Source organism: Microtus pennsylvanicus, chromosome 7 (genome assembly GCF_037038515.1).
Source record: "Microtus pennsylvanicus isolate mMicPen1 chromosome 7, mMicPen1.hap1, whole genome shotgun sequence".
Taxonomy (NCBI): domain Eukaryota; kingdom Metazoa; phylum Chordata; class Mammalia; order Rodentia; family Cricetidae; genus Microtus; species Microtus pennsylvanicus.
The window spans coordinates 755,756-816,703 of record NC_134585.1 but is presented as its reverse complement, the minus strand read 5'-3'; the positions used below and the strand labels follow the sequence as shown (position 1 = coordinate 816,703).

The following is a 60,948-nucleotide window of genomic DNA, read 5'->3' as shown; positions in this document are numbered from 1 at the left end:
CGTGGCCACCTGGGGAAGAGGAAAGAGACCACAAGAGAACGTTCCGTGGAAGCAGTTTAAATAGACTGCTCAAGATTTTGGTGGGCTTTTTTTTTTTAAAAGATTTATTTATTTATTATGTATACAACATTCTGCCTCCATGTATGCCTGCACGCCAGAGGAGGGAGCCAGATCTCATTACAGATGGTTGTGAGCCACCATGTGGTTGCTGGGAATTGAACTCAGGACCTCTGGAAGAGCAGCCAGTGCTCTTAACCACTGAGCCATCTCTCCAGCCCCTGGTGGGCTGTCTTGACCTTCCTCTGGGTAGGGGTCAAGGCTTGGGATGGGACCTCCAAAGATGGAGGGAAGAGACCGGGGCTTACAGAGAAGAAGGAAGAAGCAGTTTTCTCCTGGGGACAAAAAAGTAAGAGAAAAGGTTAAGAAGTGAAGTATTGAGCTACTTAAAGGGTACATGGATTACACTAGCTGATAATGTCCTAGTGGAGATAAAGGAATTCAGGCAAGATGGGATTCTAAAAAGGACAGAGACAGAGGAAGAAACTGGTAGATCAAACAGAACAAGGATGGCTCAGAGAAAGGGAGAAAAAAAACAACAGAGGACAGGAGGGGGAAGTAAGAGATCTAGGGTGTTAGCACACCTCCCTGAAATGACACTTAGCCGCTCCACTCCCTCCCTGTAGTAGAGTGAACTTTGACACTTGGGTCTTCTGTTATCAGACAACTGCCTGTAAAGATAATTAGTTCAAGGTCCAGAGAACATTGCTCTATGTTATAGGAAGCAGGAACTCACAGTGTCTGTTTGTTCTTGAGAGACGGTGAGGTAGGACTGACCATCTGTTTTCTTCTCTTGACAATATTCCCCATTTAAGTTTTCCTCTTCTCTGCTGTTCATTTACTCTACCCCCTCTTCATTTGTCCTTCTCCAGTCTTCCAATTGAGAGGCTCTTTAGCCTCTGCTTCCTGTTTCATTTTCTCTTCCCAGTACTGGTGCCTGCCTCGGACTTCTGGGCTTTCACATATCAAGTTAGCCTTGCTGCTCCATCATGGCAAGCCTAAAGTGGGTCAGCAAACTACTGGAGGATGTGACCTGCCCCATCTGCGAGGAAATTCTACGGGATCCTGTCATCACTGATTGTGGGCACAACTTCTGTCTGCAATGCATCAATCAGAAAACTACAGCTACAGAAAATCCCCAATGTCCGCTCTGCAAACTCCCTGTGGATAAGAATGTGTTCAGGCCCAATAAGCAGTTGGCTAGTCTTGCAGAGAAAATCCAGGCTATGGATCTTGTTGAGGTCCAATCAGAAGAAGAAGAGCCAAAATGTCCGGAGCACAAGGAAAAGTTCCATTATTTCTGTGAGAAGGATAACAAGTTCCTCTGCAGGGAGTGTCATGACTCCAAGGACTACAAAACCCACGAAGTTACCTCAATAGATGAGGCTGCCAAGAACTACAAGGTAGGCACCTGCCTCCTTCTCTGTCCCGAGCTCAGCAGACTGGAACTCCCTGGGGACCTGGGAACTGCTGCCTTTTCCATCTGGTTGGCACCGACTGCTGCACTCTTAACACTTGAATTGGCAATTTGCAGCTGGGCCCAGTGAGCTCAAAGAGCCAGGTTCTGGGAAATACCAACCTGTAATCAAGGGAAGAAGAATAATCAGAATAGTATTTTGTGGGCAGAGGGGATAATTCAGAGACTAAAAGCACTTGCCACCGGGTCTGAGGACTTGACTTTGACCCTCAGGATCACATAATACATGGAGAAAATTGGTTTGATCCCTGAGAAAGAAAGGGGGGCTGCTAATAATGACATCAGTACCCTGGGATATCTTCCCTGCCTTCCTAGGGGCAGAACCTGACTGAAGCATCCTCTCCCCACAGGTGCAGATTGAGACACAGCTCCAGATATTGGGGCAAAAGGACAAGAAAATAATTAAAGAGAAAAAGGAAGGTGAAGGAGCAATCCAGGTGTTCAGGGTAAGAAATATTCACTCCAAATACGTCTGAGGAAATTGAGCATCTCTGCCGGGCGGTGGTGGCGCACGCCTTTAATCCCAGCACTCGGGAGGCAGAGGCAGGCGGATCTCTGTGAGTTCGAGACCAGCCTGGTCTACAAGAGGTAGTTCCAGGACAGGCTCCAAAGCCACAGAAAAACCCTTTCTCAAAAAACCAAAAAAAAACCAAAAAAAAAAAAAAAAAGGAAATTGAGCATCTCTGTTGAGGGAATGTTGAGCACTCCTTATACACCAGGCTGGAACAAAGTCCTGCTGACAAGATGGGGAGGGCAGAGCAGAGGGTGTGGTGCCTGAGCCGTGCTCCTGAGCTGTACTGACCTACCTGCCTGGGTGCTGCTCCAGTGAACCAGGAGGGCTTCTGCTCCTCCACCCACAGCAGGCTTTGTAAGGACCACGTGCGCACACACAGACACAGAGACACACACACACACACACACTAGCTCACACACACACACAGGCACACACACACACACTAGCTCACACACACTTGCTCACACACACAGACACACAAACACACTGGCTCACACAAGCCCCTTTTTACTAGAGAATATTATACAGTAAGAAAGACAAGAGACTATGACAACACCAAACATCTCCACCTGGTTTTGATGTTGCTTACTTTTTTAAAAGGTTTCTGCATCACTTTTATCTATGTGTATGTGTCTGTGTGAGTGAAAGTCATGTGTGTGCAAATCCTAGCAGAAACCAGAAGAACTGGAAATACAATATTTGTGATCTGCTCTTCATAGGTGCTGGGAACTGAATTCAGGTCCTCTGGAAGAGCAGTAAGCATTCTTAACCCCTGCATCATCTCTCCAGGTCCATCCATGGGAAATTCAGTATGAAGGCAGCTAACTGATGAGAGTTCTCTCTCTCTCTCTTTCTCACTCACTATCTCTCTCTCTCTTTTCTTTCTTTCCTTCTCTCTTTCTTCATTTGTATATGTTCTTCCCCATTGACTTTTAAGAATATTTTATTTACTTATTTTTAGATTTAATTTTATGTGAATGAATGCTTTGCCTCCATGTATGTATGTATACCAGGTGCATGTCTGGTGCCCATGGAGATCAGAAGAGGGCACTGGATCCCTGGAACTGGAGTTAGGATGGTTGTGAGTTACCATGTGTGTTCTGGGATTTGAATCTGAGTCCTTTGCAAGAGCAACAAAGTCCTTTACTGAGCCATATCTCCAGCTCCTAGACACAGTATCATATGTAGCACAAGCTAGAAATTGTTATACAGGAAAAGGATAGCCTTCATCATCTGACCCTTTTGTCTTTCCCCCAGTACTGGAATTACAGGGCTATAACAGTATTCCCAGACTATGCAGTGCTGAGAATGGAATCCAGGACCACACACATGCTAAACAAGCACCCTGTCAACTGAACTACAACCTTATCCCACGTTTTTTATGGCAGTGTCGTTTGTTTGTTGAGAGAGTGGCTCAAGTAGTCCAGGCTGGCCTTGAATGGAGGCTTGCCTTGGCTTCCTAAATCTTCTTTCTACACTTCCCAAGTGCTAAGATTTCTTAGTTGTGCATCTGGCTGATGTCCTTGAAGGTAAAAAAAAAGTTATTCAGCCTAAATCCTTGAACACAAGAAGTGCTTTGATCTCCTTGTCCCTCCCCCTTTCCCTCAGGTAAGCTCCAGCAAGCTGTTCTATACTGGTCTCAGAATAATCTTTACATACTCCTAAAGAATGAATGGTTCCAGATGGTGCATGCCCTTGATCCAGCCAGCACTTAGGAGGCAGAGACAGATGGATCTCTATGAATACAAGACTAACCTGTTGCTCTAAATGAATTCCTGACTATCCAGAACTATATAGGGAGATTTTGGCTGCAATTAGTTAATTGATTAATTGGTTGATGGTTGATTGATTTAAAAGTGAGTGATGGGCTTAAAGGAAGCTTGGAGGATCCTCTCTCATTCCTCCCTCATCTCTGCATCCCTTCCCTTATCTCCAGGCCCAGGTACATCTAGAGAGACTAAAGATCCTTGAGGAATTTAAACATGTGCACCAGAGACTGGAAGAGGAAGAGAGATTCCTCCTGTCCAGGCTGAGCTGGCTGGAGCAGCAGGGAGTCAAGCAGATAGAAGAGTATGTCACTGTCACAGATGGACAGCTGACCACCCTCAGAAACCACATGGAGTCCCTGAAAAATAGGTTACAAGCGCCATCCATGGAGCTACTGAAGGTCAGTCCATTAGCAACAGACTCTCTCTCTCTCCTCTCTCTCTCTCTCTCTCTCTCTCTCTCTCTCTCTCTCTCTCTCTCTCTCTCTCTCTCTGAAAGATACTTAAACATCTGCATTATACCAGGCCCAACAGCTCCTAGTGTCTGACTCCTCCATGTCCTTTGTCCCTTGAAATTAAATTTTGAGAAACTCCTATCACTCCCTGAAAGGACATAAAAGTCAGATACTCTTCTTTCTCTGGGGATTTGCCTGAGGATCCTGTCAGGTTTTAAAGCAATGCCTGTTGCTCCCCAAAAGGGTCCATTTGTATTGTCTCTGACATAATGTACCGTTCCTCTCTAATGCTGTTCCACCCCAAGGCCCAGTGCTCACCAGGCCCTTTCTCCTAATAACCCTCATGTATGAGGTGTGGTTTCTTTATTACTTTTTATTGCCTTCCTGAACTAATCCACCAACGGCTGCCCTGCCTCACCTAACCCAGCTGTTCTCAACCTGTGGGTCTCGATCCCTCTGGGGGATCCACCAACCCTTTCACAGGGGCCACCGAAGACCACCAGAAAATATCAGATACTTACATTCCAGTTCATGGTAGTAGCAAATTACAATTATGATGTAGTAATGGGAATAATTTTGTGATTGGAGGTCACCACAACATGAGGAGCTGTATTAAAGGTCTGCAGCATTAGGAAGGTTGAGAACAACTGACTTAACCAAAGCTCCTCTCATAACTCAGGACACTGAGGCAGGAGGATTGTTGCTAGTCCAAGGCTAACATGAACAGAGATCAAGACACTATCTCAAACAGCTGGGCATGGTTTTTCAACTCTATAATTCTAGCACTTCAGAGTAAGGAGGCTTCCCCAGAACACTAGAGTTCAAGGCCAGCCTGGACACACACACAAACACACACACACACACACACACACACACACACACACACACACACACACACGTAAGGAAAGAAGGGAGGAAAAGAAAAAGAAAGAGAGCCACAAAAAAAAAAAAACACTAGAGCTTTTTGATCTTGCTCTTTGAGGCAGGATCTCAGGCAGCCCAGGCAGCCTGGCAGTTTTAGGACAAAGGTCATGTGATCAAAGGTAACACTGAAATACTAATCTTTCCATCTCCTTTAATGTGCCACTACATCCAGCTCACAGTTTAGAATTGTAATGTAGGACACATATGTTTCTTTAAAGCATCTCTCAGACTCATTGTGCAAAGGCGCTTGCCACCAATCCCAAGACCCACATGGTGGAAGAACAAGGCCAATTCTCACACATTTTCCTCTGACCTCCTTCTGTAACTGCAGATCCAGATCTGATCACTCTGGCCTTGTAGGGTTCCTGCATTCTCATTTACATGCCCACACACAGACACACATATATACACAAATTAAAAATAATGAAAATAGGGCTGGAGAGATGGCTCATTGGTTAAGAGCACTGTCTGCTCTTTCACAGGTCCTGAGTTCAATTCCCAGCAACCATATGGCAGCTCACAACCATCTATAATGGGATCTGATGCCCACCTCTGGCATGTGGGCATATCCATAGCACTCATACATAAAAAAATATTTATAAATAAAAATTTAAAATAATAAAATATTTTTCACATTATTCTCAAAAATTAATAAATCTTAAAAATAAAACCCAATAAAAAGAGCTATATTTCAAGATATATTTCTAGTAACTATATTAAAAAGAAAAAAAGAATCAGGCATAGTAGTACACCTTTAATCCCAGCACTTGGGTGGGAGAGGTGAGTTCAAAGTCTACCTGGCTCACAAATGGAATTCCAGGCCAAGCAGGAAAAAAAATCAGATAAAAGTAATTTTAGTAAAACACTTTAACAATTTATTTAATCCAATATTCCAAATGTAATTATTTCAACCTCTTTAGACATATTTGTGAGCTATTCCATATTTGTAAGAGCTGTTTTTTTTTTTTTAGTTCTGAGTCTTTAAACTCTTGTTTATTTTGCACATCTCAGTTTAGATGCTAAATCATCAATTGCTTAGGTAAAATGTAGTTAATCCTAGTAAATCAATAAAATTGTACTTACAATGCTTCAATTTTTAAATTTAGATTTAAAATAGTAAAAATTAGTTGGTGGGGAGGACTGAGGTGTTAGTGCATTCCTGTCCTCTCAGCGCTCACAGTCAGACACAGAAGATTCGGTAGTTCAGGACTGTTCTTGGCTACACAGAGAATTCGAGCCAGCCTGAGATACATTAAACTGTCTCAGATACAAACAAACAAACAAACCAAGAGGGGGGAATAATAGGACACCCACGTGCCAGGACTAACACACCTGGTTTCTGTTTTGTTTTTTCTTTAAAGAACCATGGACAGCCATTCCACCTTTGTCCTAACACTGCCAAGTTGAGCTCCCTGGTTCTGTATCAGAGACAACACCCGTCTCCCACTGTCACTCTTTCTTCTCCCCTCACTCTGTGTCTCCTGAGGTTTAAACACTATCCCAACTATACCAGGAGTTTTAGGGGTAGCAGTTCAGAATGGATGGGGGGGAAAGAGAAAAGAAGCAGAGACAGACAGCCAGACAGCCAGAGGCAGCAGAGACAGAAAGACAGAGAGGAAAAGAAGTTGGAAAACTGGGGTGTTCTCACTCTGCCTCCAGCTGAGTCTGAACCCCTTCTTGGTGCCTGTGACTAGGTAAGCTCTGACATTGTTCTCTTTCTCTTTCAGGACATCAAAGACACCTTGGGCAGGTATGATGGGCATCCCAAGTGCACTGTGCTTTCTGTTTCACTCACACATACAACATTCAACATATATCCGAACATGTTCACATTCTCCAATAACTCGGCTATAAACTCTTTAGGCTGCAGGTATAAAAGACCAAGCTGGCCACAGTAGCATGTGGTCTGCTGGGCACAGCTCTTTTCACCAACACCCAGCGTTAGAGCAGCCTTTTAATCCCCAGCTGCACTCCTCTCTCATATTCCTCTTGATCAAGGGGGTGAACCCTGGTTTTCCCACTCAACCTCCCTACGCCCCATCCCTTCTCTCTTCTCTATCCATCTCCCATCTTCATTTCCATATTTTCATGGGTCTGATCTGTAGTAGGAAGCTGCTTGTTTGTTTTCCTACCCGCCTAGACTTCAGAAATAATCACACAGAAACTATATTATTTAAATCACTGCTTGGCCAATCACTGTATTACTATCTAGCTCTTACATCTAGTATTAACCCATTTCCAGTATTTTATATTTTGCCATGATACTTGTGGCCTACCGGCAAGTGTTCAGCATGTCTGTCTCTGGCATCGGCTCCATGGTTTCTTTTTGACTCTGTCCCCTTACTCCCAGCTTTCAGGTTAGTTTCTCCTGCCTAGCTCTGCCCTGCTTTATCAAAGGCCAAGGCAAGTTCGTTCTTCACCAATGGTATTCACAGCATACAAACAGGGATCCCACATCCCCTCCCGTTTTCTGTTCAAATAAAAAGGAAGGTTTTAACTTTAATATAGTTAAATTATATATAACAAAACAGGCATCAAGCAAGAATTATAGTTACAATATTTATAGTTACTTTGTCTTTTATCATAACTAAAGAAAACTATATCTATAACTATCTATTCTTCAACTCCATCAAAGACTCTAGGATATAATATTACCTAAGTAAGCAGGAAGTGCATTGTAAGCAACTCCCAAAACTCTAGAATTGACCGATATATCTCACTGTCTGGACAGTCACCCAGAGTTCTTCTGTACCCATGGGACATCCATCTTCTGCCTACAGATCCATATTACCCAGCAGACTCTTTCATGAATCAGGAACCCCAAAGGATAGTCTCACTTTTACGCAAGTTCAGCAGTAATTTCTCTGTGGACCCTGCATGTCTAGTTCATACAGCATAGCATCAAGCAGTCCAGGAAAGAGCAGTTTTTGCCCAAATGGTTAACCAATGCCATAAGGAACCTCTTCAGTGCCCATCTTCCTCTTGACATAATTGGTGTTTCCAAGAGCAGACGTGTCTCATTGTCATGAAAAATCTAGATTTTAAAACACTTTAAATGCCATATTCTGATGGTCTCTGAAAGATTTGAAGAATAGCTATCTAACTGAAATATCTCTCTATATATTTAGCTAACATGACTACAAGCTTGAATGTTATAGATGATTATATATTAACCTATGTTTCTTTATTATACATTACATTTTTAAATGAGCCACATAAACACAATACCTTAATCAAGAACAGAAATAATACATATATAACAAAATTGACCTTAAATTTATATCAATAAACCAAGATCCATACCAATGCAAATCTCTATATCATATCCCCTCTTAAATGTAAAGAAACATTTATTAATAATATTTGGAAATTTTGGCATAGCTCTTTCCAAACTACTTCCTGCATTTTGTTGGGCAAAGTATTTGTTGGGGTTTTTATGGAAACCTTTCAGGTGGTCCATCAAACCACATTAATCTGGAAACAATCTACAAATTCTCATCCTCTATGGAAACAAAAGAAGAACCTCTTTTCCAAAGCAACAAATCCTTAGACCCAAGTTCTGAAGTCAACATACCTTTATGTTGGCTTTACTTAGCAGTCCATATAATAAAATGTGCCTCTGTACTTAGCTCCTTCACAGTCAAAAAATTCAAATCACAATAATATACATAATCCAGACTCTATGTGTAGATTCCATCTTTATGTGGCTTATTTTCTTACTCTAGTACTTTTAAATATTTATTTTATTATCTTTACTCCTTTAATCTGTGACAGTCTGTACTCTGTCTCTCTAAAGACTTTATTTTATTGCTTTTTATAAACCATTTACTTCCTTTTATAGCTCTCTATGCTGTTTTTCTTCTCTCGCCACACTGACATACATTTTTTAAACACACTGTGTCTCATTTAGAGGTCTTTTATGTCTGAATCTGTTCTTATTGCATATCTGTAATCCTTTTCTGAACAAGATGACTTCTTAATGCTAAGCCCTTCTTAAAAACCTAAGCGGCAGCATTGTTAGGACACACAGGACCTTGCCTGCTTGCTCTGCCCAGTCGAACACGGTGGAAGTCCTTCAGTGCCTCTGAGCCTGCTGGGTGGAGCCACACTCACCACCTCAACTCTGGTAATCGGTTGGCCCATGCTGCCACCAAGTAACTTGCAGCTCACTGCCCACAAACCCCATTTAAATGCTTGGCCTCCTGAAAGAGCCAGAGTTCATGCTGGCAGCATGGCCCATACGGCATGGCTTTTTTTTTTTTATGGTACCACTAAATCTGCAAGACCTCTCTTGAAGGAGCTGCAGCATGCCATTAGCAAAATGTTGGCTACCAAGAAGCCATGCTTAACTCTGTTCTTTTGTGTCTAAAATGACTTTATAAGCTTTCTCAGGTTTTACTTGGATTAAACTGGCACTTGCTGGAGTGCTATCTGTTGTATGGAGGCAGCTTGTTTGTTCCCGACTGCTCAGACTCCCGAAATAATCACACAGAAGAGCAGTCTTTCTTTCCCAGCTGCGCTCCCCTCCCATACCCCTCTTAGTCAAGAGAGTGAACCCTGGGTTTCCTACTCTACCTCCCTACTCCCTGTCCCTTCTCTCTTCTCTGATCCATCTCCCATCTTCTTTTCCATATTTTCTTGTGTCTGATCTCATAGCCCTGCATTCCTGTCCTGGCTCCATTGATGTGGGACAATGGTCTTATAGCCTGCAAAGTTTTGTCAGTTGTACTAGTTTAATAAACTGCTAATTAGCCAGTAGCCAGACAGGAAATATAGGCAGGGTGACCAGGCAGGAAGTAGAGGCGGGGAAACCAGAACAGGAGAATTCTGGGAAGAGGAAAGGTGCACTCTGTAGTCGTCACTCAGACATAGAGGAAGCAAGATGAGAATACCTCGATGAAAAAAGGTACCAAGCCATGTGGCTAATACAGACAAGAATTATTGGTTAATGTAATTTATAAAAGTTAATAAGAAGCCTGAGCGAATAGGCCAACCCGTTAAAGATTTAATGCAGACCTTTGTGTGTTTCTTTGGGCCTGAAAGGCTACAGAACCAGGAGGGACAGAAACTTCTGTCAACACACCCTGACAAACAGCTCCCTGGCTCTAGACTGTATTTATCACTCTTCCTCCATCCCAGGAACCAGCTCCCAGATCCTTTCTGCCCACACTCTATCCCCAAACTTACAACTCAGATCAACATATCTTCACAGGAGTACAGAATTTGAGTTTTCCAACCCAATACCAGTTCCTACGAACCTGGAGGAAAAAATCAGTGAAGCAAAAGCAAGACATGAGTCCATCATAGAAAGCCTTAAGAAATTAACAGGTAAGATGTGACTAACACTCCCTGTGCTTACCTGCCTAAGGATTCTTTCCATCACCCCAGATACCATCTGATGTCTCTGGTATAGCCCCAAAGCCTTTCTGAACCCAGGTGAATGAGTCAAAGAACCATTATGCAGAAATTCCTCATGCTGCCTTGTATCAGGTTTAGTGCTGAGGATGGAACTTCGGGCTTGCTTGACAAGCACTCTGCAATCTGAGCTACATCCTCAGAGTCAAAACACCTCTGAGCTCAAAAAATTTCCATGTTTACTAGATGGTGAAAATGGGACTAGAAGTATGTTCCCAATTTGGTTGTGGCTTATCAAATGTACCCCTGGGCACCAAAACACAGCATTCATACATAGTGGAAGTAAAGAATACACATTGACTTTGAAAGACTTAATATTGAAATAGAGCATAAAATATAGCAATGAAAACAAAAGCAAACAGAAATATTGTCCAGGGTAGTCTCTTCTGGAAGACCTCAGTGATCTTCTGAGTAGCTGGGTCTCCAGCACCCAGCACTGAGCCCAGGTAGCACTCAACCTTTTTTGGACATGCTGAAATGGCAGTATATTTTAACATTCTGAGCTAAACAAAACATATTATTTAATTCATTGTATTCATTTCTTTTTTAAATGTTTTATTTACTTTATGTGTATGGGTGTTGTGTGCATGTATTGTGTCTATGCCTGGTGTCTATGGAGGTCAGAAGAGGGTGCCAGATGCCCTGGGACTGGAGCTTCAATGGATGCTGAGAACTGAACTGGGTCCCTGGTGCTTTTAGCCACTGAGGCCTCTTTCCCTTTTCCTTTGCTTTTGAGACACTGGAACTCACTATGTCCTATGGAGTAAAAGTTGTCATCCTCCTGTGTCAGCTTCCTGAGTGTCAGCATGCCCTGGTCTTTTAGAGTTTCAAAATAGCATCTAGAAAATTCCAAATTCAGTGGCTTATGCTTGTGGCTCCAATACTTCTGTTCTGGACTGGGCTGTACTGGAGAGCCAGTTCTGGGAGACCCTAGGGCAGCTCTCCCTGTTTGCTGTCTTCTTGGTCCACTGAGACTATGTGAGAAATCCCAGTACCCCCTCTTCCTACATCAGTAATCAGTGCCTTAATGTGTGGTCCCCGTTGCTTGCTTAACCTCTGTGGATTCTCCATCTCCTTCACTCTCTCCTCACAGACAACCTGAACACTGAAGGGAAGAAAGATAAAAGCACATTCCTGAAAAGCCTGAATAAGAATGACATGGAGAACTGTAAGTGTGTGCATACACTGCTGTTTGGGGAAAGTGAAGAATACAAAATCTCTCTTCAATGGGAGATTAAGGGTGGAAGGTCCAGTGTGTGTGTGAACACCAATGGAGAAAAAGTTTATAGAATTGTTTTATTATTTTACATTTAGATAATCATAGTGACATCCCCACTAATTAAAAAACTTTAAAAAATGAATGGCAATTTATACATTTATTTCTTCATTTCACAAGGCTCAGTTGGAGGCAGTTCAGTCTGTAGCTGGAGCTGACCTAACAGGTCTAGTTAGCCCAGCAATGCCAAGGAGTTGAGATCCACTGGGACAATGCCTGTAATGATGTCATCTGATTGGTCCAGCTTTGAGGGTAGTTATGATAAAAGCCAAGATCACCCCCAATATGACTTTTAATTTATAACCACTTGTTATTAACGTAAATTTGTTTTCTTTCTCAAATCTTAGGGTGCCAGTTACAGAAGAATAACTCAGATTTGTCCACCTCAGGTAGGATTCCTTCTAGGCACACAAGTCTTCCTTTAGAGAAGCAAGGGTCCTCTAGGTGTACAGGTCAAAGTTCTGTTCCTTCACAGCTCTGATACAGCAGAACCCTAGCCCCCAACAGGAAACCCCTAGTGTGCAGGTGCACCCTGCTGCTTGGTCTATGCCCCTCCTACTGCCTCTGCAGCTCAGCGGGACCTAATGCTCAACCCTATTCCATCCCCTTCCACTTTGAGGCCTCCTTTCTGAGGCAGCATCCTCTTGAGCTCTGCTCTGGAGCAAAACTGGACCCCTTTCCCTGTGTTCCTGGAGGAGGAGTTGGCTGTGAGCTCTGTGCACACTGACAGCCTCAGAGTTGTGGGCTGTGCACCCCTGGATGTTGCTCCTTCCTTCACACTCCCCCACCTTCTTTGGGTTTTGTTTTTAAAATTTTTCTTTCCTTGGTTATTGTTGTGTGTGCATACTTATGCACAATAAGATGAGAAGACTAGTTTGTGAAGACCGTTCTCTTCTTATGTGAGCTTTTTATGTGAGTTTTGGGCTTAGGTAGCAAGCATCTGTATCTGTACCTGCCAAGCCATCTTACCTATTTTTTATTAGTTCTTTTTTCTCTTTCTCTGGCTGGTGTATGTGAGTGTGAACACACACGTGTGTGTGTGCATGTGTGTGTGGTGTGTATGTGTGCACATGTGTGTGGTGTGTGTATGTATGGTGTGTGTGGTGTGTATGTATGTGTAGTGTGTGTCGGTGTGTGTTTGTGTGTGTGAGTGTGTACTCATGGAGGCTAGACTTACGCATCTTCTTTCACACTCTTCCTTAGTTTCATGGACAAGATCTCTCACTGAACTTTAAGATCACTAGATAGCTTGGGCTGTCTTGCTACTGAGGCCCATGCAGCCATCCTTGCTACTCAGCACCGGGGTAACAAGTGTGCCAGGGCCTCACCCAGATTTTATCCTTAGATGCTGGGGATCACGACTCATGTCCTCATGCCTGCACAGCCAAGGCACCTCCCTCAGTCCTTTGTTTTTTTGTTTGCTTTTGAGACAGAATCACATATAGCCCAGACTACCTTTGAACTCATGGTAGTTCTCCTGTCTCAGCTTCCCAAGTGCTGGAATTAGAGGTGTATGCACCACGATGCCTGGCAATGAGCACCTCCAATAAAACAGAAGACAAGTCCCCGTGGTGGTCATTCTCACCAGTGCTGCTCTTCTCCAATTGCTTTGACTCTGATGCCCCCGGTAGACCTTAGAAGTTCCTACCACTGTCTTCATTTATGGTCATCATCCCCATCCCCCTGCATCCAGTAATATAACTTAGCCAGGTCTGGGGATCAGAAAGGGGTAAGATCTGCTTGGATCACCTCCCTAGCCTACCCCAGTGACCCTGACCAGTTGTTCTAATGCACACTTCCACATCTGCCATCTTCCCAACCCCACACACAGCAGAGAACTCGCATTGCAGCAAAGGCTGAAATTCAACACCAAATGAGGGGCTAAAATGTTCCCACTTTCTAAACCTTAGCAGAGCCGGGACCACTGGTGCTCTAGCCTTTGAATAGGACAAAGACTCTGTAGCTTTGATAAACTGCCATTCAATGTCTGAGCCATAATACGAGAGTGGGGGCACATCAAGGGTCTCTGAATACCCACTTCTTCAGTCCTCCTGTGTTTGAGATTTTCCATTCTATCATGTGCACTCACATATGCACACATGTTCCTATGTGTGGGAGTCAAAACATGAGTGGGGAAGTCAGTCTCCCACCATGTGGGTTTCTGGACTGAAATCAGGTGTCAGGCTTGGGGGCACAGGCCTTATCAGCTGAGTCACCTCCTGGTCCCAGGAAGTCAGTTTTAGAAAGTCAGGCTAGTGGCGACCCCAGCTTTAGAAAATCAGGCTGAACTTTGACCTCTTATAGTAGCCTCAATTGTTTGCCATATGAACCAGGAAATATGGAAATGGGAAGACATATCTACCTTGTTAGAAGATCTAAATTGTACAGGGTGTTATGACCTTGGTTCAAGACTTTTTTTCTGAAATGATTCTACTACCACGTGGACTAGGGGACCTTCCCTCTGCACCCACAGAACAGAAGCTCATAAAATCAGGGGCTAAATTTGAGGCCTGGGGATGGAGAGTGGGGAGAGGTTCTGGAGAGGGGGTGTAGGGAGCATGGGCATGGTTTCCCACATCTATAATTCCAGCACTAGGGAGGTGCATTTTGAAAGATGAGAAGTTCAAGATCATCCTTAGCTAGAAAAAAATTTTCAGCCCTGCTTGGAATATATGTGACCCCCCTCCTCAGAAAACCAAAAGAAACAGGTAGCAGTCTTTTCTGAGGACAGGAACTGGAATTTGAAGGAGAATTTCTCCATCTAGCTACATCACGAGAAGCTCAAGAGCAGGGTGCTGGAGGACTTGCCCTGCAACTGTCCCTGTTTACTCTTTTTTCTCTTTCCACAGAACCTACGACCCTGGACATGGCCTCAGCTGACCCAAACCTCACCTTTTCTCAGGATCTAAAGAAAGCAAGCTTGTATGTCATTGATGGCAATAGGCAGACAAAACCTTTACAATTCGAAGAATTCCACTGTGTGAGGGGCTCCCCAGGCCTCTCCTCAGGCCATGGGGTATGGGAGGTGGAAATTCAGGGACCCCCAAATCAGGATGGCATAGTGGGTGTGGTTGCTGAGTTGTCTCAGGGGTTCCAGATTCTGAACTCTGAGCCATGCTGCTTGTGGGCATTGCGGATATCGTCCTCTGGATGTCAGCCAATCACCAACTGCAGTATTCGGGAGAATCTCCCATTCTCTTATAGGAAAGTGGGCATCTACGTAGATTATGAGCATGGAGATATAGTCTTCTATGATGCCATCACTAACAAACACATCTACACCTTCCAAACTTCCTTTGACAGACCGGTCTTCCCTTATTTTGGGCTCAAAACTGCCTGCAGCTCTATCACCATAAGCCCCTAGGACTGTACCACTGTGGGTCCCTCAGTCTCTTCCCCACCCATCCCTCATGATTGAATGAGACGCAAGTGGAAGGAATGAAGTTTGGCCCTACTCAGGCACACTACACACCCTACATACCCTATATATACTACACAAACTACACACACTATACACCCTTCACACACACTACACACTGCTCATACCATACAAACCCCACATACCCTACACACCCCACACACCCTACATACCCTAGACACCCTCTACGCACTACACATCCCACATACTACACACCCTACATGCTACACACATTTCATACTCCCCCCACACTACACACACTATACACCCCACACACTTTAATACCCTACATATACTTCTTTCCGTGAATAAAGAAGACAGTGGAATCTCCAAATACTAACCACAAGGCTTTTCATTGCTGAACTTCATAAAAGGACATGATTAGAAATGGCCAAACTTCAGCAACAGCCCATTGGGAAATATCTGGCCACTCCCTGCTTGAGATGCAAGTCCAAGACACTGCCCAGCACCCTGCCTGCCCCTTTCTCTACTTCACTACCTGCAGTTCCTATGACTCTGAACTTGAGCACCTGGCTCTTGCCCTTTCCTGAAGTCTGAGAACCAGAGGTTACAGGCAAAATCAGCCAGGCCTGTGCCAGTTTGTAGACAGGACAGTCTTCAATCAGGGCTAAAACCTTTTGACAATTCAAAGCAACTTTGTCACTCTCAACAACTCTGCCTTCAAATTAAAAACAAAATTGTAAACCAACCTTCATGTTGACTTAAATTTCTAATTTTGTGTGAGGCCACATCCATAGCAATCTTTAGGTTCCATTGACCCTCCAGACTCAGGCAGGTTACTACTGAATAGATTGATAGTCGGGGGCGGGGGTGGAACCACACAAAGATCATACTACATTTCACAATTAAAATTTTAATTTATTTTACATTTCTGAAGTGTGTGTGTACACTCACATGTCATAATCTCCCTGGAAGGTCAAAATATGACTTTTGAGTGTCAATTCCCATTTTTTCTATATGGGATTTTGGATAAATCTTAGCTCATAGATTTGGTGCAAGTGTCTTCTAGATGAGTCATCTCACGGTCTCCATTTCCCATTCTAGAAAGAAGACTGTACATCGACATGTCTGATAGGTTATTCTCCCTAGGGTTCATGTAGCCCACCCTGGCCTTGAACACTTTATTTTGTGAGAACTTGATGTGGGAGTGTCATATATCAATCTGTTGATTTCATTGGCTCTAAGCAATAAAGAAACTGCTAGGCCCATTGGATAGGCCCACCCTTAGGTGGGTGGAGTAAACAGAACAGAATGCCGGGAGGAAGAGGAAGTGAGGTCAGACTCTACAGCTCTCCTCCCGGGAGCAGAAGTCCGACATGCTCCCGGCTCCTGGTCAGACTCCACAGCTCCGCTCTCCGGAGCAGACGCAGGAGAGACGCCATGCTACCCGCTCCAGGGAAGACGCACGCCATGCCCCAGCTCCGACCCAGGATGGACTTAGGCTAGAATCTTCCCGGTAAGCGCACCTAGGGGCGCTACACAGATGATTAGAAATGGGCCAGAGCAGTGTTTAAAAGAATACAGTGTCCGTGTAATTATTTGGGGCATAAGCTAGCCGGGCAGGGCAGGCGGCTGGGGTGTTTGGGGACGCAGTCCTGCCGCCGCCCCATATTACTACAAATGACGCCCAGACGTGTGGCTAACTAAACCTACTTAAAAAACCTGAGAAGGCTTAAAAATAAGGGAGAGAGAGTTTAACACAGATTTTTGCTGTTTGTTGGTGGCGTGCTGTAGAGAGATTTCATGATTCGGCAACAGCAGCAGAAAAAACGCTGTGTCATTTCAAAGCGCGGCTTCCTGGGGCTTTGCCGCCAGTGCAAACTCTGGCTTTATGTTTGTGTTCCCGCTTGGGATCGGAAGGAGAGTGCTCTGAGACCGTGACGATGACTCAGAGCTCCCCGCCTGCTCCTGGGAAGAAGGCAGAATCAGGTTTAGGCAGGCGGAAGAGCATGGCGGATTCCTGCCGCCATACAGAGACGTGTTTTCAGACTGCACAGTGCTCTGCGTGTCAGATTTGGATGTAACTTGGATGAAAAGAATTTCTGTGCTGCACGCTCAGTCTCAGAATTAAAGTGCTGAGTGCCGCTCCTACCTGGTAGCCTCAAGAGGCTTCCTGACTCAGCTTTAGCTGCAAAACCCTGCGTCTCATTAAGAGGTCCTGCCACAAAACACTTAAACAGTGTTGATGAAAAGCTAAACACATGCTTTTCGGTTTTCAGCCGTAGCAGGAAAAAAGCTGTGCCGTTTAAAAATGCTGGCTTTCTGGGCTATCCTGCCAGGGCAAACTTCTGACTGTTTGAGGCAGGAGGGCCGGCTACCGAGAGAGGATTTGAGTGTTGTCTGTTGTAGCTCGCTGGCTGGCAGGGACCTTGAAATGCTATAAACATGGCTGCAGCCTGTATATCCGCCGTGAGGCTGTAAAGCTAAGGAATGGACTGGATCTAGCTGGCAAAGCCACGCCTTTAGTCCTACTGAGTGAGATTGCTTGGTAAACTAAAGACTCATGTGGTCGAAAAACAGAGAGAGATACAGTAAAGAGAGATTCAAAGACAAAGAAAAATTTTAAATGATTTACTGTGTGTTAAAAATATACGCAAGCTAAAAGTTAAAGTTCTTAAAGTAAAAAAGAAAAGGAAGAGAGTTGTTGTGTGTACACACCTTTAATCCCAACACTTGGGAGGCACAGGGAGATAAACCTCTGTGACTTCAAGGTGTGGTAGCACACGCCTTTAATCCCAATGCCTGGGAGGCAGAGACAGGCGGATCTCTGAGAGTTCAAAGAGCCTGGTCTACAGGGTTATTCCAGGTCAAAGATATATGCTCAAAAAGCAAAAAGTTAACCTAGGAATGTCACAGTTTAAATTCTTAAGCGCCTAGTGATTTAAAGGTGCAAATCAAAAGTGCTCTGGATAGTAAAAAATTGCAGATTCACAATAGGACAGATTCAGACCACTAAATGAGTCACACTGTTGGATGAATGTACGTAGGCTTGGGAGAGAGAAGAAAAAGAATATAGAGAATAAAGTTAATGGTTTAAAAAGAAAAAAGTAAAGTCTTTAAAGAGACAGAGTACAGATAGTTACAGATATAAATAAAAATAAGCCGCGTAAAGATGGAAAATTCACAGAGAGTCTGGATTCTTTGTATTATTGTGTTTTCTTTAAAATTTTTGACTGTGAAGGAGCTAAGTACAGAGAGACATTTCATTACATGGGCTGCCAAGCTAAACCAGAATGGATATAAGGGTATTACGATTTCAGAATTTGGGTCTAAGGATATGATGCTTTGGAGAGAGTCTTCTTTTGTTTTCACAGAGGATGAGACTCTATGGATTTCTTCTATTCCGATTTGGTATGATGGACCACGTCCTCCTGAAGGGTTGCTGTGAACATCTTCAGAAAATTGCCTTGCTCAACTGCCAACTGAGATAAACCTGGCACACAAGTTACACCCTAAATAATCTGATTAACGACGCCCCCATTCAGCAGGAAGCAGTTTGGAGAGAAAAAACTGCGTCCATGTTCCCAAATATAGTTTATAAATGTTCTTTTACATTTAAAGGGGGAAATGATATAGGTATGAATAATTTGCATTGGTATGGATTTTAAGGTCAATTTTGTTATATGTATAAATGTTTCTGATGTAACTTTTACTTGATAACTGTTTTGTTATATGTAATTTTGCTATGTTAAGGTTAAAGCCTTCCTTTTTTTGTTTAAACAGAAAAAGGGGAAGTGATGTGGGAGTGTCATATATCAATCTGTTGATTTCATTGGCTCTAAGCAATAAAGAAACTGCTAGGCCCATTGGATAGGCCCACCCTTAGGTGGGTGGAGTAAACAGAACAGAATGCCGGGAGGAAGAGGAAGTGAGGTCAGACTCTACAGCTCTCCTCCCGGGAGCAGAAGTCCGACATGCTCCCGGCTCCTGGTCAGACTCCACAGCTCCGCTCTCCGGAGCAGACGCAGGAGAGACGCCATGCTACCCGCTCCAGGGAAGACGCACGCCATGCCCCAGCTCCGACCCAGGATGGACTTAGGCTAGAATCTTCCCGGTAAGCGCACCTAGGGGCGCTACACAGATGATTAGAAATGGGCCAGAGCAGTGTTTAAAAGAATACAGTGTCCGTGTAATTATTTGGGGCATAAGCTAGCCGGAGCCGGGCGGCTGGGGTATTGGGGACGCAGCCCAGCCGCTGCTCCATATTACTACAAGAACTGAGCAGGACAGAATACTTAGTCAACAAATGGTGCCCACATGGACAACTGCATTTACATAAAGCCTGAGAGGGCTTGGGAAGTTATTCTAGACAAAAATGAATAGAGTTAAGCACAGCTTATTGATAGCAGCATTTTATCAGGTGGGCTCTGTTTGCTAGAGGCAAATGCATCTCATTTAAGAGAGGCTTCCTGACTCAGCTTTAGATGTAAAACTTTGCAGCTCTTTTAAGAGGCCCTGCCACAAAACACTTAAATGGTGTGGATGAAAAGCTGACCGCATGCTTTTTGGTTTTCAGCATTAGCACGAAAAAAAAAAGCCGTGCCATATTAAAATGACAGCATTCTGGGCCATCCTGCCAACACAAACTCTGACTCTTTGAGGCAGGAGGTCTGGCTACAGAGCATTTTAGTGTGGTAGGTGAGCAGAATGCTGCAGCTTTCTTGCTGGCAGGGACTTTGAAATGCCATAGAGTTGTGGCAATAAGGCTACAACCGGTACCTCTGCCATGAGGCTAGAAACTTAGAAAACTAAGAAATGGGCTGGATCCAGCCACCAAAGCCATGGTTTTAACCTTAACCATATCACTTAGCAAATTAAAGACTCATGTGGTGAGAAAAAGAGAGATATATAGTAAAGAGAGAGTCAAAGATGAAGAAAACCTCTAAATGGTTTACAGTGTGTTAAAAATATATGCAGGCTAAAGGTTAAAGTTCTTAAAATAAAAAAGAAAGAGAATAGTTGTGCGTGGTGACACACCTTTAATCCCAACACTTGGGAGATAGAGGCAGACAGACCTCTGTGAGTTCAAGGTGTGGCACACAACTTTAATCCCAGCACTTGGGAGGCAGAGGCAGGCATTTCTCTGTGGGTTCAAGGACAGCCTGGTCTACAGAGTGAATTTTAAGATAGCAAAACATACACAGAGAAACCATGTCTCAAAAAGCCAAAAATTAAAAATTAAATAGAGGTTAAAATAGCCATATAAAGATGAAAAATACAGTTTGGATATTGTATATTATTATGTTCTCTTTGAATTGCTCGAATGCTTCAAGACCCATTAATACCACTTTTGAGTATATATCCAAATGATGCTCAATTGTGCCACAAGAACATGTGCTCAACTATGTTTATCGGAGCATTGTTTATCATACCCAGAACCTGGAAACAACTTAAATGCCCCTCGACTGAAGAATGGATAAGGAAAATGTGGTACATTTACTCAATGGAGTACTACACAGTCGAAAAAATAACATCTTAAACCTTGCAGGCAACTGGATGAAGCTAGAAAACATCATTTTGAGTGAGGTAACCCAGATACAGAAAAACAATTATTACATGTACTCACTCATAAGTGATTTTTAAACATAAAGCAAAGAAAAGCAGCCCACAAATCACAATTCCAGAAAGCCTAGACAACAATGAGGATCCTAAGAGAGATATACAAAGATCTAATCTACATGGGAAGTGTAATGGCGTAAATGAATGCAGACAGATTGTAAAAATACATATTATAGCTTTAATGGAGAAATAGACTTACAGAACCACCGTTCCCGTGGAGACCAGGAAAGCAGAAGCAGCAGCTGGAAGCATGCTCGCCAAATTTATAGGCAAACATTAGCCCGAGGAGAACACGCCCCCTTAGGGGCGGGACTTATCCCTACATCTCCCCTTTTGTCTAAATAAGACAGAACTAAACCAAATACAACTATATACAATAATAACAAATAATAAATATAACAAACAATATTGAGAACAAAAGTTTTGCTAAACATTCTATCTCAAGGAGTCTAAATAAGGTAGAGAGTAATTACAATTATATAATCTTCGACTCTGTCAAAGATCTGAGAAGGGAATAAATATTACAAGATCTCTTGAGAAAATTGGAAGCATGGGGACCTTGGGAGAGGGTTGAAGGGAAGGGGAAAGGCAGGGAGAGAAGCAGAGGAAAATGTAGAGCTCAATAAAAATTAATAAAAAAAAGAATTTCTGTATTTTCTGGGTGGTCGAGATGGGGGAAAGGACAGAGAGGGAGAAAAAGAAAAGAAATATCTTGATTGAGGGAGCCATTATGGGGCTAGCAAGAAACCTAGCACTAGAGAAATTCCCAGGAATCCCCAAGGATGATCTCCACTAAGTCATAGTGGAGAGGGTGCCTGACCTGGCCTAGCCCTGTAGTCAGCTTCATCACTGTCTTAAATGTCACCATAGAACCTTTATCCAGCAACAGATGGAAGCAGATGCAGTGAACCACAGTGGAGCACTGGGCTGAGCTCTCAAGTCTAGTCAAAGAGAGAAAAGAGTTAGAATATGAACAAAGAGGTCAAGACCATGATGGGGATACCCACTGAAACAGCTTACCTGAGCTAATGGAAGCTTTCCAATCTGGTCTGACAGTGAGGGAACCAGCATAGGACCAAACTAGGCTCTCTGAATGTGGGTGACAGTTGTATGACTGGGGCAGACTGTGGGGTCACTGGCAGTGGCATAAGAATTTAGCCCTACTGCTTGTTCTGGCTTTTTGGAATTCATTCTCTCTGGAGGGATACCTTGCTCAGCCTAGATATTATGGCAGGGCCATGGTTCTGCCTCAAAGCAATGTACTAGACTTTGTTGACTCCTGGTGGGAAGATTTAATCTCTCTGGGGAGTGTAAGGGGGATGTGTGGAGGGAAGGTGGAGGAAGAAAAAGAAAGGGAGGTAGTGGGAAAAGGATTTGGCATGTAAAATGAAAAAAGACTGTTTTAAAAAATAAAATAAAACAACAACAACGAAAAGAATTTCAGTTTCTTAATTCCTTTTCTGATACAGAAACTGTGTGGCTAGGGGATTTGATTCTCCTAAGGACCACATCACACTCCTCCTGCTGCAGTGAAGTGAAATTCCAAGGCAGACCCAGGTTCAGAATTCACTCTCATTCTTGTAGTTAACCCCACACAGGGCCATAAAGCCCACTGTGTCCTAACCCCATTTGATTCCTGTTCTGCTCTCTTTAACAGTTTCATATATGTACAATCTTAATGTCATCTCATCAATTCAAGTTCAGTGTGCCTTCTAAATTGTTCAAGCCTGAATTACTGGAACTGCCCAATGGAGTGGCTCCTTCAGTTAAATGTTTTAGCAGACTGTAGGTTTCTATGTGGACAGTAGGTGGTGCTGCCTCCCAGGATAGGACATGATAAAGGATAAGAAGCTGCTGCCACTGCCCTGTTCTCATTCATATTCTCTCTCTCTCTCTCTCTCTCTCTCTCTCTCTCTCTCTCTCTCTCTCTCTCTCTCTTTTCTTTATTCACTTATTGTTGTAAATATATGTATGTCCACTTTGTGCTTACTGCCCACAGAGGTCAGAGAGGGTATCAGATTCTCTATAACTTGGGTTCCAGGAAATTTTGTGTCATGTATATGCTAGGAACAAAACCTGGGTGATGCCTTAAAACAATCCCACAGCAGTTCAGAATTAGGATAATAAAAGGGTTGTTTATTTAAGGGGAAAACTTACAGATCACCATCCTAAGCAACAGTCCTCTGAGCTCAAACAGGGACAGAGTCTAGCAGCCGGAACAGGAGCCATAAGCAAGAAAGCAGGCCCATGTTTCCGGCTGCTTTTTAAAGTATAAGAGACTATGCCCCAGTGTCTGGTATCTTAAAGGCTATTGGCTGAAGGAGTGGAAGGAGCTCCTGCAGCACCTCCTCCTTTAGTTTAAATAAGAGAGTTTCAAACCCAATACAAATCTATATACACTAGGAACAGATATCAAGTATAATTAGAATTACCTCCAAATAAACAATATTAAGCAAGTAACATATGCTAAATGTTTTAATAAACATTTTATCCTATGGAGTCTAAGTATTGTATAGGAAATGTCTTGGCTAGATCATAAGAGTACAGTAACTACAAGCATCTAATCTTCAACCACATCGAAGGCCTGAGAAGGGAGCTAATATTCTTTTTTAAAAAAATATTTATTATGTATACAGTATTCTATCTGTGTGTATGGCTGCAGGCCAGAAAAGGGCACCAGACATCATTACAGATGTTTGCGAGCCACCATGTGGTTACTGGGAATTAAACTCAGGATTTGGAGGAGCAGGCAATGCTCTTAACCCCTGAGCCATCTCTCCAGCCCTGGGAGTTAACATTCTTGAGCGGTCAGGAAGTACAATGAAGTAGCTTCCAAAGTGAGCAATATATGACAGAGACAATTAGCTACCTGAGCAATCACCTAAAGTCTCATTTTGCAATATTGAAACAACCAACCCTGGCTAAGGCCTAGTATACCTGACAGACCATTTTCAGGGGCAGAAGATTTTTCAAACCGGTTTTACCCTGTCTTCAAGATTTGACAGTCCTGCTTATCCATTTCCAGATACTATGTAACTTGTCAGTGGTTGAGGCATTGTCAGTTCCTTGCCCATAGGCCAGCTTTGCCAAGAAGAAAACAAGCTCCAAGTGGGGTGCCTCCGGTGCTCATCATTCTTTTGGGAATAGATTGGTACTGTCAGAAGCAATCATGTCTCATGTCAACAGAACCCTAAATTATTTAAATGCCATGTTCCACAGATCTTTGAAGTGGTTGAAGAATACCTATCTAGTCAGAATACAATCTTTATATATGTAAAGAACCTAGTTGATCTGACTGTATGTACAACAAACATGAACAAATATTGACCTATAATAATATTAAATAATCTGTAAACAAATGTGTAACAAATGAAGACAATGACCTCAAAATGTAAACAATGTATCTTGATAAGAGGTAGGAGTAATATAAATTGTGATATGAAAATATACCCTAAAAGTTGTATCAATATACAAAACATCCTAAACCAAGGTAGAAACATGCATATCTACAATCTGACAAAATAACTTTGTATATATGTACAAATAATGTAAACAAAAGTAACAAATATAATTTGAACTTGTATCAATAGACAAAAACTACACCAATGTAAATTATCCATAAATAATAGCTCCCAAGTATTCCCTCTATTAACTACTATTACTATCCCCCCTTTTTTGAACAAACATAGTTTTCACCCCAACCCTTCATCTAGTACAAGTGATAATCAACAAATCCTAAACATTATTCCCAACACTATGGACATAATTATTTGTAATAGGGGCCATCATCTTTTAGAATTGCTTCCCACTATCATGGGGGTGATGTTCTCTTAATGGGAACCTGCAAAAATTAAGTTGTGGTTTAATTCCAAAATTACTGTCTAGTATAGTTGCAAGCAATTTCTGAGCAGTCAATAGTTTTTTTTTTTTCAAAGTTCTCATTTGGAGTTCTGGCCAGAATAAGAGAAGGTGCACCATTAAAGCAGCTAGTATCCAAAATGGTCTTATAGTAGCACTGTCTACATAATGATGTTATCTCAACTGGGTAGAGTGGTTGCTGTGAGGTCCCATCTTCTTCCTGGAAACTTCAAAGATTACTGCAGGAAAAGGGTCTGTAGGAAAATCTATTGTTCATCAGGGAAAACTTAAACATCATTCATATAAACATATACACAAGGAAGAATATGATATAGACAGAATAGGCATGGAGAAAGTAAAATTTTTTCCTATAGTCTTCCTTCTGACCCATACCAGATGGCTCCTGATATGAGATAGAAACTCTGAATGTTCCTTTTAACAACAAGCTTGGATTTAGAGAAGTACAGAGCCATTGTCCAACTCTAAATCCATATATATATATATGTATGTATGTATATGTATATACACACATATATATGAGTGTATGTGCATGTGTGTATAAATGTTAGTATAAACAGTACCTGGATTCATAAACTAAATTATGTTTTCTAGATGCAACCACCCAGGCCCAGAATCAGGGCTCTGAACTGGCCCACCCTAGCATCTACCCCATCTATGATCTGCTGGCTAGATAAAGCTGCAGGATCTTCACAACACAGGGCAGCAGCAGGATATTCCAGAGGAGTCCCGGCATCAACAGTGCAGCAGAAACCAGAGGCCCGAACCAGACCAGTGACTCTTTGCATTGAACATTTGCAAGTAAAGATGTGGGCTAAAGGTTAAACTGTGGGACTCGCTGAGCCACACTACAGTTCCCACAACGAGATTTTCCCTTTTCTTTCTTTTACTTTCTTATTAAATTGTATTTCATTTTATTTTAGTGGGGGAGGTTACAAAGGGTGGATACATAAGGATACGTAAGGATGGGGAGAGGAATGGGATTGAGATGCATGGTGTAAAAACCAAGAAAATGCTAGGGTGGGCCAGTTCAGAGCCCTGATTCTGGGCCTGGGTGGTTGCAGGGTGGGCCAGCCTGCCCGTTCTCCCTGTCCCTTACCATAGGGGTGAACCTTCCAGCGTTGCTCTGGCTAGTTCACGATGCAGAAAGGGGAAACGGTGCTGCTGGTTCTCCTGCTTTCACACCCTCGGGGCCGGCTCAGCCATACCTCAGCCACCAGGGCCAGCTCTGTTGTGTTGCCCAGGCAAGGCCACTCTCGTGAGTGCTGCAGCTGGTGAGAGGTGGGGCCGGCTCTCCCACCTGGCACTGAGCAGGCTCAGGACCTGCTCTCTTGAGTATTACAGCTGGAGAAGGGGCAGGGCCAGCTTGCCCATGCCCCGAGAACAGGGTCAGCTCTATTGTGCTGCCCAGGTGAAGTGTAGGATCCACTCTCCCGAGTGCTGCTGCTCGTGAGGAACAAGACCAGTTCTCCCTAGTGTAGCCAGAGAGGGGTGAGGGTGATAATTCTGTGCATCCCAATCCACTCGGCCTTTGGTGGTAACAGGAGCCGTGGACATCAACGCAGACCACAGCTGCAGCAGACATGGGTCTTGGCAGCAGCCCAGACCCAGAAATCACCAAAGCCCAAAATGGCAAGCAAGCCACCTACCTAGGCCGCTCCTCGCTGCCTTTACCTTGTCAGATCCGCCTCTCTCCAGAGGACGTGACCATTCTGTCTCCTTCACCTCGTCAGATCCGCCTCTCTCCACAAGACCTGACCATTCTGTCTCCTTCACCTCGTCAGATCCGCCTCTCTCCACAGGACCTGACCATTCTGTCTCCTTCACCTTGTCAGATCCGCCTCTCTCCACAGGAGTGACCATTCTGTCCCTGCCACTCTCGTAGCCCACCCTGTATTTCTCACTGTAACAGTGCTGGGCAGGCCATGGTTTCTCCTTGCGTGTGTCTTCTCCTGCAGTCGTTATTTCTTAACAAAGCTTGCCTGAAAATTAAATTCTGGGAGCTAGAGAGATGGATCAGTGGTTTAGAGCATTTACTGCTCTTCCAGAGGAACCAGGTTAGATTTCCAGTACCCAATGTTCAGTTCACAACCATACGTAACTCCATCCCAGGAGATCTGATGCTCTCTTCTGTCTTTCAGGAGTATTACCTGTGGTTCACAGACTTGCAAGCAAAAGACCGATCTAGACCTATCTATACACTAAAAGAATTTTTATCTAAAGATAAAAATTTTAAATTAAAGATGTAATTTAATTTAAAAATAAATTTACCTCTAGATCTGACAGCTGAGTGTGAATTCAAGCTATAAATCCTTACACAGACATTTACTTTAATTCAACGTTAAATTGAAACACACAGAAAAGGGTGTTATTCTGACAGTGTATGGCTTTCAGAAGTTGCTATAATCAAGGTGACCGCTGTCTCACGAATGGATACTTTTGAGAATGAACGGAAATGCTGTTGATATTTATATCAGGACAGAAGTAAACCTAGGACTGTCTCCAGGAAATCAGAATGAATAGTTGTTGGGGCCATAACCACAAGATCAGCCACAGCCTTGTGCGACCTGGCAACGACCTCACACTCATGAACCTGTCAGCTGTGGTTGCCTGTACAAGATCAGATCAGCCAAGATTCCAGCTGGAGGGGAGAGGGTTCCTAACTCCCCACCTCACTCTGAGCAGCCATTGGCAGCTGATGGGTGCTGGGGAAGGACAGTCATTGTCTTTGGGGTTGTGGAACTGTAGTTGTCCCTGCTACAGAGGATGTCCCACATCATTTGCAGATGCTTGGTACTAACTGGACTCTGTGTTTTTTCCCCACCACCCAGACTGTGTGTTATAAAACATAAATAAAAGGCTGAAAAGACGGCTCAAGGGTGAAAAACACTTGTTGCTGAAGACCCAGGCTTGTCTCCCAGTACCTACATGGTGATTCACAACCATTTGTAATTGTAGTTCCAGGCTAACCTACCCCACTTCTGACATCCACAGGATCCAGACATGCATATGGTGCAATACATACTTGCGGGCAAAATACTCTTATAAATAAAAATAGATAACTATTAAAGATATAAGTAGCTGGGTGGTTATAGTGGTATATTATTTGTATTTTAATAAATAAATCTTGCCTGAAGACAAGAGGCAAAGCTAAAGCCACAAGTGGACAGGAAATGGTGACACATACCTTTAACCCCAGGATTTGGGAGACAGAGGCAGATGGATTTCTGAGTTCAAGGCCACCCTGGGCTACACAGGATAATGCAGAAACAATTCCAGGTGTAGGTGTCTCACACCTTTAATCCCAGTACTAGAGGGAATATAAAATGAGAAGAGAGAGAGACTTAGTCAGTTTAGTTTGTGGTCACTCAGCCTTGGTAGAGGTTAGACTTCTCTAGTGGCATGGTTGCTTTGCGTTTCTACTTTTTGGGTTAAACCCCAATTTCTGTCTCTGGGCATTTGTTATTTGTGCTATGGGTGGTAGTGGCTCATGCCTTTAATCCCAGCACTCAGGAGGCAGAGGCAGGTGAATTTGAGTTCAAGGCCAGCCTGGTCTACAGAACAAGTTCCAGGACAGCTAGGGTTCCTGCACCCACATCGTCTCTTCACTACTGCTCTAACTCCAGTTTCCATGGGAGAGACAATCTTCTCCTTTACCGCTGTAGGTACTAGGCATGCACACTGTGTATATATACATGCAGGCAAAACACTTATTCACATGAAATTAAGATAAATAAACCTAAGTCTTTTTATATAATTGAAAAATGAGCAATTTGGTTTTATTGAAAGAAGAGAGGAGAGGTGTGGGGGTATGGGGGTGGGAGAAAAGGGAGCCAGGGAAGTGGGGGGGGGAAGAAGGAAGCAGTGTGATCCTGGGGACAAAAGAGAAAGAGGAAGGGTTAAGAAGTGAAGTACTGAGCAACTAGTGGATACTTTCCTAGTCAAGATAAAGGAAACAGGTCAGGCAAGCTGGGGATCTAAGAAGTACAGAGACAGAGGAAGAAACTGTTAGGCCTAACAGAACAAAGGATGGCTCAGAGACAGGGAGAAAAAAACCAACAGAGGACAGGTGGGGGAAGTAAGAGACCTAGGGGGTTAGCACACCCCCTGTAATGCCACTTAGCCGCTCCACTCCCTCCTGTAGTAGAGTGAACTTTGGTGCTTGAATCTTCTGTTATCAGACAACTGCTTTGTAAAGATAATTAGTTCAAGGTCCAGAGAACATTGCTCTGTGTTATAGGAAGCAGGAACTCACAGTGTCTGTTTGTTCTTGAGAGACGGTGAGGTAGGACTGACTGTTTTCTTATCTTTACAATATTCCCCATAAGTTTTCCTCTTCTCTGTTGTTCATTTACTCTACCCCCTCTTCATTTGTCCTTCTCTAGTCTTCCAGTTGAGAGGCTCTTTAGTCTCTGCTTCCTGCTTCATTTTCTCTTCCCAGTACTGGTGCCTGCCTCGGACTTCTGGGCTTTCACATATCGAGTTAGCCTTGCTGCTCCATCATGGCAAGCCTAAAGTGGGTCAGCAGACTACTGGAGGATGTGACCTGCCCCATATGCATGAAAATTCTACGGGATCCTGTCATCACTGATTGTGGGCACAACTTCTGTCTGCAATGCATCAATCAGAAAACTACAGCTACAGAAAACCTCCAATGTCCGCTCTGCAAACTCCCTGTGGATAAGAACATGTTGAGGCCCAATAAGCAGTTGGCTAGTCTTGCAGAGAAAATCCAGGCTATGGATCCTGCTGAGGTCCAATCAGAAGAAGAAGAGCCAAGATGTCCGGAGCACAAGGAAAAGTTTCATTACTTCTGTGAGGAGGATGGAGAGTTCCTCTGCTTGGTGTGTCTTGACTCCAAGGACCACAAAACCCATGAACTTACCATGATAGATAATGCTGCCCAGAACTACAAGGTAGGCACCCGCCTCTTTCTGTCCCCAGCTCAGCAGAGTAGAACTCTCTGGGGACCTGGGAACTGCTGCCTTTTCCATCTGGTTGGCACAGACTGCTGCACTCTTTTTGTTTTTAAATCTATTTATTTATTATGTATACAGTATTCTCAGTATTCTGTCTGCATGTATGCGTGCAGGCCAGAAGAGAGCACCGAATCTCATTACAAATGGTTGCTGGGAATTGAACTCAGGACCGTTGGAGGAGCAGGCAGTGCTCTTGACCACTGAGCCATCTCTCCAGCTCCAACTGCTGCACTCTTAACACTTGAATTGGCAATTTGCAGCTGGGCCCAGTGAGCTCAAAGAGCCAGGTTCTGGGAAATACCAACCTGTAATCAAGGGAAGAAGAATAATTAGAATAGTATTTTGGGGGCAGATGGGATAATTCAGAGACTAAAAGCAGTTGCCACCAGGTCTGAGGACTTGATTTTGACCCTCAGGATCACATAATACAAGGAAAAAATTGGTTTGATCCCTGAGAAAGAAAGGGGGGCTGCTAATAGTGACATCAGTACCCTGGGATATCTTCCCTGCCTCCCTAGAGGCAGAACCTGACTGAAGCATCCTCTCCTCACAGGTGCAGATTGAGACACAGCTCCAGGATTTGGGGCAAAAGGACAAGGAAATCATTAAAGAGAAAAAGGAAGGTGAAGGAGCAATCCAGGTGTTCAGGGTAAGAAATATTCACTCCAAATACGTCTGAGGAAGTTAAGCATCTCTGTTGTAGAAATCTCTCACCACTCCTTATACACCAGGCTGGAACAAAGTCCTGCTGACAAGATGGCGAGGGCAGAGCAGAGGGTGTGGTGTCTGAGCCTTGCTCCTGAGCTGTACTGACCTACCTGCCTGGGTGCTGCTCCAGTGAACCAGGAGGGTTTCTGCTCCTCCACCCACAGCAGATTTGTAAGGACCACGCACACACACACACACAGACACACACACACACAAGCTCATACACACACACTCACACACACACACTTGCTCACACACACAGACACACAAATACACACACAGGCACACACACACTGGCTCACACACACAGACACACAAATACACACACAGGCACGCACACACACACACATTGGCTCACACAAGCCCCTTTTTACTAGAGACTGATCACACAGTAAGAAAAGACAAGAGACTATGACACCACCAAATGTCGCCACCTGATTTTGATATTGTTTACTTTTGTAAAAGGTTTCTGCATTACTTTTATCTATGTGTATGTGTCTGTTTGAGTGAAAGTCATGTGTGTGTATATCCTAGCAGAAACCAGAAGAACTGGAAGTACAGATATTGGGAGCTGCTCTTCATAGGTCTGGGAACTGAATTCAGGTCCTCTGGAAGAGCAGTAAGCATTCTTAACCCCTGCATCATCTCTCCAGCTCCATCCATGGGAAATTCAGTATGAAGGCAGTTAAACTGAGGAGAGTTCTCTCTCTCTCTCTCTCTCTCTCTCTCTCTCTCTCTCTCTCTCTCTCTCTCTCCTTTCTCTCTTTCCATCTCTCTCTCTTTCATTTATTTATGTTCTTCCCCAATGACTTTTAAGAATGTTTTATTTACTTATTTTTAGGTTTAATTTTATGTGAATGAATGCTTTGCCTCCATGTATGTATGTATACCAGGTGCATGTCTGGTACCCATGGAGATCAGAAGAGGGCACTGGATCCCTGGAACTGGAGTTAGGATGGTTGTGAGCTACCATGTGTGTTCTGGGATTTGAATCTGAGTCCTTTGCAAGAACAACAAAGTTTTTTACTGAGCCATATCTCCAGATCCTAGACACAGTATCATATGTAGCACAAGCTAGAAATTGTTATACAGGAAAAGGATAGCCTTCATCATCTGACCCTTTTGTCTTTCCCCCAGTACCGGAATTACACGGCTATAACAGCATTCCCAGACTATGCAGTGCTGAGAATGGAATCCAGGACCACACACATGCTATACAAGCACCCTGTCAACTGAACTACAACCTTATCCCAAGTTTTTTATGGCAGTGTCGTTTGTTTGTTGAGTGGCTCAAGTAGTCCAGGCTGGCCTTGAATGGAGGCTTGCCTTGGCTTCCTAAATCTCCTTTCTACACTTCCCAAGTGCTAAGATTTCTTAGTTGTGCATCTGGCTGATGTCCTTGAAGGTAAAAAAAAAAGTATTCAGCCTAAATCATTGAACACAAGAAGTGCTTTGATCTCCTTGTCCCTCCCCCTTTCCCTCAGGTAAGCTCCAGCAAGCTGTTCTATACTGGTCTCAGAATAATCTTTACATACTCCTAAAGAATGAATGGTGTCAGATGGTGCATGCCCTTGATTCCAGCCAGCACTTAGGAGGCAGAGACATGTGGAGCTCTATGAATACAAGACTAACCTTTTGCTCTAAATGAATTCCTGACTATCCAGAACTATATAGGGAGATTTTGGCTGCAATTAGTTAATTGATTAATTGGTTGATGGTTGATTGATTTAACAAGTGAATGATGAACTTAAAGGAAGCTTGGATGTTCTCTCTCATTCCTCCCTCATGTCTGCATCCCTTCCCTTATCCCCAGGCCCAGGTACATCTAGAGAGACTAAAGATCCTTGAGGAATTTACACATGTGCACCAGAGACTGGAAGAGGAAGAGAGATTCCACCTGTCCAGGCTGAGCTGGCTGGAGCAGCAGGGAGTCAAGCAGATAGAAGAGTATGTTGCTGACACAGACGGACAGCTGACCACCCTCAGAGACCTCACAAGGTCCCTGAAAAATAGGCTACAAGCGCCACCCATGGAGCTACTGGAGGTCAGTCCATTGGCAACAGACTCTCTCTCTCTCTCTCTCTCTCTCTCTCTCTCTCTCTCTCTCTCTCTGAAAGATACTTAAAAATCTGTATTATACCATGGCCCAACAGCTCCTAGTATCTGACTCCTCCATGTCCTTTGTCCCCTGAAATTAAATTTTGAGAAACTCCTACCACTCCCTGAAAGGACATAAAAGTCAGATACTCTTCTTTCTCTGGGGATTTGCCTGAGGATCCTGTTAGGTTTTAAAGCAATGCCTGTTGCTCCCCAAAAGGGTCCAGTTGTATTGTCTGTGACATAATGTACCGATCCTCTCTAATGCTGTTCCACCCCAAGGCCCAGTGCTCACCAGGCCCTTTCTCCTAATAACCCTCATGTATGAGGTGTGGTTTCTTTATTACTTTTTATTGCCTTCCTGAACTAATCCACCAACGGCTGCCCTGCCTCACCTAACCCAGCTGTTCTCAACCTGTGGGTCTTGATCCCTCTGGGGGATCCACCAACCCTTTCACAGGGGCCACCGAAGACCACTGGAAAATATCAGATACTTAAATTCCAGTTCATGATAGTAGCAAATTACAATTATGATGTAGTAACGGGAATAATTTTATGGTTGGATGTCACCACAACATGAGGAGCTGTATTAAAGGTCTGCCTCATTAGGAAGGTTGAGAACCACTGACTTAACCAAAGCTCCTCTCATAACTCAGGACACTGAGGCAGGAGGATTGTTGCTAGTCCAAGGCTAACATGAACAAAGATCAAGACACTATCTCAAACATCTGGGCATGGTTTCTCACCTCTTTAATTCTAGCACCCCAGAGTAAGGAGTCTTCCCCAGAACACTAGAGTTCAAGGCCAGCCTGGGCACACACACATACACGCACACACACACACACACACACACACACACACACACACACACACACACATGAAAGGAAAGAAGGGAGGAAAAGAAAAAGAAAGAGAGCCACAAAAAAAAAAAAACCAAACAAACTAGGGCTTTTTGATCTTGTTCTTTGAGGCAGGATCTCAGGCAGCCCAAGCAGCCTGGCAGTTTTAGGACAAAGGTCATGTGATCAAGGGTAACACTGAAATACTACTCTTTCAATCTCCTTTCATGTGCCCCTACATCTAGCTTGCAGTTTAGAATTGTAATGTAGGACACATATGTTACTTAAAAGCATCTCTCAGACTCATGCAAGGGCGCTTGTCACCGATCCCAAGTCCCACATGGTGGAAGAACAGGGCCAATTCTCACACATTTTCCTCTGACCTCCTTCTGTAACTGCAGATCCAGATCTGATCACTCTGGCCTCGTAGGGTACCTGCATTCTCATTTACATGCCCACACACAGACACACATATATACACAAATTAAAAATAATGAAAATAGGGCTGGAGAGATGGCTCATTGGTTAAGAGCACTGTCTGCTCTTTCACAGGTCCTGAGTTCAATTCCCAGCAACCATATGGCAGCTCACAACCATCTATAATGGGATCTGATGCCCACCTCTGGCATGTGGGCATATCCATAGCACTCATACATAAAAAATATTTATAAATAAAAACTTAAAATAATAAAATCTTTTTCACATTATTCTCAATAATTAATAAATCTTAAACACAAAACCCAATAAAAAGAGCTATATTTCAAGATATATTTCTAGTAACTATATTAAAAAGAAAAAAAGAATCAGGCATAGTGGTATACCTTTAATCCCAGCACTTGGGTGGGAGAGGTGAGTTCAAAGTCTACCCGGCTCACAATTTGAATTCCAGGCCAATCAGGAAAAGAAAATCAGATAAAAGTAATTTTAGTAAAACACTTTAACAATTTATTTAATCCAATATTCCAAATGTAGTTATTTCAACCTCTTTAGACATATTTGTGAGCTATTCCATATTTGTAAGAGTTGTTATTTTTTTAAGTTCTGAGTCCTTAAACTCTTGTTTATTTTGCACATCTCAGTTTAGATGCTAAATCATCAATTGCTTAGGTAAAATGTAGTTAATCCTACTAAATCAATAAAGTTGTATTTATAATGCTTCAATTTTTAAATTTACATTTAAAATAGTAAAAATTAGTTGGTGGGGAGGACTGAGGTGTTAGTGCATTCCTGTCCTCTCAGCGCTCACAGTCCGACACAGAAGATTCGGTAGTTCAGGACTGTTCTTGGCTACACAGAGAATTGGAGCCAGCCTTGGATACATTAAACTGTCTCAGATAAAAACAAACAAACAAACAAACAAACAAACAAACAAACAAACAAACCAAGAGGGAGGAATAATAGGACACCCACGTGCCAGGACTAACACACCTGGTTTCTGTTTTGTTTTTGTTTTTTCTTTAAAGAACCATGGATAGCCACTCCACCTTTGTCCTAACACTGCCACGTTGAGCTCCCTGGTTCTGTATCAGAGACAACATCCGTCTCCCAAATGTCACTCTTTCTTCTCTCCTCAATCTGTGTCTCTTGAGGTTTAAACACTATCCCAACTATATCAGGAGTTTTAGGGGTAGCAGTTCAGAATGGAATGGGGGAAGAGAAAAGAGCAGGAAAAGACAGACAGAGAGACAGACAGAGATAGCAGAGACAGAAAGACAGAGAGAGGAAAGAGAGGGTGGAAAACTGGGGTGTTCTCACTCTGCCTCCAGCTGAGTCTGAACCCCTTCTTAGTATCTGTGACTAGGTAAGGTCTGACATTGTTCTCTGTTTCTCTTCCAGGGCATCAAAGACACCTTGGGCAGGTATGATGGGCATCCCAAGTGCACTGTGCTTTCTGGTTCACTCACACATACAACATTCAACATATATCCGAAAATGTTCACATTCTCCAATAACTCGGCTATAAATCCTCTAGGCTGCACGTGGGGAAGACCAAGCTGGCCACAGTAGCATGTGGTCTGCTGGGCACAGCTCTTTTTACCAATACCCAGCTTTAGAGCAGCCTTTTAATCCCCAGCTGCACTCCTCTCCCATATTCCTCTTGGTCAAGGGGGTGAACCCTGGTTTTCCCACTCAACCTCCCTACTCCCCATCCCTTCTCTCTTCTCTATCCATCTCCCATCTTCATTTCCATATTTTCATGGGTTTGATCTGTAGTAGGAAGCTGCTTGTTTGTTTTCCCACCCGCCTAGACTTCAGAAATAATCACACAGAAACTATATTATTTAAATTACTGCTTGGCCAATCACTGTATTACTATCTAGCTCTTACATCTAGTATTAACCCATTTCCAGTATTTTATATTTTGCCATGATACTTGTGGCCTACCGGCAAGTGTTTAGCATGTCTGTCTCTGGCATCAGCTCCATGGTTTCTTTTTGACTTTGTCCCCTTACTCCCAGCTTTCAGGTTAGTTTTTTCTGCCTAGCTCTGCCCTGCTTTATCAAAGGCCAAGGCAATTTCATTCTTCACCAATGGTATTCACAGCATACAGATGGGGATCTCACATCCCCTCCCGTTTTCTGTTTAAATAAAAAGGAAGGTTTTAACTTTAACATAGTTAAATTACATATAACAAAACAGGCATCAAGCAAGAATTATAGTTACAATATTTATAGTTACTTTGTCTTTTATCATAACTAAAGAAAACTATATCTATAACTATCTATTCTTCAACTCCATCAAAGACTCTAGGATATAATATTACCTAAGTAAGCAGGAAGTGCATTGTAAGCAACTCCCAAAACTCTAGAATTGACCGATACATCTCGCTGTCTGGACAGTCACCCAGAGTTCTTCTGTACCCATGGGGCATCCATCTTCTGCCTACAGATCCATATTACCCAGCAGACTCTTTCATGAAGCAGGAACCCCAAAGGATAGTCTCACTTTTATGCAAGTTCAGCAGTAATTTCTCTGTGGACCCTGCATGTCTAGTTCATACAGCATAGCATCAAACAGTCCAGGAAAGAGCAGTTTTTGCCCAAATGGTTAACCAATGCCATAAGGAACGTCTTTAGTGCCCATCTTCCTCTTGACGTAATTGGTGTTTCCAAGAGCAGACGTGTCTCATTGTCATGAAAAATCTAGATTTTAAAACACTTTAAATGCCATATTCTGATGGTCTCTGAAAGATTTGAAGAATAACTATCTAACTGAAATATCTCTCTATATATTTAACATGACTACAAGCTTGAATATTATAGATGATTATATATTAACCTATGTTTCTTTATTTTTAAATGAGCCATACGAACACAATACCTTAATAAAGAACAGAAATATATATATAACAAAATTGACCTTAAATTTATATCAATAAACCAAGATCCGTACCAATGCAAATCTCTACATCATAGCCCCTTTTAAATATAAAGAAACATTTATAAATAATATTTGGGAATTTTGGCATAGCTCTTTCCAAACTACTTCCTGCATTTTGTTGGGCAAAGTATTTGTTGAGATTTTTATGGAAACCTTTCAGGTGGTCCATCAAACCACGTTCGTCTGGAAACAATCTACAGGTTCTCATCCTCTATGGAAACAAAAGAAGAACCTCTTTTCCAAAACAACAAGTCCTTATACCCAAATTCTGAAGTCAACATACCTTTATGTTGGGTTTACTTAGCAATCCATATAATGAAATGTACCTCTGTACTTAGCTCCTTCACAGTCAAAAAATTCAAGAAAAAAACCCACAATAATATACATAATCCAGACTCTATGTGTAGATTCCATCTTTATGTGGCTTATTTTCTTACTCTAGTACTTTTTAATATTTATTTTATTATCTTTACTTCTTTAATCTGTGACAGTCTGTACTCTTTCTCTTTAAAGACTTTATTTTATTGCTTTTTTATAAACCATTTAGTTCCTTTTATAGCTCTCTATGCTGTTTTTCTTCTCTCGCCACACTGACATACATTTTTAAAACACACTGTGTCTCATTTAGAGGTCTTTTATGTCTGAATCTGTCCTTATTGTGTATCTGTAATTCTTTTCTGAACAAGATGACTTCTTAATGCTAAGCCCTTCTTAAAAACTTTAGCAGCAGCATTGTTAGGACACACAGGACCTTGCCTGCTTGCTCTGCCCAGTCGAACATGGTGGAAGTCCTTCAGTGCCTCTGAGCCTGCTGGGTGGAGCCACACTCACCACCTCAACTCTGATAACCAGTTGGCCCATGCTGCCACCAAGTAACTTGCAGCTCACTGCCCACAAACCCCATTTAAATGCTTGGCCTCCTGAAAGAGCCAGAGTTCATGCTGGCAGCATGGCCCATACTGCATGGCTTTTTTTTTTTATGGTACCACTAAATCTGCAAGACCTTTCTTGAAGGAGCTGCAGCATGCCATTAGCAAAATGTTGGCTACCAAGAAGCCATGCTTAACTCTGTTCTTTTGTGTCTAAAATGACTTTATAAGCTTTCTCAGGTTTTACTTGGATTAAACTGGCACTTGCTGGAGTGCTATCTGTTGTATGGAGGCAGCTTGTTTGTTCCCGACTGCTCAGACTTCCAAAATAATCACACAGAAGAGCAGTCTTTCTTTCCCAGCCTCGCTCCCCTCCCATATCCCTCTTAGTCAAGAGAGTGAACCCTGGGTTTCCTACTCTACCTCCCTACTCCCTGTCCCTTCTCTCTTCTCTGATCCATCTCCCATCTTCTTTTCCATATTTTCTTGTGTCTGATCTCATAGCCCTGCATTCCTGTCCTGGCTCCACTGATGTGGGACAATGGTCTTATAGCCTGCAATGTTTGTCAGTTGTACTAGTTTAATAAAATGCTAATTAGCCAGTAGCCAGACAGGAAATATAGGCAGGGTGACCAGGCAGGAAGTAGAGGCGGGGAAACCAGAACAGGAGAATTCTGGGAAGAGGAAAGGTGCACTCTGTAGTCGTCACTCAGACATAGAGGAAGCAAGATGAGAATACCTCGATGAAAAAAGGTACCAAGCCATGTGGCTAATACAGACAAGAATTATTGGTTAATGTAATTTATAAGAGTTAATAAGAAGCCTGAGCGAATAGGCCAACCCGTTAAAGATTTAATGCAGACCTTTGTGTGTTTCTTTGGGACTGAAAGGCTACAGAACCAGGAGGGACAGAAACTTCTGTCAACACACCCTGACAAACAGCTCCCTGGCTCTAGACTGTATTTATCACTCTTCCTCCATCCCAGGAACCAGCTCCCAGATCCTTTCTGCCCACACTCTATCCCCAAACTTACAACTCAGATCAACATATCTTCACAGGAGTAGAGAATTTGAGTTTTCCAACCCAATACCAGTTCCTATGAACCTGGAGGAAAAAATCAGTGAAGCAAAAGCAAGACATGAGTCCATCATAGAAAGCCTTAAGAAATTAACAGGTAAGATGTGACTAACACTCCCTGTGCTTACCTGCCTAAGGATTCTTTCCATCACCCCAGATACCATCTGATGTCTCTGGTATAGCCCCAAAGCCTTTCTGAACCCAGGTGAATGAGTCAAAGAACCATTATGCAGAAATTCCTCATGCTGCCTTGTATCAGGTTTAGTGCTGAGGATGGAACTTCGGGCTTGCTTGACAAGCACTCTGCAATCTGAGCTACATCCTCAGAGTCAAAACACCTCTGAGCTCAAAAAATTTCCATGTTTACTAGATGGTGAAAATGGGACTAGAAGTATGTTTCCAATTTGGTTGTGGCTTATCAAATGTACCCCTGGGCACCAAAACACAGCATTCACACATAGTGGAAGTAAAGAATACACATTGACTTTGAAAGGCTTAATATTGAAATAGAGCATAAAATATAGCAATGAAAACAAAATCAAACAGAAATATTGTCCAGGGTAGTCTCTTCTGGAAGACCTCAGTGATCTTCTGAGTAGCTGGGTCTCCAGAACCCAGCACTGAGCCCAGGTAGCACTCAACCTTTATTGGACATGCTGAAATGGCAGTATATTTTAATATTCTGAGCTAAACAAAACATATTATTTAATTCATTGTATTCATTTCTTTTTTAAATGTTTTGTGTGCATGTATTGTGTCTATGCCTGGTGTCTATGGAGGTCAGAAGAGGGTGCCAGATGCCCTGGGACTGGAGCTTCAATGGATGCTGAGAACTGAACTGGGTCCCTGGTGCTTTTAGCCACTGAGGCCTCTTTCCCTTTTCCTTTGCTTTTGAGACACTGGAACTCACTATGTCCTGTGGAGTAAAAGTTGTCATCCTCCTGTGTCAGCTTCCTGAGTGTCAGCATGCCCTGGTCTTTTAGAGTTTCAAAATAGCATCTAGAAAATTCCAAATTCAGTGGCTTATGCTTGTGGCTCCAATACTTCTGTTCTGGACTGGGCTGTACTGGAGAGCCAGTTCTGGGAGACCCTAGGGCAGCTCTCCCTGTTTGCTGTCTTCTTGGTCCACTGAGACTATGAGAGAAATCCCAGTACCACATCTTCCTACATCAGTAATCAGTGCCTTAATGTGTGGTCCCCGTTGCTTGCTTAACCTCTGTGGATTCTCCATCTCCCTCACTCTCTCCTCACAGACAACCTGACCACTGAAGGAAAGGAAGACAAAAGCACATTCCTGAACAGCCTGGATAAGAAGGACATGGAGAACTGTAAGTGTGTGCATACACTGCTGTTTGGGGAAAGTGAAGAATACAAAATCTCTCTTCAATGGGAGATTAAGGGTGGAAGGTCCAGTGTGTGTGTGAACACCAATGGAGAAAAAGTTTATAGAATTGTTTTATTATTTTACATTTAGATAATCATAGTGACATCCCCACTAATTAAAAAACTTTAAAAAATGAATGGCAATTTATACATTTATTTCTTCATTTCACAAGGCTCAGTTGGAGGCAGTTCAGTCTGTAGCTGGAGCTGACCTAACAGGTCTAGTTAGCCCAGCAATGCCAAGGAGTTGAGATCCACTGGGACAATGCCTGTAATGATGTCATCTGATTGGTCCAGCTTTGAGGGTAGTTATGATAAAAGCCAAGATCACCCTCAATATGACTTTTAATTTATAACCACTTGTTATTAACATAAATTTGTTTTCTTTCTCAAATCTTAGGGCTTCTGTTACAGAAGAATAACTCAGATTTGCCCACCTCAGGTAGGATTCCTGCTTGACACACGGGTCTTCCTCTAGAGAAGCAAGGGACCTCTAGGTGTACAGGTCAAAGTGTTCTGTTCATTCACAGCTCTGATACAGCAGAACCCTAGCCCCCAACAGGGTACCCCTCGTGTGCAGGTGTACCCTGCTGCTTGGTCTATGCCCCTCCTACTGCCTCTGCAGCTCAGCAGGACCTAATGCTCAGCCCTATTCCATCCCCTTCCACTTTGAGGCCTCCTTTCTGAGGCAGCACCCTCTTGAGCTCTGCTCTGGAGCAAACTGGGCCCCTTTCCCTCTGTTCCTGGAGGAGGAGCTGGCTGTGAGCTGGGCTCTGTGCACACTGACAGCCTCAGAGTTGTGGGCTGTGCACCCCTGGATGTTGCTCCTTCCTTCACACTCCCCCACCTTCTTTGGGTTTTGTTTTTAAAATTTTTCTTTCCTTGGTTATTGTTGTGTGTGCATACTTATGCACAATAAGACGAGAGGACTAGTTTGTGAAGACCATTCTCTTCTTATGTGAGCTTTTTATGTGAGTTTTGGGCTTAGGTAGCAAGCATCTGTATCTGTACCTGCCAAGCCATCTTACCTATTTTTTATTAGTTCTTTTTTCTCTTTCTCTGGCTGGTGTATGTGAGTGTGAACACACACGTGTGTGTGTGTGCATGTGTGTGTGGTGTGTATGTGTGCACATGTGTGTGGTGTGTGTATGTGTGTGTGGTGTGTATGTATGTGTAGTGTGTGTCGGTGTGTGTTTGTGTGTGTGAGTGTGTACTCATGGAGGCTAGACTTACGCATCTTCTTTCACACTCTTCCTTAGTTTCATGGACAAGATCTCTCACTGAACTTTAAGATCACTAGATAGCTTGGGCTGTCTTGCTACTGAGGCCCATGCAGCCATCCTTGCTACTCAGCACCGGGGTAACAAGTGTGCCAGGGCCTCACCCAGATTTTATCCTTAGATGCTGGGGATCACGACTCATGTCCTCATGCCTGCACAGCCAAGGCACCTCCCTCAGTCCTTTGTTTTTTTGTTTGCTTTTGAGACAGAATCACATATAGCCCAGACTACCTTTGAACTCATGGTAGTTCTCCTGTCTCAGCTTCCCAAGTGCTGGAATTAGAGGTGTATGCACCACGATGCCTGGCAATGAGCACCTCCAATAAAACAGAAGACAAGTCCCCGTGGTGGTCATTCTCACCAGTGCTGCTCTTCTCCAATTGCTTTGACTCTGATGCCCCCGGTAGACCTTAGAAGTTCCTACCACTGTCTTCATTTATGGTCATCATCCCTATCCCCCTGCATCCAGTAATATAACTTAGCCAGGTCTGGGGATCAGAAAGGGGTAAGATCTGCTTGGGTCATGCCCCTAGCCTACCCCAGTGACCCTGACCAGTTGTTCTAATGCACACTTCCACATCCGCCATCTCCCCAACCCCACACACAGGAGAGGAGAACTAGCATTGCAGCAAAGGCTGAGGTGCAACACCAAATGAGGGGCTAAAATGTTCCCACTTTCTAAACCTTAGCAGAGCCAGGACCACTGGTGCTCTAGCCTTTGAATAGGACAAAGACTCTGTAGCTTTGATAAACTGCCATTCAGTGTCTAAGCCATAATACGAGGGTGGGACACATCAAGGGTTTCTGAATATCCACTTCTTCAGTCCTCCTGTGTTTGAGGGATTCCATTCTATCATGTGCACTCACGCATGCACACACGTGCCTTTGTGTGGGAGTTAAAGGATGAGTGGGGAAGTCAGTCTCCCACCATGTGGGTTTCTGGATTGAAATCAGGTGTCGGGCTTGGGACTCATGCCTTATCAGCTGAGTCACCTCCTGGCCCCAGGAACTCAGTTTCAGAATGTCAGACTAGTGGTGACCCCAACTTTAGAAAATCAGGCTGAACTTTGACCTCTCATAGTAGCCTCAATTGTTTGCCATATGAACCAGGAAGTATGGAAATGGGAAGACATATCTACCTTGTTAGAAGATCTAAATTGTACAGGGTGTTATGACCTTGGTTCAAGACTTTTTTTCTGAAATGATTCTACTACCACGTGGACTAGAGGACCTTCCCTCTGCACCCACAGAACAGAAGCTCATAAAATCAGGGGCTAAATTTGAGGCCTGGGGATGGAGAGTGGGGAGAGGTCCTAGAGAGGGGTGCACGGAGCATGGGCATGGTATCCCACACCTATAATTCCAGCACTAGGTAGGTGCAGCTTGTAATGATGAGAAGTACAAGATTGTCCTTAGCTAGACAAAAATTTTCAGCCCTACTTGGATTATATGTGACCCTCTCCTCAGAAAACCAAAAGAAACAGGTAGGAGTCTTTTCTGAGGACAGGAACTGGAATTTGAAGGAGAACTTCTCCTTCTAGCTACATCATGAGAAGCTCAAAAGCAGGATGCTGGAGGACTTGCCCTGAAACTATCCCTCTTTACTCTTTTTCTCTTCCCACAGTATCTACGACCCTGGACTTGGCCTCAGCTGACCCAAACCTCACCTTTTCTCAGGATCTAAAGAAAGCAAGCTTGTACGTCATCGACGGCACATTGAATAGGCAGGCAAAACCTCCACAATTCGAAAAATTCCATTGTGTGAGGGGCTCCCCAGGCCTCTCCTCAGGCCATGGGGTATGGGAGGTGGAAATTCAGGGACCCTCAAATCAGGATGCCATAGTGGGCGTGGTCACTGAGTTGTCTCAGGGGTTCCAGATTCCGAACTCTGAGCCAAGCTGCTTGTGGGCACTGCAGATCTCGTCCTCTGGATGTCAGCCAATCACCAACTGCAGTATTCGGGAGAATCTCCCATTCTCTTATAGGAAAGTGGGCATCTATGTAGATTATGAGCGTGGAGATATAGTCTTTTATGATGCCATCACTAAAAAACACATCTACACCTTCCAAACTTCCTTTGACAGACAAGTCTTCCCTTATTTTGGGCTCAAAACTGCCTGCAGCTCTATCATCGTAAGCCCCTAGGACTGTACCACTGTTGGTCCCTCAGTCTCTTCCCCACCCATCCCTCATGATTGAATGAGACGCAAGTGGAAGGATGAAGCTTGGTCCTACTCGGGCACACTACACACCCTACATAACCCATATATACTACACAAACTACACACACTATACACCCTTCACACACACTACACACTGCTCATACCATACAAACCCCACATACCCTACACACCCCACACACCCTACATACCCTAGACACCCTCTACGCACTACACATCCCACATACTACACACCCTACTTGCTACACACATTTCATACTCCCCCACACTACACACACTATACACCCCACACACTTTAATACCCTACACATACTTCTTTCAGTGAATAAAGAAGACAGTAGAATTTCCAAATACTAACCACAAGGCTTTTCATTGCTGAACTTCATAAAAGGACATGATTAGAAATGGCCAAACTTCAGCAACAGCCCATTGGGAAATATCTGGCCACTCCCTGCTTGAGATGCAAGTCCAAGACGCCGTCCAGCACCCTGCCTGCCCCTTTCTCTACTTCACTACCTGCAGTTCCTATGACTCTGAACTTGAGCACCTGGCTCTTGCCCTTTCCTGAAGTCTGAGAACCAGAGGTTACAGGCAGAATCAGCCAGGCCTGTGCCAGTTTGTAGACAGGACAGTCTTCAATCAGGGCTGTAACCTTTTGCCAATTCAAAGCAACTTTGTCACTCTCAACAACTCTGCCTTCAAATTAAAAACAAAATTGTAAACCAACCTTCATGTTGACTTAAATTTCTAATTTTGTGTGAGGCCACATCCATAGCAGTCTTTAGGTTCCATTGACCCTCCAGACTCAGGCAGGTTACTACTGGAATAGATTGATAGTCGGGGGCGGGGGTGGAACCACACAAAAATCATTCTACATTTCACAATTAAAATTTTAATTTATTTTACATTTCTGTAGTGTGTGTGTGTACACCCACATGTCGTAACCTCCCTGGAAGGTCAAAATATGACTTTTGAGTGTCAATTCCCATTTTTTATATATGGGATTTTGGATAAATCTTAGCTCATAGACTTGGTGCAAGTGTCTTCTGGATGAGTCATCTCACGGTCTCCATTTCCCATTCTAGAAAAAAGACTGTACATAGACATGTCTGCTGGTTTATTCTCCCTAGGGTTCATGTAGCCCACCCTGGCCTTGAACACTTTATTTTGTGAGAACTGAGCAGGACAGAATATTCAGTCAACAAATCGTGCCCACATGGACAACTGCATCCACATAAAGCCTGAGAGGGCTTGGGAAGTTATTCTAGACAAAAATGAATAGAGTTAAGCACAGCTTATTGATAGCAGCATTTTATCTGTAGCGGCGTAAACGAATGCAGACAGATTGTAAAAATATATATAGTTTTAATGTAGAATTAGACTTACAGAACCTGCAGAGACCAGGAAAGCAGAAGAAGGAGCTGGGAGCATGCTCGACAAATTTATAGGCAGACATTAGCCCGAGGCAAACACCCCCCCCAAGGGGCGGGACTTATCCCTACATTTATCAGGTGGGCTCTGTTTGCTAGAGGCAAATGCATCTCATTTAAGAGAGGCTTCCTGACTCAGCTTTAGATGTAAAGCCTTGCAGCTCTTTTAAGAGGCCCTGCCACAAAACACTTAAATGGTGTGGATGAAAAGCTGACCGCATGCTTTTTGGTTTTCAGCATTAGCACGAAAAAAAAAAGCCGTGCCATATTAAAATGCCAGCATTCTGGGCCATCCTGCCAACACAAACTCTGACTCTTTCAGGCAGGAGGTCTGGCTACAGATCAGTTGAGTGTGGTAGGTGAGCAGACTGCTGCAACTTACTTGTTGACAGGGACTTTGAAACGCCATAGAGTTGTGGCAATAAACATGGCTACAACCGGTACCTCCACCACGAGGCTAGAAACTTAGAAAACTAAGAAATAAGATGGATCCAGCCACCAAAGCCATGGTTTTAACCTTAACCATATCACTTAGCAAATTAAAGACTCATGTGGTCAGAAAACAAGAGATATATAGTAAAGAGAGAGTCAAAGATGAAGAAAACCTCTAAATGGTTTACAGTGTGTTAAAAATATATGCAGGCTAAAGGTTAAAGTTCTTTTTTTTTTGTTTTTTGTTTTTCGAGACAGGGTTTCTCTGTGGTTTTGGAGCCTGTCCTGGAACTAGCTCTTGTAGACCAGGTTGGTCTCGAACTCACAGAGATCCGCCTGCCTCTGCCTCCCATGTGCTGGGATTAAAGGCATGCGCCACCACCGCCCGGCTAAGGTTAAAGTTCTTAAAATAAAAAGAAAGAGAATAGTTGTGCGTGGTGACACACACCTTTAATCCCAACACTTGGGAGACAGAGGCAGGCAGACCTCTGTGTGTTCAAGGTGTGGCACACAACTTTAATCCCAGCACTTGGGAGGCAGAGGCAGGCAGATCTCTGTGAGTTCGAGACCAACCTGGTATACAGAGTGAATTTCAGGATAGCTAAACATACACAGAGAAACCATGTCTCAAAAAGCCAAAAATTAAAAATTAAAGAAATAGAGGTTAAAATAGCCACATAAAGATGAAAAATACAGTTTGGATATTGTATGTTATTATGTTCTCTTTGAATTGCTTGAATGCTTCAAGACCCATTAATACCACTTTTGAGTATATATCCAAATGATGCTCAATTGTGCCACAAGGACATGTGCTCAACTATGTTTATCGGAGCATTGTTTATCATACCCAGAACCTGGAAACAACCTAAATGCCCCTCGACTGAAGAATGGATAAGGAAAATGTACATTTACTCAATGGAGTATTACACAGTCGAAAAAATAACATCTTAAACCTTGTAGGCAACTGGATGAAGCTAGAAAACATCATTTTGAGTGAGGTAACCCAGATACAGAAAGACAATTATCACATGTACTCACTCATAAGTGTTTTTTAAACATAAAGCAAAGAAAAGCAGCCCACAAATCACAATTCCAGAGAACCGAGACAACAATGAGGATCCTAAGAGAGATATACATAGATCTAATCTACATGGGAAGTAGAAAGTAGAAAAAGACAAGATCTCCTGAGAAAATTGGGTACATGGGGACCTTGGGAGAGGGTTGATGGAAAGGGGAAAGGCAGGGAGAGAAGCAGAGGAAAATGTAGAGCTCAATAAAAATTAATAAAAAAAAGAATTTCTGTATTTTCTGGGTGGTCGAGATGGGGGAAAGGACAGAGAGGGAGAACAAGGAAAGAAATATCTTGACTGATGGAGACATTATGGGGCTATCAAGAAACCTAGCACTAGAGAAATTCCCAGGAATCCCCAAGGATGATCTCCACTAAGCCATAGTGGAGAGGGTGCCTGACCTGGCCTAGCCCTGTAGTCAGCTTCATCACTGTCTTAAATGTCACCATAGAACCTTCATCCAGCAATAGATGAAAGCAGATACAGTGAACCACAGTGGAGCACTGGGCTGAGCTCTCAAAGTCAGGTCAAAAAGAGAGAAGAGTGAGAATATGAACAAAGAGGTCAAGACCATGATGGGGATACCCACTGAAACAGCTTACCTGAGCTAATGGAAGCTTTCCAATCTGGTCTGACAGTGAGGGAACCAGCATAGGACCAAACTAGGCTCTCTGAATGTGGGTTACAGTTGTATGACTGGGGCAGACTGTGGGGTCACTGGCAGTGGTACCAGGATTTATCCCTACTGCTTGTTCTGACTTTTTGGAACTCATTCTCTCTGGAGGGATACCTTGCTCATCCTAGATATGATGGGCAGGGCCATGGACCTGCCTCAAAGAAATGTGCTAGACTTTGTTGACTCCAGGGGGGAAGATTTAATCTCTCTGGGGAGTGGAAGGGGGATGTGTGGAGGGAAAGTGGAGGAAGAAAAAGGAAGGGAGGTAGTGGGGAAAGGATTTGGCATGTAAAATGAGAAAAGACAGTTTTAAAAAATAAATTAAAATAAAAACAACAACAACAAAAAGAATTTCTGTTTTCTAATTCTTTTTCTGATACAGAAACTGTGTGTCTAGGAGACTTGATTTTCCTAAGGACCACATCACACTCCTCCTGCTGCAGTGAAGTAAAATTCCAAGGCAGACCCAGGTTCAGAATTCACTCTCATTCTTGTAATTGACCCCATGCAGGGCTGTGAACCCCTCTGAGTTCTAGCCCCATTTGATTCCTGTTCTGATCTCTTTAACAGTTTCATACATGTGCAATCTTAATGTCATCTCATCAATTCAAGTTCAGTGTACCTTCTAAATTATTCTAGCCTGAATTACTGAAACTGTCTATACTGAACTCATGGAGTGGCTCCTTCAGTTAAATGTTTTAGCAGACTGTAGGTTTCTATGTGGACAGTAGGTGGTGCTGCCTCCCAGGATAGGGCATGATTAAGGATTGGAAGCTGCTGCCACTGCCCTGTTCTCATTCTCTCTCTCTCTCTCTCTCTCTCTCTCTCTCTCTCTCTCTCTCTCTCTCTCTCTCTCTCTCCTTTCTATATGAATATGTGTATGTTCATTTTGTGCTTACTGCCCACAGAGGCCAGAGAGAATATCAGATTCTCTGTAGCTTGTGTTCCAGGCAATTTTGAGTCATGTGGATGCTAGGAACAAAACCTGGGTGACATTATAAAACAATCCCACATCAGTTCAGAATTAGGGTAATGAAAGGGTTGTTTATTTAAGGGGAAAACTTACAGATCACCATCCTAAACAACAGTCCTCTGAGCGCAAACAGGAACAGAGTCTAGCTGCTGGAATGGGAGCCATAAGCAAGAGAGCAGGTCTACATTTCTGGCTGCTTTTTAAAGTATAAGAGACCATGCCCCAGTGGGCTGGTATCCTAAAGGCTATTGGCTGAAAGAACAGAATGTGCTCCCACAGCACCTCCCCTTTTAGTTTAAATAAAAAAGCTCCAAACCCAATACAAGTCTATATACACTAGGAACAGATATCAAGTATAATTAGAATTACAACCAGAAAAAACAATATTAAGCAAGTAACATATGCTACATGTTTTAATAAACATTTTATCCTATGGAGTCTAAGTCTTGTATAGGAAATGGCTTGGCTAGATCATAAGAGTACAGTAACTACAACTATGTAATCTTCAACCACATTGAAGGCCTGAGAAAGGAGCTAATATTCTTGACAGGCAGGAAGTACAATCAAGCAGCTTCCAATCTGAGCAATATATGACAGAGACAATTAGCTACCTGAGTAATCACCCAAAGTCTCATTTTGCAGTGTTGAAGCAACCAACCTTGGCTATAGCCTAGTATAACTGACCATTTTCAGAGGCAGAAATAAACAAATAATAGCTCATAAGTATTCCCTCTATTACCCACTATTACTATCCCATTTTTTTGAACAAACATAGTTTTTACCCCAACCTTCATCTAGTACAAGTAATAATCAACAAATCCTAAACAGTGTTCCCAACCCTACGGACAAACTTTTTTGGAATGGGGGAATCATCTTTTAGAATTGCTTCTTGCTGTCTTGGGGGTGATGTTCTCCTAATGGAATCTGCCAAAAATGAAGCTGTGGTTAAGTTCCAAAATTACTGTCTAGTATAGTTGCAAGCAATTTCCAAGCAGTAAACAGTTTTTTTCCAAAGTTCTCATTTGGAGTTCTGGCCAGAATATGAGAAGGTGCACCATTTAAGCAGCTGGTACCCAACCTGATCTTATAGTAGCATTGTCTACATCACAATGTCTTTTCAGCTAGGTAGATTGGTTGCTGTGGGACTCCATCTTCTTCCTGAAAACTTCAAAGATTACTGCAGGAAAAGGATCTGTAGGAAAATCTATTCTTCGTCATGGCAAACTTAAACATCATTTATATAAACATATATACAATGAAGAATATGATATAGACAGAATGGGCATGGAGAAATAAAAATCTTTTCCTATAATCTTCCTTCTGTTCCATTACAGATGGCTCCTGATATGAGACAGAAACTCTGAATGTTCCTTTTAACAACAAGCTTGGATTTAGAGAAGAACAGAGGCATATATGAATGTATGTGCGTGTGTGTATTTGTCTGTGTGTTGTGTATAAATGTAAGTGTAAACAGTACCTGGATTCATAAACCATATTCTGTTTTCCAGATGCTCTTTAGTGGATGGTTATTTTTTCTTCTGTCAGCATTCAAGCATCCAGAGTCTCTTGAAATTTTGACGATGTGTAATTTTCCTGCAAAGATAAGAGCAGAACCCTGCCCCAACCCTATATGGCTTTCCTTACCTCCTTTATGGTTGTCACCATTGTGGATGATCTGTCATTTCTCTGTTTTAGTAGGTTTCTTCTTTTCAAAACGAATCTTTATTAATTTTGATGGTATCCATTATTTTTCTTCTCCTGTGGAAACAAGAGCAAAACCTCTTCTCCAACATAGCCCATCTCCTGGCTTCTATTGTGAGGTCAACATCCTTGAAATAAACCGATTGATTCAATTCAGAAGTTCTTTTCATTATCCAATGCCTCTCTGCTGTTGTTCCTTTCTCATTAGTGTTAAGAAAATTCAAGGTTAATAAAGCATTATGCAATTTATTTCTGGGGACATTTCCCATACCTTTCTATTTGTTCAGCATATCCTTTAGAGTAGGATTTGAACTTTCTATAACAGCCTTACCAGTAGGATTATTTGGTATACCTGTAATGTGCTTTATATTATAATAAGCAAAAAACCATTTCATTTTGTTAGATACATATGCTGGACCATTGTCTGTCTTTATTTGTGCAGGTATACCCATGATGGTCATAACTATTAATAAATTCATGATTACTGAATCAGCCTTTTCAGAGCTCAAGACGGTTGTCCATTGAAAACCTGAGTATGTGTCTATGGTGTGGTGTACATATTTCAATTTACCAAATTTTGTAAAGTGGATCACATCCATCTGCCAGATTTCATTCCTTTGAGTGCTTTTAGGAATACTCCCTGTAGGCAACAGTGTTTGATTACAGAAAGAGCAAGTAGGGTGTCTCTTTATAATCTCCTTAGCTTGTTGTCATGTAATAGAAAACTCTTTCTTTAAACCTTTGCTATTGATATGATTTTCTTTTGTGAAATTCAGAGGCCTGCAATACACTTCCAATCCATAATTGATCAATTTCTGCATTACCTTGTGCTAGAGGACCTGGCAGACCCGCATGGGATCAGATGTGTGTTATGTATATAGGACAAAGCCTATTCCTGATTATGTCTTGCATCTGGATGAACAATAAAGTCAACCCTGTATCATCTGGTATAAATTCAACAGTTTCAATATGTAAGACAACTCTTGCTACATATTGTGAATCGGTAACTATATTGAGAGTTTCTTTAAAATCCCTTAGTACCATAAAAATAGCATATAATTCTGCCTTTTATACAAAATTGTAAGGACTCTGTTCTACCTTACTTAATTCTTCTGATTCTACCCTGCCTTTCCTGTTTTATTTGCATCCGTATAAAATGTCTGGGCTCGAGATTCTGAGTTCAACTCCCAGCAACCACATGGTGGCTCACAACCATCTGTATTGAGATCTGGTGCCCTCTTCTGGCCTGCAGGCATATATGCAGGCAGAACACAGTATACACAATAAATAAATATTAAAAAAACAAACAAAAACACAATTAGCCCAAAATGTATTGAGACAATTAGACATTCACCAAGTGAACCATCTTTATTTGGAATCTTGGGGAACTTCTGGAAAGCACACCAGGAGTGTGGACATCTGGGCTGTAGTTCCTGGAGTATGTGTAGGTATGAGTCTCGCTTACTGGACACACCTTTGTCAACAAGAGCGTAAGGCTATGGTAGTATATACTTCCTTGAAACAGCAATGTATGAGGTTGAAGAATCAAAAGGAGCTGGCAAGTGCCCTGAAATCCCATGTACGATAACTCTAAACAGGGGCTGGAGAGATAGAGTCCTCTGGGAGGACAGTATGTACTCATTAGCACTGAACCGTTTCCTAGCCCACTTTTTATTTTCTGAGACAGGGACATGTGCAGTTCAGGACAACCTCCTCATCTTCCCGCCTCTGCTTCCCAAGGGCTGGGATGACAGGCGTGTCTACCTTGGTGTCTTGGCGAATGTTTCACACTCTATGTGATTCTGAAAAATCGTCAGTTTCCTGGACAACAGGATTTCTGGTTTAGAGGAGAGACTTAAATGAAACGGTACATACAGAAGAAATCTGTAAATCAGAACATGCATTCTGGGTCTGGGGAACTAGGATAAAATAGGCAGTTTGGGGATAGTTACCCTCTTTAGGGCATTGCAACTCTTTCTCTTCCTTCCTTCCTTCCTTCCTTCCTTCCTTCCTTCCTTTCCTTTCTTTCTTCCTTTTGTTCTTTCTTTTTTTCTTTATTTCTTCTCTTTTTAAACTTTATTTACTTTTTGTGGCTTTCACATCTTGCATCTCAATCCCATTCCTCTCCCCATCCTTACGTATTCTTATGTATCTACCCTTTGTAACCTCCCCCACTAAAATAAAATGAAATACAATTTAATAAGGAAGTAAAAGAAAGAAAAGGGAAAATCTCGTTGTGGGAACTGTAGTATGGCTCAGTGAGTCCCACAGTTTAACCTTTAGCCCACATCTTTACTTGCAAGTGTTCATTGCAAAGAGTCACTGGTCTGGTTCGGGCCTCTGGTTTCTGCTGCACTGTCAATGCTGGGCCCTCATTGGGACTCCTCTTGAATATTCTGTTGTTGCCCTGTGTTGTGAAGATCCTGCAGCTTTATCTAGCCAGCAGATCATAGATGGGGTAGATGCTAGGGTGGGCCAGTTCAGAACCCTGATTCTGGGCCTGGGTGGTTGCAGGGTGGGCCAGCCTGCCCGTTCTCCCTGACACTTACCATAGGGGTGAACCATCCAGCATTGCTCTGGCTAGTTCACGATGCAGCAGGGAAACGGTGCTGCTGGTTCTCCTGCTTTCACACCCTCGGGGCCGGCTCAGCCATACCTAAGCCACCAGGGCCAGCTCTGTTGTGTTTCCCAGGCAAGGCCACTCTTGTGAGTGCTGCAGCTGGTGAGAGGTGGGGCCGGCTCTCCCACCTGGCACTGAGCAGGCTCAGGACCTGCTCTCTTGAGTATTACAGCTGGAGAAGGGGCAGGGCCAGCTTGCCCATGCCCCGAGAACAGGGTCAGCTCTATTGTGCTGCCCAGGTGAAGTGTAGGATTCACTTTCCTGAGTGCTGCTGCTCGTGAGGAATAAGACCAGTTCTCCCTAGTGTTGTGGCCAGAGAGGGGTGAGGGTGATAATTCTGTGCATCCCAATCCACTCAACCTTCGGTGGTAACAGGAGCTGTGGACATCAATGCAAACTGCAGCTGCAGCAGACATGGGTCTTGGCAGCAGCCCTGACCCAAGGTGGCAAGCAAGCCACCTACCTAGGCCGCTCCTCGCTGCCTTTACCTTGTCAGATCCGCCTCTCTCCACAGGACGTGACCATTCTGTCTCCTTCGCCTCGTCAGATCCGCCTCTCTCCACAGGACGTGACCATCCTGTCTTCTTCACCTCGTCAGATCCGCCTCTCTCCACAAGACGTGACCATCCTGTCTTCTTCACCTCGTCAGATCCGCCTCTCTCCACAAGACGTGACCATTCTGTCTCCTTCACCTCGTCAGATCCGCCTCTCTCCACAAGACCTGACCATTCTGTCTCCTTCACCTCGTCAGATCCGCCTCTCTCCACAGGACGTGACCATTCTGTCTCCTTCACCTAGTCAGATCCGCCTCTCTCCAAAGGATGTGACCATTCTGTCTCCTGCACCTCGTCAGATCCGCCTCTCTCCACAGGACGTGACCATTCTGTCCCTGCCACTCTCGTAGCCCACCCTGTATTTCTCACTGTAACAGTGCTGGGCAGGCCATGGTTTCTCCTTGCGTGTGTCTTCTCCTGCAGTCATTATTTCTTAACAAAACTTGCCTGAAAATTAAATTCTGGGAGCTAGAGACATGGATCAGTGGTTTAGAGCATTTACTGCTCTTCCAGAGGAATCAGGTTAGATTCCCAGTACCCAATGTTCAGTTCACATGGATATGTAACTCCAATCCCAGGAGATCTGATGCTCTCTTCTGTCTTTCAGGAGTATTACCTGTGGTTCACAGACTTGCAAGCAAAAGACCGATCTAGACCTATCTATACACTAAAAGAAGTATTAATATCTAAAGATAAAAATTTTAAATTAAAGATATAATTTAATTTAAAAATAAATTTACCTCTAGATCTGACAACTGAGTGTGAATTCAAGGTATAAATCCTTACACAGACATTTACTTTAATTCAACGTTAAATTGAAACACACAGAAAAGGGTGTTATTCTGACAGTGTATTGCTTTGAGCATTTCTATAATCAAGGTGACCGCTGTCTCACGAATGGATACTTTTGAGAATGAACGGAAGTGCTGTTGATATTTATATCAGGACAGAAGTAAACCTAGGACTGTCCCCAGGAAATCAGAATGAATGGTTGTTGGGGCTATAACCACAAGATCAGCCACAGCCTGTGCGACCTGGCAACGACCTCACACTCATGAACCCGTCAGCTGTGGTTGCCTGTACAAGATCAGGTCAGCTAAGATTCCAGCTGGAGGGGAAAGGGTTCCTAACTCCCCACCTCACTCTGAGGAGCCATTGGCAGCTGATGGGTGCTGGGGAAGGACAGTCATTGTCTTTGGGGTATTGGAACTGTAGTTGCCCCTGCTACAGAGGATGTCCCACATCATTTGCATATGCTTGGTACTAACTGGACTCTGTGTTTTTTCCCCCCACCCAGACTGTGTGTTATAAAACATAAATAAAAGGCTGAAAAGACGGCTCAAGGGTGAAAAACACTTGTTGCTGAAGACCCAGGCTTGGCTCCAAGCACCTTCATGGTGATTCACAACCCTTTGTAATTGTAGTTCCAGGCCATCCTACCCCACTTCTGACATCCACAGGATCCAGACATGCATATGGTGCAATACATACTTGTGGGCAAAATACTCTTATTCATAAAAATAGAGCTAGTTCCAGGACAGGCTCCAAAACCACAGAGAAATCCTGTCTCAAAAAACCAAAAAAAAAAATAATAATAAAAATAGATAACTATTAAAGATATAAGTAGCTGGGTGGTTATAGTGGTATATTATTTGTATTTTAATAAATAAATCTTGCCTGAAGACAAGAGGCAAAGCTAAAGCCACAAACGGTCAGGAAATGTTGACACACACCTTTAACCCCAGGATTTGGGAGACAGAGGCAGATGGATTTCTGAGTTCAAGGCCACCCTGGGCTACACAGGATAATGCAGAAACAAATCCAGGTGTAGGTGTCTCACACCTTTAATCCCAGCACTAGAGGGAATATAAAGTGAGAAGAGAGAGAGACTTAGTCAGTTTAGTTTGTGGTCACTCAGCCTTGGTAGAGGTTAGACTTCTCTAGGGGCTTGGCTGCTTTGCTTTTCTACTTTTTGGGTTAAACACCAATTTCTGTCTCTGGGCTTTTGTTATTTGTGCTATTGGTGGTAGTGGCTCATGTCTTTAATCCCAGCACTCAGGAGGCAGAGGCAGGTGAATTTGAGTTCAAGGCCAGCCTGGTTTACAGAGCAAGTTCCAGGACAGCTAGGGTTCCTGCACCCACATAGTCTCTTCACTACTGCTCTAACTCCAGTTTCCATGGGAGAGACAATCTTCTCCTTTACTTCTATAGGTTCTAGGCATGCACACTGTGTATATATACATGCAGGCAAAACACTTATGCACATGAAATTAAGATAAATAAACCCAAGTCTTTTTAGATAATTGAAAATTGAGCAATTTGGTTTTTAATGACAGAAGAGAGGAGAGGTGTGGGGAATGGGGGTGGGAGAAAAGGGAACCAGGGAAGTGGGGGAGAGGAAGGAAGAAGCAGTGTGATCCTGGGGACAAAAGAGAAAGAGGAAGGGTTAAGAAGTGAAGTATTGAGCGACTAGTACATACTTTCCTAGTCAAGATAAAGGAAACAGGTCAGGCAAGCTGAGGATCTAAGAAGGACAGAGAGAGAGGAAGAAACTTTTAGGCCAAACAGAACAAAGGATGGCTCAGAGACAGGGAGAAAAAAACCAACAGAGGACAGGTGGGGGAAGTAAGAGATCTAGGGGGTTAGCACACCTCCCTGAAATGCCACTTAGCCGCTCCACTCCCTACCTGTAGTAGAGCGAACTTTGACGCTTGAATCTTCTGTTATCAGACAACTGCCTGTAAAGATAATTAGTTCAAGGTCCAGAGAACATTGCTCTATGTTATAGGAGGTAGGAACTCACAGTGTCTGTTTGTTCCTGAGAGATGGTGAGGTAGGACTGACTGTTTTCTTCTCTTTACAATATTCCCCATAAGTTTTCCTCTTCTCTGCTGTTCATTTACTTAACCCCCTCTTCATTTGTCCTTTTCTAGTCTTTCAATTGAGAGGCTCTTTAGCCTCTGCTTCCTGTTTCATTTTCTCTTGCCAGTACAAGTGCCTGCCTCGGACTTCTGGGCTTTCACATATCAAGTTAGCCTTGCTGCTCCATCATGGCAAGCCTAAAGCGGGCCAGCAAACTACTGGAGGATGTGACCTGCCCCATCTGCGAAGAAATTCTACGGGAGCCTGTCACCACTGACTGTGGACACAACTTCTGCCTGCAATGCATCAATCAGGTTGGGAAAACTACAGAAAACCTCCAATGTCCGCTCTGCAAACTCCCTGTGAATAAGAACATGTTGAGGCCCAATAAGCAGAAGGCTAGTATTGCAGAGAAAATCCAGGCTATGGATCCTGCTGAGTTCCAAACAGAAGAAGAGCCAAGATGTCCGAAGCACAAAGAAAAGTTTCATTACTTTTGTGAGAAGGATAACAAGTTCCTCTGCTTGGTGTGTCGTGACTCCAAGGACCACAAAACCCATGAAGTTACCGTGATAGATGAGGCTGCCCAGAACTACAAGGTAGGCACCCGCCTCCTTCTCTGTCCCCAGCTCAGCAGAGTAGAACTCCCTGGGTACCTGGGAACTGCTGCCTTTTCCATCTGGTTGGCACCGACTGCTGCACTCTTAACTCTTGAATTGGCAGTTTGCAGCTGGGCCCAGTGAGCTCAAAGACCCAGGTTCTGGGAAATACCAATCTGTAATCAAGGCAAGAAGAATAATCAGAATAGTACTTTGGGGGCAGAGGAGATAATTCAGAGACTAAAGGCACTTGCCACCAAGTCTGAGGACTTGACTTTGACCCTCAGGATCACATAATACAAGGAGAAAATTGGGTTGATCCCTGAGAAAGAAAGGGGGGCTGCTAATAGTGACATCAGTACCCTGGGATATCTTCCCTGCCTTCCTAGAGGCAGAACCTGACTGAAGCATTCTCTCCCGACAGGTGCAGATTGAGACACAGCTCCAGATCTTGGGGCAAAAGGACAAGGAAATAATTAAAGAGAAAAAGGAAGGTGAAGGAGCAATCCAGGTGTTCAGGGTAAGACATATTCACTCCAAATACATCTGAGGAAGTTGAGCATCTCTGTTGAGGGAATGTTGAGCACTCCTTATACACCAGGCTGGAACAAAGTCCTGCTGAGAAGATGGCGAGGGCAGAGCAGAGCGTGTGGTGCCTGAGCCGTGCACCTGAGCTGTACGGACCTACCTGCGTGGGTGCTGCTCCAGTGAACCAGGAGGGTTTCTGCTCCTCCACCCACAGCAGATTTGTAAGGACTGCACACACACACAGACACACAAACACACACACAGGCACACACACACACACACACACTTGTTCACACACACAGACACCAAACACACTGGCTCACACAAGCCCCTTTTTACTAGAGAATATTATACAGTAAGAAAGACAAGAGACTATGACAACACCAAACATCTCCACCCGGTTTTGATGTTGCTTACTTTTTTAAAAGGTTTCTGCATTACTTTTTATCTATGTGTATGTGTCTGTGTGAGTGAAAGTCATGTGTGTGCAAATCTTAGCAGAAACCAGAAGAACTGGAAATACAGATATTTGTGATCTGCTCTTCATAGGTCTGGGAACTGAATTCAGGTCCTCTGGAAGAGCAGTAAGCATTCTTAACCCCTGCATCATCTCTCCAGCTCCATCCATGGGAAATTCAGTATGAAGGCAGCTAAACTGAGGAGAGCTCTCTCTCTCTCTCTCTCTCTCTCTCTCTCTCTCTCTCTCTCTCTCTCTCTCCTTTCTCTCTTTCCATCTCTCTCTCTTTCATTTATTTATGTTCTTCCCCAATGACTTTTAAGAATGTTTTATTTACTTATTTTTAGGTTTAATTTTATGTGAATGAATGCTTTGCCTCCATGTATGTATGTATACCACGTGCATGTCTGGTACCCATGGAGATCAGAAGAGGGCACTGGATCCCTGGAACTGGAGTTAGGATGGTTGTGAGCTACCATGTCTGTTCTGGGATTTGAATCTGAGTCCTTTGCAAGAGCAACAAAGTCCTTTACTGAGCCATATCTCCAGCTCCTAGACACGGTATCATATGCAGCACAAACCAGAAATTGTTATACATAAAAAGGATAGCCTTCATCATCTGACCCCTTTGTCTTTCCCCCAGTACTGGAATTACAGGGCCATAACAGCATTCCAAGGCTACGAAGTGGTGAGAATGGAATCCAGGACCACACACATGCTAAGCAAACACTCTCTCAACTGAACTACAGCCTTATCCTGGGTTTTCTATGGTGATGTTGTTTTTTTGTTTAGAGAGTGGCTCAAGTAGTCCAGGCTGGCCTTGAATGGAGGCTGCCTTGGCTTCCTGCATCTCCTGTCTGCACTCGCAGTGCTAAAATTTCTTAGTTGTGCATCTGGCTGATGTCCTTGAACGTTTAAAAACAGTCAATGAGCCTAAATCTTTGAACACAGGAAGTGCTTTGATCTTCTTGTCCCTCCCCTTTTCCCATAGGTAAGATTTAGCAATCTGTTGTAAACCGGTTTCAGAATAATCCTTACATACTCCTAAAGAGTGAATTGTGTCAGATGGTGCATGCCCTTGATTCCAGCACTTAGGAGGCAGACACAGGTTGATCTCTATGAATACAAGACTAACCTGTTGCTCTGAATGAATTCCTGACTATCCTGAACTATATAGGGAGACTTTGCCTGCAATTAGTTAATTGATTGATTGGTTGGTTGATTGATTTAAAAGTGAATGATTGGCTTAAAGGAAGCTTGGAGAATCCTCTCTCATTCCTTCTTCATCTCTGCATCCCTTCCCTTATCTCCAGCCCCAGGTACATCTAGAGAGACTAAAGATCCTTGAGGAATTTAAACATGTGCGCCAGAGACTGGAAGAGGAAGAGAGATTCCTCCTGTCAAGGCTGAGCTGGCTGGAGCAGCAGGGAGTCAAGCAGATAGAAGAGTATGTCACTGTCACAGAGGAACAGCTGACCACCCTCAGAAACCTCACAAGGTCCCTGAAAAATAGGCTACAAGCACCATCCATGGAGCTACTGGAGGTCAGTCCATTGGTCCATTGGTAACAGACTCCTCTCTCTCTCTCTCTCTCTCTCTCTCTCTCTCTCTCTCTCTCTCTCTCTCTCTCTCTCTCTTTCTGAAAGATACTTCAGAATCTGTATTATACTGTGTCCTAAGAACTCCTAATATCAGATTCCTCCATGTCCTTTATCCCCTGAAATGAAATTTTTGCGAAACCTCTGTCACTGCCTGAAAGGACATAAAAGTCAGATACTCTTCTTTCTCTGGGGATTTGCCTGAGGCTCCTATCAGGTTTTAAAGCCTGTTGCTCCCCACAAGGCTCCATTTGTATTGTCTCTGACATAATGTACCGTTCCTCTCTAATGCTGTTCCACCCCAAGGCACAGTACTCACCACGCCCTTTCTCCTAATAACCCTCATGTATGAGGTGTGGTTTCTTTATTACTTTTTATTGCCTTCCTGAACTAATCCACCAACGGCTGCCCTGCCTCACCTAACCAGCAGTTCTCAACCTGTGGGTCTCGATCCCTCTGGGGGATCTGCCCACCCCTTCACAGGGGCCACCTAAGACCATCAGAAAATATCAGACACTTACATTCCAATTCATGATAGTAGCAAATTACAATTATGATGTAGTAACGGGAATAATTTTATGGTTGGAGGTCACCACAACATGAGGAGCTGTATTAAATGTCTGCAGCATTAGGAAGGTTGAGAACCACTGACCTAATCAAAGCTCCTCTCATAACTCAGGGCACTGAGGCAGGAGGATTGTTACTAGTCCAAGGCTAACATGAACAAAGATCAAGACACTATCTCAAACATCTGGGCATGGTTTCTCACCTCTATAATTCTAGCACTCCAGAGTAAGGAGTCTTCCCCAGAACACTAGAGTTCAAGGCCAGCCTGGACACACACACACACACACACACACACACACACACACACACACACACACACACACACACGAAAGGAAAGAAGGGAGGAAAAGAAAAAGAAAGAGAGCCACAAAAAAATCTAGGGATTTTTGATCTTGTTCTTAGAGGCAGGATCTCATGCAGCCCAAGCAGCCTGGCAGTTTTAGGACAAAGGTCATGTGATCAAGGGTAACACTGAATTACTACTCTTTCCATCTTCTTTCATGTGCCACTACATCCAGCTCACAGTTTAGAATTGTAATGTAGGACACATATGTTACTTAAAAGCATCTCTCAGACTCATGCAAAGGCGCTTGCCACCGATCCCAAGACCCACATGGTGGAAGAACAGGGCCAATTCTCACACATTTTCCTCTGACCTCCTTCTGTAACTGCAGATCCAGATCTGATCACTCTGGCCTCGTAGGGTTCCTGCATTCTCATTTACATGCCCACACACAGACACACATATATACACAAATTAAAAATAATGAAAATAGGGCTGGAGAGATGGCTCACTGGTTAAGAGCACTGTCTGCCCTTTCACAGGTCCTGAGTTCAATTCCCAGCAACCATATGGCAGCTCACAACCATCTATAATGGGATCTGATGCCCACCTCTGGCATGTGGGCATATCCATAGCACTCATACATAAAAAAATATTTATAAATAAAAGCTTAAAATAATAAAATACTTTTCACATTATTCTCAAAAATTAATAAATCTTAAAAATAAAACCCAATAAAAAGAGCTATATTTCAAGATATATTTTTAGTAACTATATTAAAAAGAAAAAAGTATCAGGCATAGTGGTACACCTTTAATCCCAGCACTTGGGTGGGAGAGGTGAGTTCAAAGTCTACCTGGCTCACAAATGGAATTCCAGGCCAAGCAGGAAAAAAAATCAGATAAAAGTAATTTTAGTAAAACACTTTAACAATTTATTTAATCCAATATTCCAAATGTAATTATTTCAACCTCTTTAGACATATTTGTGAGCTATTCCATATTTGTAAGAGCTGTTTTTTTTTTTTTTAGTTCTGAGTCTTTAAA

At 43.3% G+C, this 60,948-nt stretch overlaps 3 protein-coding genes across 3 annotated transcripts in view; all 3 read left to right on the top strand.

The window, feature by feature from the left end:
• Positions 1 to 802: 802 nt before the first annotated feature.
• Positions 803 to 15,248, top strand: LOC142853566 (E3 ubiquitin-protein ligase TRIM31-like). The gene is made up of 8 exons (XM_075978725.1): positions 803 to 1,460; positions 1,885 to 1,980; positions 3,985 to 4,215; positions 6,921 to 6,943; positions 10,406 to 10,521; positions 11,702 to 11,776; positions 12,232 to 12,273; positions 14,734 to 15,248. Exons 1-8 carry the CDS (start codon positions 1,047 to 1,049, stop codon positions 15,246 to 15,248), a joined length of 1,512 nt encoding a protein of 503 aa, XP_075834840.1. The 5' UTR covers positions 803 to 1,046.
• A 13,950-nt stretch (positions 15,249 to 29,198) lies between these two features.
• LOC142854123 (E3 ubiquitin-protein ligase TRIM31-like) lies at positions 29,199 to 44,397 on the top strand. Its single transcript, XM_075979222.1, has 8 exons — positions 29,199 to 29,674; positions 30,291 to 30,386; positions 32,259 to 32,489; positions 35,218 to 35,240; positions 38,691 to 38,806; positions 39,963 to 40,037; positions 40,493 to 40,534; positions 42,997 to 44,397. Exons 1-8 carry the CDS (start codon positions 29,261 to 29,263, stop codon positions 43,515 to 43,517), a joined length of 1,518 nt encoding a protein of 505 aa, XP_075835337.1. The 5' UTR covers positions 29,199 to 29,260; the 3' UTR covers positions 43,518 to 44,397.
• Positions 44,398 to 55,833: 11,436 nt separating this feature from the next.
• Positions 55,834 to 60,948, top strand: part of LOC142854126 (E3 ubiquitin-protein ligase TRIM31-like) — a 14,946-nt gene continuing 9,831 nt past the window's right edge. Inside the window, 3 exon segments of the mRNA XM_075979224.1 lie at positions 55,834 to 56,469; positions 56,894 to 56,989; positions 58,768 to 58,998. Coding sequence (XP_075835339.1) covers positions 56,059 to 56,469; positions 56,894 to 56,989; positions 58,768 to 58,998 — 738 coding nt within the window. The 5' untranslated portion in view covers positions 55,834 to 56,058.

Excerpts from the sequence above, each read along its gene's own strand:
- LOC142853566 (XM_075978725.1), top strand. The coding sequence starts at position 1,047 with ATGGCAAGCCTAAAGTGGGTCAGCAAACTACTGGAGGATGTGACCTGC. Across the intron at positions 1,461-1,884 it reads AGGCTGCCAAGAACTACAAG|GTGCAGATTGAGACACAGCT; the intron begins GTAGGCACCTGC and ends CTCTCCCCACAG. Across the intron at positions 12,274-14,733 it reads CTCAGATTTGTCCACCTCAG|AACCTACGACCCTGGACATG; the intron begins GTAGGATTCCTT and ends CTCTTTCCACAG.
- LOC142854123 (XM_075979222.1), top strand. The coding sequence starts at position 29,261 with ATGGCAAGCCTAAAGTGGGTCAGCAGACTACTGGAGGATGTGACCTGC. Across the intron at positions 30,387-32,258 it reads GAGCAATCCAGGTGTTCAGG|GCCCAGGTACATCTAGAGAG; the intron begins GTAAGAAATATT and ends CCTTATCCCCAG. Across the intron at positions 38,807-39,962 it reads AAGCCTTAAGAAATTAACAG|ACAACCTGACCACTGAAGGA; the intron begins GTAAGATGTGAC and ends CTCTCCTCACAG.